General features: G+C 52.3%; 1 protein-coding gene, 1 long non-coding RNA gene and 1 other non-coding gene across 3 annotated transcripts in view; 1 reads left to right on the top strand and 2 right to left on the bottom strand.

Moving 5' to 3' along the window:
* TMEM132E (transmembrane protein 132E) overlaps nt 1-2,438 on the bottom strand; it is a 16,254-nt gene extending 13,816 nt beyond the window's left edge. Inside the window, exons 1-2 of the mRNA XM_081574968.1 lie at nt 2,312-2,438; nt 1-125 (exon numbers count right to left, since the gene is read on the bottom strand). The exon at nt 1-125 is cut by the window's left edge and continues 806 nt beyond it. Of these exons, the coding sequence (XP_081431094.1) occupies nt 1-125; nt 2,312-2,438 (252 nt within the window). The remainder of the gene's footprint in view (nt 126-2,311) is intronic.
* A 25,559-nt stretch (nt 2,439-27,997) lies between these two features.
* TRNAG-CCC (transfer RNA glycine (anticodon CCC)) lies at nt 27,998-28,070 on the bottom strand. The gene has a single exon. It is a non-coding gene; the product is annotated as a tRNA-Gly (tRNA).
* Nucleotides 28,071-32,307: 4,237 nt separating this feature from the next.
* LOC145540831 (uncharacterized) lies at nt 32,308-35,190 on the top strand. Its single transcript, XR_014078571.1, has 3 exons — nt 32,308-32,780; nt 32,949-33,140; nt 34,988-35,190. It is a non-coding gene; the product is annotated as an uncharacterized LOC145540831 (long non-coding RNA).
* Nucleotides 35,191-70,699: the final 35,509 nt, after the last annotated feature.

Here is a 70,699-nt window from a genome sequence, read left to right as displayed (position 1 = left end):
CGGGGGCCGCACCTCGCGCAGGAAGAAGGCCAGTCGCGTGTGCGACAGGCGGTAGCTGATCGGCAGCACCGGGCTGGCCTGCGGCCCTGGCGGACTGGGGCTGGCCGGGTGGGAGCGGCCAGAGGCTGGGGACAGACAGAAGAAAGACCCCGGAGTGGTCAGGAGAGGTGGCTCTCGGGCCCCAGGGCACCCCAGCCTCTCACCTTGACAGAGGGCTGTCCACTCCCCACCAGACCCTGCTCTCCATCCTTGTGGCTCCAAGCCTGGCCCCACCTTTACTGGTGTGTTAATTGCCCTCTCTGCTGATTCCTTCATCCTCGAAGTAAGGGTATAGCTAATCCCTGTACCGAGTCTTGGGAAGCTTTAAAGAGGCTTTCTCCTCCGGCATCCTCATTTGTAAAACGACTATAAAAATTGTTTCTGCCTCCAAGTGCTATTGTGAGGACTTAACAAAGTCGTGTGTGTAGAGGGCCCAAAGCAGAGTGTGGTGCTGAGGCAGTAAGCTTTCATTCTTACCGTTATTAATGGTACAGTGCAGTACCTATTACCAGCTTTCCCAGTGGCTCAGCGGTAAAGAATCCACCTGCAATGCAGGAGCCTCAGGAAATGTAGGTTTGATCCCTGGGTCAGGAAGATCCCCCGGAGAAGGGCATGGCAACCCACTCCAGTATTCTTGCCTGGAGAATCCCGTGGACAGAGGAGCCAGGTGGGCCACAGTCCACAGGGTTGCAAAAAGTCGGACATGACTGAAGTCACTTAGCACGCACGCACGGTACATATTTAATGGTTTAAAATTGTTTATTAAAATCAAATGATTATTTGTGTATTATTATGACAGGCAGTGACTTATTTGATCCTCCAACTGATCCTTTGAACCAAGTATTGTTTTGATCTCCATTGATTCAACCAGTTTTCTATCAGCAAGTTGTTTTTTTAGAGAACCTGTACTTATCTCTTACAAATGAAGGGGCTGGAGGCTTAAATAACTTATCCAAGTCCACATGAGTGAAAAGGACCAGCAGTAGGATTCGAACCTGGGGCCACCTGGCTTTCAAACCCAAGTCTTTATGGCTCCAGCTGCCTCAGGTGGTGCAGGGTCCCCAGGGATTCCACATGGCCCCTCCCCCCTACTTCCTTTGTGCTTACAGGCATGCTCAGTTGCTAAGTTGTGTCTGACTCTTTTGTGAGCCCATGTACTGTAGTCCACCAGGCTCCTCTGTCCATGGGATTTTTCTAGGCAAGAATACATGAGTGGACTACCGTTTCCTTCTCCATGGGATCTTCCCGACCCAGGGATCGAATCTACATCTCCTGCATTGCAGGTGGATTCTTCACCACTGAACCACCTGGGAAGCCCTACCACCCCACAGATACACACAGGGAAGTTGATCGCCACCCCCAAACCCAAGCGTGGGCCTTGGGGTCTTGGGCTTGACTTCTGCCTCCTCTTGGCCCCTCTCCCCATCCTCGCAGGACTGTGCCATGTTCTAGCAACTCCACCTCTTGGTGCTCTGTTTCTGGGTTTGAAAGCCAGGTGGGCACAGGTTCAAATCCTACTGCTGGCCCTCTCCCCAGGTTCCTGCTCCAGCTTTGGCTTCACTCTTGTTGTTATGACAACATAACAGAATCTAACTGGGTCTGTCCTCTCTTCAGCTCTTCTCTTATCCCCTCCCTGCAGAACAGCCAGAGGGATTTGTTTCCCCCAGACACCAATTCTTGGCTCCTCATTCCCAGCTCAGCACCTGTTGGACATTGTCAGGGGACAAGAAGGACCAATATGGGGAAGTTTGAGGTTTGAGAATCAGTTCTGGATCTTCTGATGGACCTCTGAGCTGTGTTCTTCACTTTTGATGTTGTGTTGCCATTTGTTTTTGAGAATCAAGAAATTCCCCTATAATTCATGCAACACAATGCAAACATGTGTACTATTAAAGACTCTCTTCTTTCTGCTTACAGAATAAACTTCACACTCACCTTGCACCTGAGCATGGCATTCAGGGTCCTCTAACTGGGGGCTCTAGGCTTCCCATTCCCCAGCATTCCTCTTCCCAAGCCCCTGCTGCTAGCATAACGAAACAACTTCTGGCTTTAGTGCTTGCTGATGCTGCCTTCCCTGGAGAAGGGCATGGCAACTCACTCCAGTATTCTTGCCTGGAGAATCCCATGGACAGAGGAATCTGGCAGGCTATAGTCCATAGGGCTGCACAGAGCTGGACATAACTGAAGCGAGTTAGCATGATGCTGCGATAAGCACCTCCTATGCTCATGCTGTGCCCTCTGCATTGGATTCTCTCCTCTCCTATCTGCCCACATCCAAATGCAAACCTTCCTCCAAGGCCCTGCTCGAATAGCGCCTCCTCCACGAAGCCGTCCAGGATATGGCCTCTACTCCTGGGAATTTCTTTAGAGTTCTGCCCTTCTCTGTGGGGACCTCTCATCCTGCCTGGCGGGACAGTTATCTATGAAGCCTTGCACTCAGCAAGCCTTTAACAAATCACGATTGATCTACACTGAGTGATTCACAGAGACCTCGGGCCCAAGGAGGAGACTCCTAATTGGTTATATGGTGGTTACTGCTACTTATGCATATTATTATTTTACTACCATCAATGAAACCTTGACAGTTCCACAAACATTCACACCCAATTCCTCATAAACCCAATGAACTAAAAATTCCCTGCTCTTGAAGTTCTGATGTCCATGTCTGATTTTTTATTTAAATCTGTGGTTTAATTTTCTAATTTAACAGATGAGGCAATTAGCTAGGGGCATGACAAAGGCTCTGGGTCAAATGTCCTAAGAGGACTGGGACCTGGTTTATGTCTCTTTAAGGCCCCTCCCAAGGAGCCCTTCAGACTACCTGGGGAAACCTCTGGTCCCTGGTCCTCTGGGCACCCCAGGAGGGCTTTAATCATCAGACTGCTCCCTCCGTTTCCAAGAGAACTCTGTTCTCAGGCCACCCTTCCCTGCTAGACACTCTGCAGTGCTGCAAAGTAAGCCAGCTGCCAGTGATGGGGTGGAGGTGGGGGCCCGGTCCCAGATGAGGATGGGAAGGTGTCTGGAGAGACGACAGAGCCTTCCTGGGTGGCGCCCGGAATCTCTGCCCCATGGTTACCACTGGAGTCTCTGAGAAGGTGTGGGTGGAGGCTGGTCCCAGGCACACAGGTGGGATCTGGGATGGTGACCTGGGCCAAGGCACACAGCCAACCAACTGCTTTGGAAGCAGCAGGAAGCAGGCAAACAGAAGCTTCAAGATTCAAATTCAAGGCTTATCCCTGCCACACTCAAACGGCAACTTGCTTCCCATTTTGAGCCTCAGTTTCCATCTCTAAAATCAAGGTGGTAACATCAGGCCCCTCATGGAGATGTTGAGGGTAGCTGAAAGACCAAGGGGGAGAGGTGGGGACACTGCTACACGTGATGGGATGTCCAGGGCCTGTGGGTACTGAGCCAAGATGGGGAGAAGCCACTGTGCCCGTCCTGCTGGGGTGCAGCAGGGCAGTGGCTGTCACGACTGTCATGAGCTCTACGTGCTCAGGCTGGGTGGACAGGGCGGGGACATGGATGTCAGAACCACCGGCCCTGGCTCGCTTATCATCCCCAGGAGACCCTGAAGGCTGCTAAGTGGCACTTAGTCCCCTCTGACCCGCTCACCGTCCCAACGTCAGGGCTGGCCATCTGGACCCCTTGGAGGCACAGTGGGGGCGGGACTGTCAGATGGGCAGCAGACACAGAGGGGCATGGAGGAAGGGACTGGAAAAACATGCTTGCCTGTGCTCCTCCACCCTCAACAGATTTTAGTTGGACAAATGCAGTTCTCTGAATGAACCTCTCAGCACCAACTGGGAAACCGCAGGCTAATGAGAGCACCCTCAATGGGGCTTCCAGGGGAAACTTGATGGCCAGTGGACGGAGGGTTGCTGGCAGTAGGCTTGGGACTCCTGACCCTTCCCCCAGTAACCTTGCAGATAAGGAGACTGCTTCTGAAACAGGAAGCAACTTAAGAAACCAATTAGCATTTAGAAAAGGGAGCCAGGAAAGGTAGTGTTAGGGTACGACAGTTTTTGTACTGATGGCATCATAACACACAAACTCTGCCCCCCATCACCACCATGAATCATTCTATCCTCTGGGGCCCTGAGGACTTTCTGTGGGCTGAGCGGGGATGGAGGTGTCCCCGAGACCCCCATGCTAATCTCTGCTCTTCGGCTCACTGACTCTGGAGCCTGAAGGAGGTGGCTTGATCTCTCTGGGCCCCAGTTTCCCCAGGGAGGTGGGGAAGGCCCTAGAAGCAGTCTGGTGGGGCTGCGGGGAGGAAGGGGAGACTGGTGGAGCTACCAACAGATCAAGTTTTCAGAGACACAGTGTGTGAATGTGCGTGCACATGCGCATGTGCCGATGTACACGCTGGCCTCCATCTCAAGCCGGGTCCTGAGGTGGGGAGGGGTCCTGCACGGGTGGATGAGCCGGCCTGGATTCACCCTGCTTTGGAAACTCAACTCCCTCCAGTCTGAGTGGGAAGCACACACACACACACACACACACACTCGTGCTCACATAGAGCTGGACACACACCTGTCTGTCAAGCCCCACAGCAGGCACCCCCTTGACAGGTGGTTCTGAACCCCTGCTGCCCCGGCCTCTCATCTGTTCTGCTCGACTTGCCAGACACCAAACTCCACCTGCTGACTTCTGATTCAGCCCTGTGGACCAGACAGTATTGTCTTCCTGTCAGTGGCCTCCTCTCCCCGAGGAGCATCACTTGGATTCTCCCCTTCCCACCCCACCATCTACACAGCCTTGGGCCTAAGGAATCATATGGGTCTGCACCCAACCCCGTTTCTGTCTCCCTAGGAAGGTGGTTCTCCCTGTCTCATCATACCTCACGATCAGTATTACGGGCTGAGTTGTGCCGCCTCCCAGATTCATACGTCAAAGTCCTAACCCCCGGCACCTCCAAATGTGACTGTGTTTGGAGATGGCGATCTTTGAAAGAGGCGGTTAAATTAAAATGAGGTCATAAGGGTGGGCCCTGATCCAATAGAACCACTGCCCTTAAAGGAGGAGATTAAGACACAGACACACAAGAGACGAAGACACACGGAGAAGGCAGACGTCTACAGGCCACAGCGCGAGGCCGCAGAAGGAACCCACCCTGCCATCACCTTGATCCCAGACTTCCAGCCTCCCAAACTGCAAGAACATAAATTCCTGTTGCTTTGCCACGCTGTTTCTGGCACTGTGTTATGGCAGCCCAAGCAGGTTAATGATAGGTTATGCTATGCTAAGTCGCTTCAGTCGTGTCCGACTCTGTGCGACCCCATAGACGGCAGCTCACCAGGCTCCGCCGTCCCTAGGATTCTCCAGGCAAGAATACTGGAGTGGGTTGCCATTTCTTTCTCCAGTGCATGAAAGGGAAAAGTGGAAGTGAAGTTGCTCAGTCGTGTCCGACTCTTAGCGACCTCATGGACTGTAGCCTACCAGGCTCCTCCGTCCATGGGATTTTCCAGGCAAGAGTAATGATAGGTAGGATGGGCTATTTCCGCCCCTCACAGCCTCAGTTTCCCCAGTGAGATGTGGAGACACTGTAAGGGGGTGGAGGAGGAAGACAGGCTGGAACCATGCAACTTTTTTTCTTGGCTGCTCGGCATGTGTTCCCCAACCAGGGATCGAACCTGCAGCCCTTGCATAGGAAGTGTGGAGTCTTAACCACCAGACCACCAGGCAAGTCCCTGCGATCATGCAGCTTTTGTCCTCGGGGATAATGATGGTACATTCCCAGCCCCCTCCCCTGACTGTGCCTGGCTTGGGACTCTTCCCAGTTAAGCTGAGCTCACTCCTTCCTCCCGCAGCCCCGGGAGGGTGCATCCAGGTCTTAACCATTTGGGAACTAAGGATGGAGCTTCCCTGGTGACTCAGACAGTAGCTAAGGATGGAGAGTCTGTGAATGTAAGATGTCTGAACTCCCATCCCCTAACCTCCATCAATCTCCCACCCCCTCCCCCAGGCTCTGAACCTGCCCAGGCTTAGGGACCCTTGGGAGCATCATCCTTGGGGCCACTTCAGGATGATGCCCAGCTGGGAGGCAGCAGCCTTCATCCTTCTCTTCTTGTTCCAGAAAGATATGAAAGTATCACTGGAGATAGAAGGGCACTGGACCCACCAGCACCAAAGAGAAGATTTGCACAGGGGGTAGGGGGTGGGATAGTGAGGACCCCTCATTCTGCCATGCCTGGCTCAGGCATCACCTCCTCCCTGAAGCCTTCCTGGATATCTCCACTGCCACCACCTGGGTGGTAAATTGTTCTGTGCAGCTCCAGCTTCAGCTGATCTGGAGCTTGGCCCTGTTATGAGCGTGAAATGCAAAATCAATGTTGTGTCTCATTGGTCACCTCTGTGAATGCTCCCTGGGGGGCGGGGTGAGCAGGATGCTGGTCCACGTGCCTCTTCATCTCTCAAGTCACCTCCAGCACCAGAGGGCAGGTACTTATTTTATGCTTTTGCCTTTCTAGCTGGTTTGGGATCTGGGCAGGCACTGGACTTGACCAGTTTCACATAGTGCACGGCATAGTACACACGTAGGTATGTGTATGTGCCTAACGAATGTCAATTCTATCCTCCTCTAAGGCTTGGGGCACCTGCTTAGGGCCATTGGCTGGTACATAGGCCCTCCCTTTTTACCTCAGCCTGGCCCTGGATGTCTAGGAGGGCAGCAGGGGCCTTTGCTACCCCCAGATATGCGTCATACCTTCTCCCCAGACACAGAGGTCACCTCCTTCCAAATCTATAAATGAATCTGCGTGGAGGCTAGGGCCAGGGGAGGGGGCACCTCTGGCCATCTCCCTGCCTCTAATCAAGATCAGATGCCTCCTGCTTCTATCTCTAATTGTCCCCAAATTAAAACTAATCACTTGCAAAACAGAAAAAAAAAGATTGTCATTAGCTTTATGAGTTTGAGGCTGTGGGGTCACAGCAGGGCATGTCAGCAAGGCCAGAGGGTGCAGGGTTGTGCTGGGAGAGGGCCTGCTCACGTGTGTTGTGTGTGTGTGTGTGTGTGTGTAAGCACCACACCCAATGTCTGGTGCTTCGGGATCCTTCTGCACTTACTCTTGAACTTGCCTGAATGTAAGAATCAGCCACAGAAAATAAAACAGCCACAGCAAACAGATTCTAGAAGGGCTGGACCCAGGCTGACACAATCACAATGTTCAGGGGAAAGACCTGGTTCCTTATATGTTTATTAAGTCTCCCAGGCATCGCCATTATCATAGGAGTTTGGACGACACAGCACTAAGCAGGAGGGATTGGGAAATGCTGAAGGGTTGTGACCTGCATGCCATCGTGTGGTGATTCTGACAGTGCAGGATGAAGCATCTAGAGCCTAGAACAGTGCCGGGCACACACTGGTGCCAAATCTACAAATGGATGAATGACAGAAGAGAGGAAGCAAGAGGCGGGGTTGACGCAGGTAGTGAGGATGTTACTGAAACTGAGCAGGACCCTGCAGCACTCTTCTGGGTACAAAAGCCTTTTCCTGTCCCCTTGTTTCTTGTCTGTAGGAAAAAGGCTTCAGTCTCCTAGTTGGAACTTGGGGAAGTCTTCCCTGAGTTCTAAAGAGCAGGCACAAGCAGTTAATGATTCAGAGAATAGAGTCACAGAGCTCCTGGGTTCTCCGGCAAAGATGAAAATAACAGTCTGATGCATGTCTTTGAATTGTTCTGCAGAAACTAAGACTCTCCTCCTGATCCAGGTGGAGGATGGTAACTATATGCTGCCCACAAGCACACAAACCCCAGAGTGGCTGGGACTAGAAGGTTGAGATTCCCAAAACATCACCCTATTACCTCACCACCAACCAATCAGAAGAAGGTCCGTGAGCTGATCACCCATGCTCCAAACCTTTCCCTTAACATCATCTTTAAAAACCCTCACCTGAAAGCCATTCAGGAATTTGGGTCTGTTGAGCACAAGCCACCCATTCTCCTTGCTTGGCTCTTGCGATAAACCTTTCTCCGCCCCAAATGCCAACATTTTAGTTTGTTTGGCCTTACTGGGTATTGGGCACATGAACTAGGGTTTGACAACACTGGAGGCCATATGGTCCAGGATCAAGAGCCCATGGATGGGTTATGTCCAGGGACTCCTCCTAACCCATACCTCCAGGCCCACAGGAGCGGTATGACCTGCAGAGTACACTCCTCTGGCCCAGGAGATGGCAGTGGAGGAAACTCGCCACTGAGACCCTGAAGAACTAGAAGAGAGGAGGGATGCCTGGCTGACGGGTGGATCTGGTCCAGTGCAAGAGTGCCATTTCTGCAGTCTGAGGCCCTATCTCCTCATCAGCAAAATGAGGATTTAGCAACCAATGTACTAGTTACTGGACTTCCCTGGTGGCTCAGACGGTAAAGAATCTGCCTGCAATGCAGGAGACGCAGGTTCGATCCCTGGGTCAGGAAGATCCCCTGGAGAAGGGATAGGCTACCCACTCCAGTATTCCTGCCTGGAGAATTCCATGGACAGAGGAGCCTGGTGGGGTACAGTCCATGGGGCTGCCAAGAGTTGGACATGACTGAGCAACTAACATATACACGCACACATACTAGTTACTCCAAAGTGAGTGTTGGAGTAGGAAAAGCCTACGTCTTGAGAAGGATTTTGTTTTTTAAATTAGTGATAAGCAGTGTCAGTAAGGGCTTTAAGATATAAGATGTTCACATGATCTACTGTTGGGGGGTTAACTGGGCAAACTTTCTAGAAAGCAATTTCAAAATATGTTTTAAAGGCTTTGAAATCATTCATGCTCCTTGCCCCAGTAATTCTGCCTTTGGGAATCTAATAAGCAGAAACTGGTTCAAAGATTTATGCTGAAAGATATTCACCACAATGCTGTGCTTATTAGTAAAAAAATTAGAGACAACCTAAATGTCCAAAAGCAGGGTATTGTTAAATAAAAGCAAATGCCTAAGCATGAAAGTTTGCAAAAAATATTTACTCAGGTGGGAAAATGCTCCCCAAATAGTTTGAACTAAACAAAGGAGGATGCAAAGCTGGCAATATGGCAGCATATCAATTTTTTATAAAAATATGTAGACACTGGGAGGAAATACATCAAAATGCTAATGGTGGTTATCTCTGGGGGGTGAGGATTATGCATGATTGTTATTTTTTACTTTATGCTTTTATGTATTTCTAGTTGTCTGCAAAGAACATGTATTGCTTGTAAAATTAGAAAGAAAACAATAAATGTCATTAAAAATGAAGGGAAGTGTTTGAAGCTGTTCCAAGAATTAAAAAAAAAAAGAAATTAAAAAATAAAAGGAAGAAGAATCTATGTGGCTTGGGAGCCACACAAATTCACATACAAATCCCAGATCTGACACTTCTTAGCTGTGTAACCTTGAGTCAGTTATATAACCTCTCTGAGCCTCTATTGCCACATTTGTAAAATGAGGACGTGCTGTGCTGTGCTTAGTCGCTCAGTGGTGTTGAACTCTTTTCGACCCCATGGACTATAGCCCTCCAGGCTCCTCTGTCCACGAGGATTCTCCAGGCAAGTATACTGGAGTGGGTTGCGATGCCCTCCTCCAGGGGATCTTCCCAAGCCAGGGATCGAACCCAGGTTCCCTGTATTGCAGGTGGATTCTTTATAGTCTGAGCCACCAGGGAAGCCCAAGAATACTGGGGTGGGTAGCCTATCCCTTCTCCAGGGGATCTTCCCAACCAAGGAATCAAACCGGGGTCTCTTGCATTGCAGGTGGATACTGTACCAGCTGAGCTATCAGGGAAGCCCAAAATGAGGGTAATAGAATCTATTTCATAGAGTTGTCATGACTAAATACGCAAATTACTTGGTGTAGTTTCTGGGACAGAGTCAGTGATCAGTGCCTATCCATTCATTCATTCATCACTTATTGGTTATTTGGTTCTGAGAGGAGGGAAGTGCTGACCTGCTTTCCCCAGCACTTGGTGCATTGTTTAGCTGCTGGCAGGCTCCCTGTCAACATCTGTTAAGTTAAACAGGACAAGTGCTGGGGTGACAGACACATGGAGCAGAATATCCCGAGGACCTGGAAAGTGGCATCGAGGCCGGAACGAGGGCTCACTGTTGGGGTCCCTGGAACCCAGCCCAGGAACCTGACCTTTAGCAGTGTCCTCCTCCCTCTGGGCCTCAGTGTCCTCACTGGGAGAAGAGGCTAGTCCCTGTCCTGCCTGCCACATGAGTGACCTCGGGCTGGGCAGGGGCCATGTGTGCAGGGAATCCTGGTGGGTTCTCATCCAGGCAGGGACGGCCGGATAAAGGGGAGGTGACAGCTGGCCCCAAACACGGCCCCACCCCGTCTCCACTAGGACAAGGCTTCTATGTACTCTAGAGCAGTCTGGGTCTTGCACAAAGATGCTAAAACCCAGCCCCACCTCTGTTCACCAAACCCAGCGCCTAATGTGGGGCTGTTTCTGTCTCTTTTCAAGCTGACAAAGATACTTTATGGGCTGGTCCATATAGGCAAGACCCCACCTGAGATGGGATGGTGATAATCCACCCATTGGAGAAGGAGTCCAGCAGAGGAGAGGGAGGCTCCCTGAGGCCTGGGGCCCAAGACAGATGTCCACCCCCACTCCAAGCACCCCTGCACCTCCCTCCTCCACTTAGCTCTACCCATTCCCAAAGCAGTGCCCTTGGGGCAGGGTTGTGTGTCCCCCATCAACCTGGAGGTTCCCTGTCCTCTAGCCCCTGTGTTCCCAACACTGAGGGCCCCTGTGTGCCAGCAGCCTGGGCTGGGCTGGGAGCAGCAGGAGCTGGTGGGGAGGACTTCCATTCAGTGAATATGTTAATAACTCACTGCAGGGGCGGGGGCGGGGCAGGGTGGGCCCCTGAAGTGTCCAGCACCCCATAGCCCCCAGGGACTCCTGCTGCCTCCTTGGAGGCTGCAAATCCTAGGGCAGCAGCTTCCCAATACCGTCCCATCCTCCATGGGGCTGGAGCACAACATTGGAATAGTGAGCTGGGGGAGGGGCAAGTAGCAGGGGCAGCCCTCCCCCACTTTACCCTAAATCCCCCATGCCTGCTTAGTCCCAACAGCACTGGGTGATTGGCCAGGTCATTTCTGCCCATCTGCCTGGGAACTCACCGAGTCTTAGCTGAAGGATGGCAGGGCTCCTTCCCCCATATTTTACAGATAAAGCAACTGAGGGTCAGACAGGCTCTGTCATTTATTAGTTGTGTGACCTTAGGCAAGAAGCCTAACATCCTTTTATTGGGTTTCCTGGGTTTCCTGGCTTCCCTGGTGGCTCAGCTGGTAAAGAATCCGCCTGCATATAGGGTTATCGTTACCATCTTTCAAATTCCATATATATGCATTAGTATACTGTATTGGTGTTTTTCTTTCTGGCTTACTTCACTCTGTATAATGGGCTCCAGTTTCATCCATCTCAATAGAACCGATTCAAATGTATTTTTTTTAATGGCTGAGTAATATTCCATTGTGTATATGTACCACAGCTTCCTATATGTGAGACAGAATAAGAGACACAGATGCATAGAACAGTCTTATGGACTCTGAGGGAGAAGGTGAGGGTGGGACGTTCTGGGAGAATAGCAGTGAGACATATATATTATCATATGTGAAACAGAACACCATTCCATGTTCGATGCATGAGACAAATGCTCAGGGCCGGGGCAATGGGATGACCCAGAGGGATGGGATGGGGAGGGAGGTGGGTGGGGGGTCCAGGAAGGGGAACACATGTAAACCCATGGCTGATTCATGTCAATGTATGGCAAAAACTATTACAATATTGTAAAGTAATTAGCCCCCAACTAAAATAAATAAATTTATTTAAAATCTCAAAAAAAAAAAAAAAGAATCCGCCTGCAATGCAGGAGACCTGGGTTTGATCCCTGGGTTGGGAAGATCCCCTGGAGAAGAGAAGGGAAATGTTACCCACTCCAGGATTCTGGCCTAGAGAAATCCATGAACTATACAGTTCATGGGGTTGCAAAGAGTAGACACAACTGAGTGATTTTCTCTTTCACATTGAAAAACTGCAAAACTGCAAAATGAGGTGATAGCGGTCTCTTTTTTTAAGTTTAACTATTTAAAAAAATATTTATTAATTTTTAACTGCTGGGTCTTTGTTGCTATACACGGGCTTCCTCTATTTGTGGAGAGTGGGGGCTACTCTCTAGCTATGGTACTTGGGCTTCTTGTTGAGGTGGCTTCTCTTGTCACAGAGTTTGGGCTCTAGGGTGCATGGGCTTAGTAGTTGTCACCCACGGGCCTAGTTACCCCGTGGCATGTGTAATCTTCCCAGACCAGGGATTGAACCTGGGTTCCCTGCATAGGCAGGTGGATTCTTAACCACTGGACCACCAGGAAAGTCAGAGATGCCTCTTTGAGAGGGTTACTTTGATAATTAAATGCTAGGGTTATAAGAAGCAAAGCATTTCAACAGTGCCTGACACCCAGCTGTTGTTGTTTAGTTGCTAAATCGTGTCTGACTCTTTCGCGATCCCATGGACTGTAGCCCGCCAGGCTCCTCTGTCCATGGGATTTCCCAGGCAAGAAATACTGGAGTGGGTTGCCATTTCCTTCTCCAGGGGATCTTCCCAACCCAGGGATCAAACCCACATCTTCTGCATTGCAGATGAATTCTTTACCTGGGAAGCCTAACACCCAGTTACCCCTCTTGAAATGTTAGCTATTGTTTGGGTGTTACTACCTTCGTCATTAAATGGATCCATACACAGCCTCCTGAGTCAGGGCATGGAGATTCGCGGAAACTCAGTAACTGGCTCCCCTTCCCCATACATGAACCCCTACACTAATCGTCTCATGCTTTGACAGGTGGCTGACTTGTGTGCCACTAAGGGTGGGTACTCTGTTGCTTTCTTTCTCCCTGGCACCCTACACAGAGCCATGAATGAATGAAACCATGACTGTGGTGGCCCTATCCTGGGCCATCTATCCTGACCTGGCCATCTCTCCTCTTCTGACCTTTTGCTTTCACAGCCTAAAATCCATCCTTCCACTGGACCAGATACTGCAGGAAATCAGAAAGACACAGGTGAAAAAGAGAGAAGGGAAGGAATAGATGCTGGTGGATGAAAGAAGGAACCAAACTTAGCTAAGGTGGGAGGTAGGGATGTTTCCTGAGAGTCAAAAGAGGACCAGGGCACCAGAAGATCAGGCAGCCATGGGCCCCCAAGGAGGTGCTCCTGGGACAGCCCCTGTGTGCTGGAGATGACGGAGGAGGGCACCTGAGGCTCCAGGATGGAAGGAAGACCTGCTGGGTGCACAGTGAAGCAGGCCACAGGCCCAAGGGAACAGGGTTCTTATTGCCCTGCTTCTCCCAGGAGCATCTTCTTACCGGCCCCAGAGCCTCAATGCTAGACAGAAGCAATCCTAACAGGAGACTGAGGAAATGTCTCCTGGTCCCAAGAGACTGGTTGGGCTGAGATCACTCCTTCCCCTCCAGCTTCTGCTCTCACAGAATCCTGTAAGCTGCTTCCCTGGTAGCTCAGTTGGTAAAGAATCTGCCTGCAATGCAGGAGACCCTGGTTTGATCGATCCCTGGGTCAGGAGGATCCCCTGGAGAAGGGAACGGTTACCCGCTCTAGTATTCTGGAGAATTTCATGGACTGCATAGTCCACGGGGGTCACAAAGAGTCGGACACAACTGAGTGACTTTTTCATTTTCATACATGACACTGAGGTGTGGAGCCTTGGGACCCACGACATAGAGGGAGGGTGAGAAAGGGTAGCCCGGGGGGTGAGGATGCAGACCTGCTGGGGGGAAGGACCTTGAGAAATGGACCACTCAGATGGTGAACCTGGGCTGCAGGTGGCTCCCCCCACTAGTGCCTGCTCCGTGAGCCTGCTCTTGTGTCTGTCTCTCAGTCTGTCTGCATCTGTGACCTCACGATCAGGACCAGAGGCTCAAAACAGGCTCCTAAAGACAAGGAGGCCTGTATTTTCAGGCAAGCATTGGTCACCTCCCCCCCGCCCCGGGAACAGCTCTTTTAATTATTTCTGAAAATCTGGAGGGGCCCCATCCTCACCCCTGGCCCCAGTGAGCACCGGCAAGGCCAGGGCACGACCTCGGCCCCAGACCTCAGTCTGCCCCACCTAGTGGGCCGGATGTGACATCTTTTCAGTGACGCAAAAGGCTGTATGGGGATTCAGCCCTCTGGGAGCCCCCACCTTCACCCCCAAACACACATGCGTCTCTTGCAGCCCGGTTTCCTCCACTTCAGGAAGTCCCTCCCTGAGTGAGTGAGGAATGGAGCCTCACTGATGTGAGAAGGGCCTTTTCGAGACAAAAGGGCTGCCTTTGCCAGTTCAGTCCTTGAGCAAGCAAGTACCAGGGGCCTCTGGCAAGGAAGAGGGGTGGGCAGCAGCGGGGCGGGGACGGGGTACCCTCTAAGGGAACAAGCCTGAGGGAGGTCACCCCACCCAGGAGGCCCGGTCCCACCCCAAGGGCATGGAAACCCGGCCTTGACCTACTCACTGACCGATCTAACCGGACCACTGGTCAGACTGCCAGGGAGGGCTCAGGGAGGGAAAGAGAAAGAGCTGAAATAAAGCAAGGATGGCAGGAGGTGGGGGACTGAGAGGTACAGAGGGAGAGGAAACAGCGGTGGGGGGAGAGTGGTGGGGGAGAGAGAGAGGAAGTAACTCCATCTGAGCGGGTGGCCAGGGGGTGGAGGAGGTGAGCAGAGGGCAGGGGATGAGGGGTGGGCATAGGACAGAGGCTGGGGGCTGGTGGCCCAGGCCCAGGACACCGCCCCCCCCCCACAGGAATCTGTGCAAACCTGTACAGCCCAGCCCGGGGTGGGGCGCTGAGCGAGCTGCGGCAGGAGCGGTGGGGGAGGGGAGCCCGGGGGAGGGGGCTGCTCTCCGAGTTACACTAAATGACTAATGTGCATTATCCTAATTATAGCGGAGCAAGCTGAGCCTTCCCACTGGCGCAGCCGCCTGCATCTCCTAATAAACAATTAGCCGCCAACAACAGAAAAAGAAAGTGTGTGTGTGTGTGTGTGTGTGTGTAAGAGAGAGTGAGCATGTTCCTGAGTGCGCCTGCGGTGAGTGGGGGTGGGTTTGGAGCTGGGCCTTCCCACCACACCCTCACCCCCGCACTCCCCTCCCCCTGCCACTCCCGCGGGGAAGACTCTGGGGGAAGCTGGAGAACCACATCACTGTTCTAGCTTATTCCATCAGGTCTGGGGTCAGGGCTGCAGCCAACAGCAGGCCCCTGCCCACCTCCGCTGAGGTGGAGGGTGGGCTTGGGGTTCATATTTAGAGGCTGCTTATGGAGAGCAGGCACTTGGACTGGGTCCCAGATTCCTCACTGATAACCCTGGGGACTAATATCCTTGCTTTTGCCTATGAAAGAACCCAAAGCTCTGAGAGGCTAAGGGGCTTACCCTGGCGCACACAGCTGGGGTGAAGCCTCACCGGCCCCTCTGAGTTCCCTGAGCTCATTGAGAAGGAGCATTGGAGCCTGGAAGCTGGAGACCAGGCAATCAACTTAACTGTGTTCCCAGACTGGCACTGCAGGTGGGCATGATTATTGCTGTTGTTCAGTCGCTAAGTTGTGTCTGACTCTGTGACCCCATGAACTGCAGCACGCCAGGCTTCCTTGTCCTTCACTCTCTCCCAGTTTGCTCAAACACATGTCTACTGAGTCAGTGATGCCATCCAACCATCTCATCCTCTGTCATCCCCTTCTCCTCCTGCCCTCAATCTTTCCCTCTTCTCATCAGGTGGCCAAAGTATTGGAGCTTCAGGCATGATTATGAAGGTTAGATTTTGTTGCTGGTCCACAGAACCACCCCTGATGTCTTGACAGCAGTCCTGAGATGGGAGCCTTTTTCCTGACCCCCAGATCCCCATTTTAACCAAGGCTTAGAGGTGGGCAGTTATTTGTTTGAGGTCTTGGAGGTGTCATAGTGGTTTGAGGTTTGGAAGTGAGTCCTGATCTCTGGGGGTGGGGACAGTTCTGCTGGGGCTGCACAGCTGGCTCGTGGGATCAAGACCCCACTCAGGGAGTTTCCATTTAGGGAGGGGAGAGTGAGACAACCTACTCAGGAGCAGAGCACGTTCAAAGTCAGTCCGGGCATCCCGCACCTGGAGGAGGAGTTGTCCAAAGGCTTTGTTTGAGTCTTGGCTTGGTTTCCCAAACTCAGTTACAAGCTCTCTAGTATCTTTAGGGCTAGGTGGCAGGAAGCCTTGCATATAAGTTGGTTGGGAGGGAGGAAAGTGTGTGTGTGTTGGAGATGGGAGAAACTCAAGGACCAGGGAACCGCCGCCTGCAAGGACAGACCTGGGCTCCCATTCACCTTCTGCAGAATGCACAGGGGTACCAGTCTGTCTTGGTTTACTCAAGACTGTCACGGTATAATGGGCTTCCCTGACAGCTCAGTGGTAAAGAATCCGCCTGCCTACATCATTCTGTACCTTTTCTCCTCTGTACTGTTTGTTTACAGATTTTGCTTTCTCTTACTTTTTCCTAAATAATTTATTTAGGCTGCACTTGGTCTTGGTTGCTGTGTGTGGACTTTCTCTAGTTGCGGTGAGCAGGGGCTACCCTCCAGCTGCGGTGCATAGGATTCTCACTGAGGTGGTTTCTCTTGTTGAGCAGCATGGGCTCTAGGCACGCGGGCTTCAGTAGTCATGGCGCGGGGCTCAGTTGCTCCGCAGTGCTAACCCCTGCACCACCAGGCAAGTCCTCTGCTTTCTCTTAGACCGAAGCCTTGCTGAGGGCAGGGTGCGGGCCCTTCACTCTGCAGCCTGACTGCCTAGTACCGTATCGTAACCAACACTCAATAAAGATATTCAACAAATAAATACTTATTCAGTCCTTTCTCTGCTCAAGACCCTGCTGGGAACTGCCAGGGAGACAGAGATAAAGAAGATGGTTTCTGCCCTTAAGGAATTTGCTGGCTATCAGGGAGACCAGACAAGTACATAAATAACCATGCTAAAAGGTAGGAAGTGCTGTAAGGCTTCCCAGAAGAGCAGAGCTCCCCGGGCGTGGGAAGAAGGGTCAGATGCCTATACAAGCAATGCGGGAAGGAGGAGAAGAAGGAGGAGGGATGGAAGCGTAGGGTCTTGAAGGATGAGTGGGAATTCAACAGCTGCCCAGATGTGTTGGGGACCTTTCAGGTGGAGAGAAGAGGGTGGCAAAGGGGCCAGGGGGGTTAAAGGCAGATTTGGACTGAGTGGCATGTCCCAGGGAGATCTGAGACATAGTGGGCATCAGGGAGCAGAGGGTTTTGAATGCCAGGTGGAGGCACTTGTGGATTTCATCCTAGGGGTTTTCAAACTGTATTCTGTGGAGCCCTGAGGCTCCATGGAAGCATCCAGGCCCAGCACAGGGAGGATTCACAGCCATCACCATCAGCTTTGGTAGTCACGAATTTCCGCCTAGGAAATAATGGCTCCTATGCCTTTGAAAGTCTGCCCACCATGCCATGGGTGATGGGGAGCCGCTAGGGTTCTTGAGTGGTGGGGAGTGACCCAGGAGGTGGTGCCTGGCCCTGTCTCCCTGTCCCCTCCCCCCAATATACCCTCAAGACAGCAGGGCAAAAGCAGGGGAGATGGATAAAGCTGCTGCTGCAAGGGGCTGATACACAGCGTGAGAAGCAAGCGCTATGATTAATTTCCTGAGCTTCCATTATCTCAACAACCTGGCAGGTTGGCCTGGGCTCCTTTCCCGGGCTCAACTCCTGACATTCTGAGGTGAAGGGGCAGAGACCTCTGGCAGGCACCTTCTCCAGCTCACCCCCCTCTCACCTGATGACCATTTCTGCTCACAGTCGCCTTCCCCGTCCTCCTTCTCCCACCCACATTTCGCCCTGCTTTAATCCATCCCCTCCTCTGTCCTTGCCCAGCACCTGTTATGAAGGTGCTGAGACAGCAGAGTAGCTGAGAGGCTGGTCCTCCAGCCCACGTGCAGAACTGAGCACAGGATGCTCTCCAGACATCCCCCCAAACTCCACACCTAGATCACACTTTCCCCACTTCTGCTCACTGTGATTCACCCACCATTTTAAAAGATGCTGAAATCTCACCTCTTCCAGGAAGCCTGTCTGGGCTGCTATAACAGAATCTGAGCTGAGAGTGGTTCTGAATCTGAGCCCTCACTCATGGAAAAAGAGAGCAATAATCAATGAATGATGTCTGCCCTGAGCGCCGGATGGGAACAGCGGTTTCAGTGTCATATCTTCGCTGTCTTCACCTTCCTGACTCCTGGCATCAGATGGGCGTACCCAACTAGACATTTTTGACGTCCCTATAGCCCTGAGATTCCAGAAGAGGCTGTACAAGGATAGAGGATATCCTCTTCAATGCTAAGTCCATTTGTTCCTCTGTCTCCCCCCTCTCCTCTTGCCCCCTTCTACCAGTTTTTCCCGAGAGGCAGAACTAAACCAGAACCCTGGGTACCCAGCTCTGCCTGGCGTCTGCTGTGTGACGTGGGTACGTCCCATCCCCTCCCGGGGCCTCAGTTTCTGTGCCTGTGACCTCTCGGGCCCTTTCCCCTTCGGACTCTGGACCACTCTCTCCCTGCTCGGTAGACAGAATTATCGTCTCTTCTTCTGGGCTTTGCAATAATATGACACAGCCATGCCCCTGCTCCAGCCTATGGGGAGTGGGTCTACTTCCTCAAGTCCTGATTCGGGGCTTAGCCATGGGATTTGTCTGAGCCAATGAGATTTTAGCAAATGACACACACAAAGAGGCTTGAAATGTGCTTGCACAATTGGGCCTTTTCATCAGAATAATAAGCCTCAAGTGGCACACAGTCCTGGAGGAGGAAATGGCAACCCACTCCAGTGTTCTTGCCTGGAAAATCCCAGGGACGGCAGAGCCTGGTGGGCTGCCATCTGTGGGGTCGCACAGAGTCGGACATGACTGAAGCGACTTAGCAGCAGCAGCAGCAGTAGCAGCAGTAGCAGCACACAGTCCAAAGATGCAAGAAACAGGGACAAAAGGAGTAACCATCAGCTTGGAGTCCTGCCAGCCAAGCCCAGTCCTGAACAGCCAAACCCCAGACACCAGAATTCTTGCAAGAAATAAATGTGTAGTATTTTATGCCACTGAATTTGGGGGGCAGTCTGTTATGTGGTGTTATCATGGTCATAGCTGACTAATACATCTTTCCTAGGTGCATGGAATCCTGGTGCTGAAGAAGGGCTTTCAGGGGTTGTCTCAGCCCTTCTTCTGCCTGTAGACAATGCCACAGCCTGTTGGAGGCACAGGGTGGTTCCCTGCAGCCCAAGGGGGACAGCGGGACAGGGCCAATCTGCTCTGAGGCTGGGGGGTGTCTTTGGGGAGCCTGGCTCAACGGAGTCTGTTCTGGATAATGAAGAAGGGGCCGCTGACCCCACCACTGAGGCCCCTCTCATTCCAAAAGGAGGCATCTTTGCTGGGCTGAACTTTGAAGAGCCACGTCGTTCTGGAGTTGTGTTGTCTCATCATATAGTTCATGCTCCGAGGGCCTCAATTGCCCGTGTGACAGTCAGGGACGAGGGACCTGAGTCTGCTTACTTAGGACTTCGCGGCTGATTACGTAAGGAAATGCAAGCAGCTGTTTAGGCAGTGGGGGACAGGCACCTCCCTCTCAGTGCTGCCTAAGCATTCGCTGCCCTCCACTTCAGGATTCTGGGCAGCTGAGGTGCAGGCAGTAGAAGTCTGCAGCTTAGCTTCCAGACTCAGATAAACCTGGCTTTGAATACCAGTTCTGCTTCTTTCCAGCTGTATGACCCTGAGCAAGCAGCTCACTGTCACTGAGCCTCTGCCATCTCTCCTCTAAAGGGCTCATGACAGTAGTAGACACTCCACAGGGTTGCCTTGAGGATGAATGCAGATCCTGTGCATGATGCCGGCACAGAAGTGCTCGGTGATACGTGTGAGCAAGGGCTATTAATAATAAGCTAGGAACTTCCCTGGTGGTCCAGTGGTTAAGAATCCACCTTGCAATGCAGAAGTCATGGGTTTGATCCCTGATTGGAGAACTAAGATCCCACATGTCATGTAGCAGCTAAGCTCATGCTGCAATTATAGAGTCCAAGCACCACAATGAAAGAACTCAAATCATGCAATGACGATCCCCTGTGCTGCAATAAAGTCCTGACTCTGCCGAATAAATAAATAAACATTGAAAAATAATAAATGGCCATTATTAAATAATTTTATAATAATTCAGTTCAGTTCAGTTCAGTTCAGTCGCTCAGTGGTGTCTGACTCTTTGCGACCCCATGGACTGCAACACGCTAGGATACCCTGTCCATCACCAACTCCTGGAGCTTGCTCAAACTCGTGTCCAACAAGTTGGTGATGCCATCCAATCATCTCATCCTCTGTTGTCCCCTTCTCCTCCTGCCTTCAATCTTTCCCAGCATCAGGGTCTTGTCCTATGAGTCAGTTCTTCAAATTAGGTGGCCAAAGCATTGGACCTTCAGCTTCAGCATCAGTCCTTCCAGTGAATATTCAGGGCTGATTTCCTTTAGGATGGACTGGCTGGATCTCATTGCAGTCTTATTTAATTTATAATAATTAAAAAATAGTAAATCATTTTCATTAGACTCAGGAATTTATCTTCCCCAAGAAGCATTCATTCCTTCACGTGGTGCTTTAAAGGCTTTCCATGGGCCAGGAGGGACACAGAGAGGTCATGGTTAGTCTCTGAGGAGGACGGATCCACAGGCAGCTAAGATGCTGAAGGTGTGCAGAGTGAGGAATGATGGAGTCGGCCTGGAGAGAGAGCAGAGCCCTTAGCTGGGAAGGTGAGTAGGACTCTGCCAGGAAGAGCAAGGGATGGGTGGGGCAGGGTGACAACTCAGAACTTGGTAGGTTCAGGCACTAGTGGCGGGGGTGCACTTTGAGTGTGTGCGTTTGGAGGGGAGAGGGCAGAGACGGGTGATGACACAGGAGAACAGGCAAGGCCAGATCTTGGGACATCGGGTATCACTATGGCGAGTTTGGAGGAGCCATCCAAAACACAGGCAACGGGAGATGGGAGCTATTAAAAGTGGAAGGGAAATGGTGACCTAGTCAGATTTTCAACTTTAAAAGAAGCACTCTTGAGTTCCCTGATGGCCTAGTGGTTAACATTCTCAGCTTTCACTGCCACAGCCTGGGTTTCAGTCCCTAAGATCCTGCAAGCTGCATGACAAGGCAAAAAGAAAAAAAAAAAAAGACGTTCTCCCAGAGGGTGGTCCCAGGGGAGAGCTTGGGACCAGGCAGAACACTATGGATGTGACTGCAGTGGCCCAGGGGAGAGATGTGGGGGCCTGAGTGGCATGGTGACAGTGAGGAAGGAGAGGATCCGTCCCGTAAAGCCATTCATTCTGAAGAGCACAGACTCCAGGGCCTGTCTGCCTGAGCCGGGTCTTGGCTCCACACTTAACTGCTGCTGTGTGACCTTTGGCAGGTGACCACCCTCTCTGGGCCTGCTTCCTTGTCTGCCAAGTGGAAATAGCACTGGGACCCACCTTGGAGGATTGTTGTGAGGATTAAATGAGCTAATGTGCAAAAACCTTAAAAAGAAGCTTGAAAGTGGGTGAGCACAAGTAAGCAACAACTACTTTTACTGTTACTTTAAAGCAGCACAGGGCTTCCCTGGTGGCTCAGCTGGTAAAGAATCTGCCTGCAATGCAAGAGACCCAGGTTCGATTCCTGGGTTGGGAAGATCTACTGGAGAAGGGATAGGCTACCCACTCCAGTATTCTTGGGCTTCCCTTGTGGCTTAGCTGGTAAAGAATCCACCTGCAATGCAGCAGACCTGGGTTCGATCCATGGGTTGGGAAGGTCCCCTGCAGAAGGGAAAGGCTACCCATTCCAGTATTCTGGCCTGGAGAATTCCATGGACTGTATAGTTCATAGAGTTGCAAAGAGTTGGACACGACAGAGTGACTTTCACTTTCACTAAAGCAGCACAATCAACCAGACCCAAGGCCAGGTGTGGGAAGGGAGGAAGTGGGAGAGGAAGAGACAGGGGGTGATAGGCAAGTGTCCCACTTTGACCTCTGGATGGAAGGAGGGCAGCTCCTTTGGGTGAGACAGGGGAACAGGACGGGGACCAGGCCTGGGAAAGCCATGGGAACCCAAAGGAAATGGTGCATGGGGCCAGGCCTGGCACTCGGGGCTCTGAGCATGGCTGAAATGCCACAGGGCAGGGATGCCCACAGAGGCCCATGGCTGAGAGTGGTGGGCATTGAAGAGGAGCCACAGTGGGGCTCAGAAGGCAGGGTCAGAGGGCACGGAAACACCCAAGGGGAAGAGCTGGCCAGAGGAGGAGCATGCTACAGAGGACACCAGGGAAGGACTGGCCCCTGAGGGCTCCCTCTGGGGTCCTGGCCAAGGTCCGCTCAGCATCACCACCTGTTCTGTCCACTGCGTGTCCTTTCCACTCTATACCCAGGCAGGAGCAGGCAGGGCTGGACGCATCCCTGCTTCCCTCGGTACCTGGCATGGCATGGTTGTTGTTTGGTCACTCAGTCCTGTTCGACTCTTTGTGACCCCATGGACTGCAGCATGCCAGGCTTCCCCTACCTTCACCATCTCCCAGAGCTTGCTCAAACTTATCTCCATTGAGTTGGTGATGCTATCCAGCCATCTCATCCTCTGACGTCCCCTTCTCCTCCTGCCCTCAATCTTTCCCAGCCTCAGGGTGTTTTCTAATGAGTCAGGTCTTCGCATCAGGTGGCCAAAGTACATTAGTCCTTCCAATGAATATTCAGTATTGATATCCTTTAGGATTGACTGGTTTGATCTCCTTGCAGTCCAAAGGACTCTCAAGAGTCTTCTCCAAACCACAGTTCGAAAGCATCAATTCTTCGCGTTCAGCTTTCTTCATGGTCCAACTCTCATATACATACATGACTACTGGAAAAACCATAGTTTTGACTAGATGGACCTTTGTTAGCAAAATAATGTCTCTGCTTTTTAATATGCTGTCTAGGTTTGTCATAGCTTTTCTTCCAAGGAGCAAGTGTCTTTTAATTTCATGGCTGCAGTCACCATCTGCAATGATTTTGGAGCCCAGGAAAATAAAGTCTGTCACTGTTTCTATTGTTTCCCCATCTATTTGCCATGAAGTGATGGGACTGGATGCCATGATGTTAGTTTTTTGAATGTTGAGTTTTAAGCCAGCTTTTTCACTCTCCTCTTTCACTTTCATCAAGAGACTCTTTAGTTCCTCTTCACTTTCTGCCATAAGGGTGGTATCCTCTGCATGTCTGAGGTTATTGATATTTCTCCTGGCAATCTTGATTCCAGCTTGTGTTTCATCCAACCCAGCATTTCGCGTGATGTACTTACTCTGCATTTAAGTTAAATAAGCAGGGTGACAATATACAGCCTTGACGTACTCCTTTCTCAATCTGAAACTGGTCCATTGTGGCATGGCGTGAAGGCTTATGAAATATGATCAAGAAAGCAACACTTGACTGAGCTTTGGGGTCATCAGCTGGCCTCCAGGGAGCACCTCTGTATGGTGTGACGTCAGACAGGCTGTGTACCATCTGGGCCTCAGTCTTCCTACCAGTAATAATAGGAGGGGGCTCTCTGAAAACCCATCCAGCCCTGACAACCTCTGCCCTAGGGCTCTGAGTGGTCTGTCACCCTGCAGCCTCTTGCCCTGGTGGCCTCTGTACCCATCGGCTGGGGACTCTGAGTTCACATATGTTTGAGATGCAGTACTGGCTTATCGTCAAAGGGAATAAGCTAGGAGAAGATAAACAGGAGGGAACGGTCTCCTCCATTCATCACCATCCTGCATCCTGACCCTCCCCCACCCCACTCTCTATCAGCCAAGATGCAGCCACAGAGATGAGTTAATCTAAGGACTTAACCCTTGGAAACTGCCTCTGGGGCCCTGCACAGACCCTCCGGTCCATCCCTGTCCCATGAAGCCAGGCCTTGGCCAGGGGGACACAGCTTGCAGGAGGATGCCCCCTCCCCGGGAGACAGTATTCCCATCCTGCCTCCTGCAGCTGCTGCTGGTGTTTTGCACCAGCACTTCCAGGAAGATCTCCTGACAGGTGGCTTTTTCTCTCTGCGGACAGTGCGATTACTTCCATCCCGCTTAGACCTGCTTCCCCACCTTCCGCCCTTGATGTACATGATTCTGGTCGCAAGATGGGTTAAAGGCAGCCAATTGGCAGGGTCTGAAAGGGAAGCTTAGCTAATTCCATAGTGGACGCTGGCCCTGCTGGTGCATGATTCCCAGACTCTCTCTCCTGGACGACCTCCCCAGAAACCACTGCCTGGGTCATGCTCTCCCTCTGCAATGAGTGTTAGGTTCTAACTGGTTCCATGGGGCTGAAACCTGAACTCAGGCTCCTCAAGGGGACACTGGAAAGCTCTGGATCTTCTTCATCCCTGCCGGTCTCCCAATGTGACACTTGTCCCCCTGCTCACACCTGTTGGGGATGGACATAGAGAGGGAGCACTTCACTTCCCAGCCCCTTCTCCCCCTCACTCCGCCACCTGAAGGGGTCGGGGATTGGTTCCCAAACTGTGTTCCTGGGAACCCCTCCAGGGTGAGGACTCCCCAGGGACCACAGACGGAGCACCTGGAGATGATCGTGGAGCCCAAATGATGCAGCGAGAGGAGGACTGGCCCAGCGCACAGAGTGCCGGGCTCAGATCCTTTCTCGTCTGCTAACCTAGAGCCACTTCCTCCCCGGAGGACCCTCAATTGCTCATCTGCCCAAGGAGGGTTAACCCAGCTTGACCTGCCTTATAGGGCGGTTGCAGGGAGAGCTGTGGAGTCTCCTGGGCAGTGTCATGGGAGGTGTCACAGGTTCAGGAATGTCCCTGAACCTAGGGCTTTGGGACAGGAAGCGAGAGAGAAGCAGCCCTGTAGCCAGGGCACTGCCCCCTCCTTCCCTCCTTCCCTCCTCGGAGGCCCCAGAGGGGACAGGGCCATTACAGAGGAGGGACTTCAAGTCGACAAAGACAAATTGGCTTAATTGACCCAAATTAGCAGCAGGGAGGGCCCCGATGGCCCAGCTGCCGGTACATTTAATCACTGTCACCCTGTGTGGTCGGGGCCGGCCCCCTCCCCCAAGGCCATTAGGGTCATCTCCCCTGTGAAAGCCGCCTCTCTGGAGTGTCCTCCATCAGCCGGAAGTAGGGCTGCGACTTTGGGGACAAAGACAGCCTTAGTGGCCAGGGGTCGGCGCGCCCTGCAGAGCGGAGCCTGGCTTCAGGACAGACAGCCTGATCTGAGACAGGGCAGCCCCAGGAGCTGGGGATTCTTCCCAAGCCCCTCATTCTGGGTTCCACGGTCACTCCTTAGGGTGAGAGGGCTCCCCTGGGGCCAGCTGACCAGTGCGCCTTCTCCGAGATGCTGCCCAACGAGTGCTCTTTACAGAGGCTCATGGAAGGGCAGGTGGCCCGGGCCTCCAGCCTGGCTTCGCTTCTCTCTTTCTACTTTCCACCATGACGGCTGGGGTGATGCTGGGGCGATGATCAAACCGGAGTCTCCTGCAAACCCTTAGAAGGTTTCAAGTCAGAGCCCTCCTTGGCCTCTGGTGACACTGCCTCCAGGATCACGGTTGGCTGTTACTGCCGAAGTCCCATACCACGAGAAGGCCGGCAGGACACTCTTCCGCCCACCAACCCCCTCCTGGTGTCTACCTGCTGCTTGGTGGGGACTGTCCCTCCTCCCTTCCCTTCCTACAGCACCCACTAGGAGCCAGGCCTGGGCTCAGCTGGTTCCGTGACCGGGTCGCTGGTCTTGAGACCTCAGGGCCTCCAGCTCATAGCTGCACCTGTCTTTCTCTTGCTGGGAATCCTTGGTCGGCCAGGACCGTCCTTGCATCACTGACAGAGGCTGTGTGGAAAGTGCCTGACACTCTGTGCGCTTCACAGATCCGTCCTGGGCCCCCACTCTAGCCCCTGCCCCTCCCTTCCACGGGTCTGCCTTCCCTCATGCACGAACCTTCCCAGGCTCTTCCCTCATGCTTCCTTCCCCAGCCATCATTCAGGCCCACCTGCCTCTGACCGTGTTCCTCTCTTCATCTCCATAAACACTCTGTCGGGTTCAATCTGGGTGCCAGTATTACAAAGCACAGACCCCCAGGGGTGGAGTCCATGCTAGGTTCAATGAGGCCAGAACATTCTCTCTCTCACTCTCTCTCCAACTTATCCACATGGGCCAGTTGAAAATTGGCCATTAGAACTTGGAAACACATTTCCACCCCTTTCTCTATAGAGACAATATTATCAATAGCAGCTACATTCCAGGGCAGTCCACCAAAGAGCTGTTACTTATCATTCATCCCATAAGTATTTATGGAGCACCTACTACGGGTTATCATGAGACTGAACAGTGGTTCTAAGCTGGTCTGGGTCCTGGGACAGAGGACTGAGTGAGAGAGAGAAAGGGAAGGAGAGAGAAAGAAGTTGCCCTGCAAATCATTTAAAAATAGGACAAGTCCAAACATCAACACCTTTTCCACAGGCCTCCTTCTTCTCAGGGCCCCTCTCCTCTGGGGCTTCTGAGTCTCCCCTCCCCAGTGGAACCCCCAGCATTGGGGTGGCTCCTCTAGGATTATCCCAGTTTCAGGGAGTTTTATAAAATGCAGGTTCCCAAGCTCCTCCCCAGCCGAATTAATCCAGAATTTCTGGATGGGTCCTGAGAGGGGTCTCCTACTCTATTTCCATAGGAAGCAACAGTTAGAACTGGACATGGAACAACAGACTAGTTCCAAACAGGGAAAGCAGTATGTCAAGGCTGTATATTGTCACCCTGCTTATTTAACTTATATGCAGAGTACATCATGAGAAATGCTGGGCTGGAGGAAGCACAAGCTGGAATCAAGATTGTTGGGCAAAATATCAATAACCTCAGATATGCAGATGACACCACCCTTATGGCAGAAAGTGAAGAAGAACTAAAGAGCCTCTTGATGAAAGTGAAAGAGGAGAGTGAAAAAGCTGGCTTAAAGCTCAACGTTCAGAAAACTAAGATCATGGCATCTGGTCCCATCACTTCATGGCAAATAGATGGGGAAACAGTGGAAACAGTAGCTGACTTTATTTTCTTGGGCTCCAAAATCATTGCAGATGGTGACTGCAGCCATGAAATTAAAAGATGCTTACTCCTTGGAAGGAAAGTTATGACCAACCTAGACAGCATATTAAAAAGCAGAGACGTTACTTTGTCAACAAAGGTCTGTCTAGTCAAGGCTATGGTTTTTCCAGTAGTCATGTATGGATGTGAGAGTTGGACTATAAAGAAAGCTGAGCGCCAAAGAATTGATGCTTTTGAACTGTGGTGTTAGAGAAGACTCTTGAGAGTCCCTTGGGCTGCAAGGAGATACAACCGGTCCATCCTGAAGGAGATCAATCCTGGGTGTCCATTGGAAGGACTGATGCTGAAGCTGAAACTCCAGTACTTTGGCCACTTGATGCGAAGAGCTGACTCATTGGAAAAGACCCTGATGCTGGCAAAGATTGAGGGCAGGAGGAGAAGGGGACAACAGAGGATGAGATAGTTGGATGGCATCACTGACTCAATGGACATGGGTTTGGGTAAACTCCAAGAGTTGGTGATGGACAGGAAGGCCTGGCGTGCTGCGGTTCATGGGGTCGAAAAGAGTCAGACACCACTGAGCGACTGAACTGTACTGAATTACCACGTTTAGAGAGTCTTGCTCTAGTTGTTGCTATTGCTCAGTTGCCAAGTCATGCCTGACTATTCGCGACCCCATGAACTACAGCATGCCAGGCTTCCCTGTCCTTCACCATCTCCCGGAGTTTGCCCAAGTTCATGTCCTTTGGAATATTTCTAAAAATCTCATATTTAGGGAGGAAAAAAACCCCGAATAACTTGCTAATACAGAGCTTTTTATTTTTTTAAAACAGACTTTAGGATTCTTTTTTTTAATTAATTAGTTTGGTTATGCTGGGTCTTAGTTTTGTCACTCAGGTTCTTTGATCTTCGTTGTGGCATGGGACCTTTAGTTGAGGCATGTGGGATCTAGTTCCCTGACTAGGGATCAAACCTGGGTCCCCTGCATTGGGAGTGCAGAGTCCTAGCCACTGGACTACCAGGGAAGTCCCTAGGCTTTAGTTTTTAGACCAGTTTTAAGTTCACAGCAAAACCAAGTGGAAGAGAAGTCCATATACCCTCCACCCCTACACTTGTTCAGCTCTAGTAGCGAGCCTCAATCATGGCTTCCCTTTAGAATCACCCGGAAGACCAGACCACACCCCAGACTAGTGAATCCAGAACCTCTCGGGCTGGGATCCAAGGCACACGCATTTATTAGAAAGAGAAAACCAAATATTGTATATTGACACATGTGTGTTGAATCTAGAACAACAAGTACAGATGAACCTAGTTCCAGGGCAGGAACAGAGTGTGGACACATCGGGGGAAGGAGAGTGGGGGATAATTTGGGAGATTAGGCTTGACGTATATATGCTACTGCGTGTAAAATGGATAGTTAGTGGGAACCTGCTGTGTAGCACAGCTCAGTGCTCTGTGATGACCCAGAGCGGGGATGGGGGTGTGTGAGGGAGGCCCAGAGGGAGAGGAATATGTATACACGTAGCTGACTCACTTTGTTGTACAGCAGAAACTAATGCAACCTTATAATGCAGCTATGAAAAAGTGAAAGTGTTAGTTGCTCAGTTGTGTCTGACTCTTTGCGACCCCATGGACTGTAGCCCACCAGGCTCCTTGGCTCCTCTGTCCATGGAATTTTCCAGGCAAGAATACTGGAGTGAGTAGCCATTCTCTTCTCCAGGGGATCTTCCCAACCCAGGAATCAAACCCGGGTCTCCTGCATTGCAGGAGGATTCTTTACCATCTGAGCCACCGGGGAAGCACAAAGCAACTATACTCCAATAAAAAGCAAAACCTGACTGTATAGGCATCCCTGAGAACCACTGCTTGGGTTGTTTTATTTTTCACAGTTTTCCCTTCCCTACCCCTGCATCCACAGATGACCAAAACTCATACCTGCCCTCTCTCTCCCTACTCCCCTCCACCTCTCTATTTCTCCTTGGGACTCAGGTCCGTGCCTCCATGATGACACTATTTCCATCTGCTGGGACCTGGGATGGCAGGTCCACACCTTGGGTCAATACCATGTGGCTCAATGTGGTTACCAGAGGCTGGGGGTCTGAGGCTGTGCTCCAGGCAGCAGGGGCTGGACTGGATTGCTTTGAAGCTCTTCCCATGGGGTGGGGTGGTCAGGAGTTCTGTAGGTCACCCCGTGGAAACCCTCAACTGCTGGGCCAGGGCAGCGATAGCCTTGGTCACACAGGCTCACTCTGAGCATGGGCTTCCATCCTCAGGTTCCTGGAAGGTGATTTCACATTTGTAACAGTTATTCACTTAATTGGGTTCCAGAGAGGGTACATCAGAGAGGGAGTGGAGGGCTGTGTCTGTGTTTGTTCCCCTCCTTCCTCCTTCTGCACATCAAAGAGAGTGCAGGGAGGATGATAAATGGGGTTTCGTGAATCTGGAACAGTCCTGCCTTCTTTTGGGGTTGGCAGGGCAGTCCTGGACTGGGGCCCCCTACCCCTGGCTGAGCGACTCTCATGCCTGCATTTCTAACTGGTTGCTGGACTCATTCAAGGGTCCTAGTGAGTGCTGGGTGCTCAGGCAAGAGCCAGTTCTTCTTATGGGCTCTCCTGGCCCCCAAACTGAGTAGGGTCCTAAAGAATCGGTGGCCAAAGTGAAGGGACCTCCCCCCACCAAGCAGCACCATCCAGATTCCGTCAATGGCAGAGCATCAGGGCCCCAGGGCTTGGCAGCTGGGCTCACTGTGGGTCTCCAGGGCTGCCATGGGGTGACAGTGTGGGACAGATAACAGGGAGCCACTGCTGCTCTCCATCCAAGCAGCGGCTCTGCTTTGATCTACATTATATACCACCTGTACTCTACATAATAGGGGCGTGCTGTGCTAAGTCGCTTCAGTCGTGTCCAATGCTTTGCGACCCTGTGGACTGTAGCCCTCCGGGCTTCTCTGTCCATGGGATTTTCCAGGCAAGATTACTGGAGTGGGTTGCTATGCCCTCCTCCAGGGGATCTTCCCCACCCAGGGATCGAACCCGAGTCTCCTGAGTCTCCTGCATTGCAGGTGGGTTCTTTACTGCTGAGTTACCTGGGAAGCCCCATATGTTGTATAGTATAATGTATTATATATTATATGTACTATGTATTTTTCTGGTTAAAAAAAAGAAAATCAACGGTTGAGTGCAATCCTATCACATCTCAGAAAGGGAAACAGACCCAGAAGGGGGAAGGGACTGGCTCATGGCCACACACCACCACCATTTTTAGAGGTTAGGCTGCTTGGATCAGCGTCTGCTGGCCCTGATCTCACTCCCTAGTAGCCAGGAGGTGGTGGAGCTCCAGGGGCAGGAAGTGAGGTGGGGACCAGGTGGAAGGGTGAGCCAGGCTGGGGTCTCATAGGAAGCACCTCTCACCTCTGGATTCTACCCTCCAAGAGGGACCCCTCTCTGGTCCACCCTGAAAAGAGGCCATGAGGTCATGGGTGATGATCAGGGGCTGAGGCTGGACTCATGTCCACGGGGCCCTTTGGCTGGCAGCCCTACTCCATGGAGAACCAGGTCGTGTCTGGGGGCTCTGGTCAGAGGAGCGCCTCAAAGCAGCCACAACTATAGAAGGACATATGTCTGATCAGCGTTTGAAACACAGCAAGTATTAAGGAAAGCTTTGTAAAATGAATGAAGGAAGGAAGGAATAAACAAAGCAGATCTCAGTCTAGGAAGCAAGACCTAGATTTCTAATCCAGGATGAAAGAAATGAGGCCCTGTTAGGGAGCAGTTTGCAGAACAAGGGAAGTGAGAATCAGAGGGGCTGCTGAATGCCACCCGCAGCCCTGCCCAGAGAGAATCCCCTGGCAGGCAGTCTCTCCTGGGGAAGCCCCTAGTCTGATGAGAGAGGCACAGTCTTCTCTGGAGGTGCCCCAGAGTGATGATGGAACCCAGCTGTCTCCTGGGAGAGTCTGCAGTCTGGTGGGGGCGAGGGAAAGGAAGGGAAAGATGCTGCTGCCTGGGGGGAGCTCCCCGTCTGATGAGAGATGCATGTGGGCAGCCTCCTGCCTGAGGGAGGAGGCGAGGCTGGGGCTCAGAGGCCATGCACTCCTTCCTGGGTTTGGAGCAGAGGAGCATGCATCTGGGTGCCTGGCAGCAAGGCGCTGGGAGCTGCGGCCAGGCAGGAAGGGAGCCATCAACATTCCGGTCAGGCAGCCAGTGGCTGAGTTATTATTATTTCTTTTTTTTTTTGGAGCTACTTAGAGCAATTTACAGAAATCATTTAGGGGCCGTTTAGGGAGAAGAGAAAAGATGAAGACTTTTAAAGGCAGGGCCCGGGGATGGCTTTATGTAGATGGGCTTTGCAGGGATATGGAGAAGGAAGGAGAGTCTGGATTCTTAAAGGTGTGGGGAGGAGGGGAGGACTCTGGCCTGATAAATCTGGCTGGGAGGACCCCCCACCCCCCTGCCCCAGGCAGCAGCCAGGGGCCGAGGAAAAGGGATGGGTGGGGAGGGTGCCTTGAGCAGAAATGGCTGAGATGCAGGAGGAGGTGGGAAGGGGGGTCACAGGTGGGTGAGCCAGCCGCTCTGCCTCAGTTTCCTCTTCTGTAATCTGCAGGGGTGAGCGAACCGCATGGGGACCAAGCTGAACAGGTGTATCACTTCTAGGATATTGGGGCCCTGGGACCTAGAGCTGCAGACTCAGGAGATTAGGGCCCATGGGGAGTGAGAGACAGTCTCTTCACCTCCTCTCTTCTGAGACCCGAGCCCATCACTTCACCTCTCGAAGCCTCAATTTCCTCATCCATCCATATAACAGGCATGTCAACTTCACAGGTGAGTGAGGCTTGCCTGTGATAAGGTCATAAAGTGTAGCCATTTTTTCAACTGCCAGTGGCTCCAGGAGCCGTGGTCATGGTGGAGAACAGGGGGAAACTTCAAGGTTGAGGACCTGACTTTCAAATACCCGTTCCTCGAGCCCACCCCCAAGATGGAGAACTCACGCTTCTAAGGCTGGACTAGGACAAATCTGGCCTTCCCTGAGCTGGGATCAGAGGCCTGATGGGGATGCCTGGGGAATGCAGGTGTGTGGGTGCGTGCGTGTGTGTGTGTGTGTGTATACACATGCATGTGATGTGGAAGAGGAGTGGAAATCCAAGGAAGGGGAACAGAGCGAAAATGAGAAAACCAGCCATACATTTATCAGTCTTCCCCACAGTTTATATTTCAGGCTGTTTGTGATGTGATTATTGGAGATGGAATCTGGTTACGCCATGTAAACAGAATGTTGGCTGGCTCATCCTTTGGAAACGCCCCTGGGGAAGCTGAAGGGGGGTGGGGTGCTCTGATCTGTGACCAATCAGTTTCCTCTAGTGGTAGCTGGCCATACTGCTTCCCCCTCAACCTCAAATACCCTCATGTACAACCTCTGAAGACACAACAGCAAGGCCACTGGCCTGGGCGAAGAGACCTGGGTCTCGGGTCTGGCTCCGCCACTCCTGACTGCTGTGTGTGCTGGGCTAAGATCGGTCCCCTCTCTGGATCTTAGTCTCCTCACCTTCCAAATAGGGATGTTTCCAGGACAAGAGATGCCAGAAGCTCCCATCTATCTCCCTTGACTTTAAGTATCTCCCCCCCTACTGAGCGGCCCCTTTGTGCCACAGTCTAGAGAGGATTTCAGGGTGCAAACCAGCTTCCAGTGCATCCAACAGGCTCTGATGGAGGGCCAGCTGCACACAGGCAGTGCCCACGGAGGTTCGTTCACACGCTCTTCCCTTTGGCCAGTACTTCAGCAGGGAGGGGACTGATAACATCTCCTGTCTATCCAGCCTCTAGGCAGTGCTGGGCACTCTACACAGGTTGGCTCATTGAATCCCCATGATCTGAGATGCAGGTGGTATTTGCTGTTCTCCCACTTTACAGATAAGAAGCCTGAGGCTTAGGGAACAGAAGTAACTCCCTCTGGGTTGGTGGCAGAGTGGGGGTTCCTGACTGCGGTGCTGTGGACTTTTCACTGCTGTAGCAGGTGGACAAAGTTCACCCCATGTGGCTGCTGGAATCCATCACACCAGATCACAGAGATTTTGGCATTGGTTGCATCTCTCTGAAGTCCAGGTTAGCCAGTCTCTGGTTGCCTTCACCTCTGCTCCCCTGCACTGAAATTATTTGCATCCTCTACCCACATCAGCCAGTAACCATATCTTCCTGCCACGTGACTGGTATTTGTCACAGTGCTTGGCATGGAGCAAATATTCAAAAACCCACGCTGAATCAATCTGTAGCTACTTTTTATTGAGCACTTACTACAAGCCAGGCTCTGCTCCAAGCACACTCCATGAATTAATTATTTATTCATTACTACAACCCTATGAGGAAGGTACTCATATTATCCCACTTTATAGATGTGGAAACTAAGCTCCGGGGCTGTAAAGTCATTTTCCTGAGACCTCAAAGCCAGGACACGGGAGCTGAATGTTTGAATGAAGGCAGGCAGGCGGGGGGCGGGGTGGGGGGTGCTTCCCAGGTGGTGCTAGTGATAAAGAATTTGTCTGCAAGAGATGTGGGTTTGATCCCTGGGTCAGGAAGATCCCCTGTAGTAGGGAATGGCAACCCACTCCAGTATTCTTGCCTGGAAAATTCCATGGACAGAAGAGCCTGGCGGGCTTCAGTCCATGGAATCCCAGAGCATTGGACATGACTGAGTGACTGAGCACAAGTAGGTGGGAAGAAATAAACTCCACCCTTCTGGTCCCTGTCATCCTGCTCAGTGCCCAGATGTTTCTTTCTGGTGGTGCCCTAGGAAGAAACAGTGAGAGGAGGGGAAGGAGCAACATTTCTGTTCATTCATTCCACACAATAGATGCTGAGCATCTCCTCTGGGTGAGGCGCCAGTCCAGGTGTTGGGAGTACAGTTGTGAACAGATGTTGCCCTGTTCTCAGGGGCTTCCATTCCAAGGGGAGTGGGTGTCAGTTATGAACAAGCAGAGACATAACTATATAGTATGTCAGAAGGAGGAAAATAGAGAAGGGTCGGGGCAGAGCAAGGGGTGGGTAGGGCTGGTTTAAATAGAGTGTGGCCGGGGAGAGCCATTCTGGTAAGATGCACTCGAGCACACACCCGAAAGAGGGTATGGGGTGGTGAGTCACACTTCTGTGGGGCAAAAGGCCAGGTGGAGGGGTAGCAAGGACCTGAGGCTTGGTGCCTGGCATGGGTATGGACTGCAAAAAGGACAGGGCAGCTGGAGCTGAGTGGGGGAGAGGAAGATACGGTCAGAGAAGCATTGCCGGGAAAAGGGACAATTGAGTGGCCTTGTCCGCCCTGAAGGACTCAAGCTTTCACTCTCAGTGAGCTCAAGGGTTCTGAGCAGGAGGGTGAGTTGCTCAGACCTATGGTCTACAGGTCTACAGAATCTCCCGGTAGAAGCTGGGAGCTGCTGCCTGCCTGAATGGGAGCCCCCAAGGCCAGCAGGCCCCATGCCAGGGCTGGGGAGGAGCTGAGTGAGCTCCAGGCTGGGCAGGGAATCTCCGAGTACTGCAGAGAGTCCCCAGGGCTCACAGGTCCCCAGAGCACTGAATCCTCACCCAAAAAATTACTTCTCAAGGGAGAGAATGTGGTAGAACCCTTGGGGATCACCCAGGCCTGCACTTTCCAGGATGGTGGCCACTTGCCATGTGTGGCTACTGAGCAGCTGAAGTGGGGCCAGTTTGGAATTGCGATGAGCTGCTGATAGTGTAAAAGGCACAGGGGATTTCAAAGATGTAACACAAAGGGAAAAAAAAAGAATGTAAAAATCTCATTAATAATTTTTACACTGATTGCATATTGAAGTGATCAACTTTTGAGTATTTTGGTTGAAATATACTGTTAAAATTCATTTCATCTGTTTCTTTTTACTTTTTTATGTGATAACTAGAAAAATGGAAATTATATATGAGGCTCATGGTACATTTCTGTTGAACAGCACCGGCCCAGCATGGCAACCCTGGTCTCATGGGCAGGGAAGCTCAACTCCAAAAGGAGGAAAGGCTGAGACAAGTAATTGGCTGAGAGAACACCCGAGGCAGAGGAAGAACCTGGTAGGACGCTGAGGAGATGAGAGCCCTCTGGGTGGATTGGGACATTTGAGGACTCCTAAGGGTTCACGATGAATTATAAATGGTTATAGAGACCCTGCACTGAGTTCTGACTATTTGCCATTTTTGTTATTCAATAACTAAGTTGTGTCCAATTGCTATCTAACCATCTCATCTTCTGTCGCCCAATTCTCCTTTTGCCTTCAATCTTCCCCAGCATCAGGGTCTTTTCCAATGAGTTGCCTCTTCGCATCAGCTGTCCAAAGTACTGGAGCTTCAGCTTCAGCATCAGTCCTTCTAATGAATATTCAGGGTTGATTTCCTTTAAGATTGACTGGTTGCCTCTCCTTTCAGTCCAAGGGACTCTCAAGACTCTTCTCCAGCACCACAGTTTGAAAGCATCAATTCTTTGGTGCTCAGCCTTCTTTATATTCCAATACTCACATCTGTACACGACTACTGGAAAACCATAGCTTTGACTAGATGGACCTTTGTTGGCAAAGTGATGTCTCTGCTTCCAGGCCCCAACAACCATACAGGATGGTTTTGCTTTTCTTCCTGTTTGCAGATGAGGAATCTGAGACTGAAAAGCAGGAGGAGTCAGCTCTGGGATCAGGGTCTCCACAAGCTTTTAGGCTGCAGGAGGCACCAGAGGAAGAATTTCAGGGACCCCTGGGCTCTCTCAGAAACTTCTTATACACGTAGACCTTATTTCTGGCAATGGCACCGGCTGCCTGCAGTGATGGTATACAGGCAGATTTTATGCCCAGCTTGGGGGCTGCCGTGGAGGAAATGCAAATATTGAGATGCTGTGGCCTTGAGGGCCAGGTACAATCTTGGCATCGCGTGGGCTGGGGCTAGCTGCATTCCCAGGAAGGCCTCCTCCACTCAGGGATGGAGAGGTCCTGAGAAGGCAGGGCGAGGCTTGAGACTGAGTTCCTAGGAAGGGAAGGAGGTAGGCAGGCAGGGAGGGAGAGGGGCCGGCAGCTGGCCACTGCTGTTTTTAAAACATTTAAAACAAGCAGCATGTTGCTAGGAGGTATCAAGGGTTAAAAAAAAAGACCCCCCCAAAAACCAAACCAAAAAACCCAACTGTCAGAAAACAGCTCTCCGGGAACTCTTTGGCACTGTCTTAAACATGCTTCCCAGCAGTGAGGCTTGGCTCCATGCAAGAAAGGAAGGCGATAAGCCCGCTGGCTGTTTCCTGAGCCCCTCGGGAAGGCACACGGCTTCTGTTCGGGGCACGTCTACCCACACTGGTGTCTTAGCCTTGTGGCAGCCCAGCGGGGAGAGGTGATGATATTATGCCCATTCTGCAGATGGGAAAGCTGAGGCTCAGGGAGACAAAGCAGGCAAAGTTTCCCAGGTAACCTGGCAACACAGTAGCAGAGCTGCAATTCCAGTCTATGTTTGGTTTGGGGCTATGCGAAAACCCACCCCAGTCTGATGTGACTGACTTCTTCTGAGGCTTTCCTGGATCCAAACACTGAGAATGACCCTTGGTGGGTTTACCCCCTCAGCTTCAGGCTGCCAGGGTGAGGGATGAGGAGGGAGGCTGGGCCTCTATTAAGCATCATGAAGAAGAGCCCATCTGTCTCAGTTCTCCCACTGGGCCACCTTTCCCAAGACTCCAGATCCAACAATAAAGACGTTCCAGTCATCATCCAAGGGGGTCAGGACTGGCTGTGAACCACAGAGAAGTCCCTTCTGCTCTCTGGACTTTAGCTGTTAAAATAATAATAAACAAAAAAGCTCCAACTACTGAGCCACATGCTACAGGCTCCCTATTTGCCATCCCGTGTTGTGCTAAGTCACTTCAGTCGTATCTGACTCTTTGTGATCCCACGGACTGTAGCCTACCAGGCTCCTCTGTCTGTGCGATTCTCCAGGCAAGAATACTGGAGTGGGTTGCCATTTCTTTCTCAAGGGGATTGTCCCAATCCAGGGATCAAACCCATATTTCTTACTTTTCCTGCACAGCACCTGGGAAGCCCACCTCCAGTCTTACAGAGGCAGAAACCAAGGAGTAGAAAAGAGAGGTCAGGCTGAAGCTAAGAGGAAGAGCCAGCTCTCAGATCCACTCCCTGCTTCTCAGCGTGGGCCTTCTGCCATGTGGTGGCACCTCTGATGACTTCCCATCATTATCCCCCATCCCAAGAGCCCTTACTCTCAGCCCCTGAGATTGGCTCCTGGAATACCTTCCTTAGCATTGCTACCATCTGCAAATTGCCCCCAGTCAAGTCACTGTTGTTTGATTCCTGCTTTGATGAAGCCACTCCCTCACTCCACAGCTCCCTAGTTCTCCATGGAACACAGGGTCAGAGTTCTGAGACCTCTTAAGAGAGCGTCCAGGTAACCCTGCACTTAGTTTCCTAGCCTGCTATTCCCTCACAGGCAGCTGTGGCTCTTCCCATGCTGGACTCGGAGCTGGTAAGCCAGGGACCACTTTTGTCCTATGTTTCTGTCTCCCTCAGGGTCTTGAACACACAGTGGATGCTGACCGATTAGTCTTAAGAGGCAGGATTCCTGAACCTGTTAAAGCCATCTGCAGGGGCATCTCCTCCATGAAGCCTCCCCCGATTTCTCCAGCAGATTTGAGAGTTCTCCCTTCACAGCACTCTGTATCCCTTCCAACATATCCATGGCAGAATTTCATCACAGTCTGTGCAGAAACGGCTCATCTCCCTAGGACACCACCCTAGAAGTTCCTCGTGGGACAGGGCTTGTATTTTCTTCATTTTCCCATTTAACACAGTGTCTGGCATGCGCTGATGATATCAGTAACAATAATACTGAGAACTATCATTTTCAGACACTCTGTGCCAGGTGCTATTCTAAATATTTGACTTGGAATAATGACTCAATCACCACAACAGCCTTCTAAGCTGGATATTTTTATAATCATTTTCAGATGAGGAAACAGGCATAGTGGTTAAGCAACTTGCCCAGAAATCACAAGGGAATGGACAAAGCCAGGCAGTTTGGTGTTAGAGCTCAGTACAGGGAAAAGGTAGGGATGGAAAAAAGAGAATTTTGAGCATCAGGAGAAACTAGACAGTTTACTGCTGGCTCCAAGGGTGTCCAGCACAGGACTTGGCATGTATTAGGTGCTCTGTTAGTAGTAAGTGACTGTTAAGATAACAAGATAGTCTGATAGCTGCTCAGACCCATGTGCACGGTCAGCGGGGCTGGGTAGGGAAGGGCTTCTCAGACAGGAGGGCTGCAGCCAAGTGGTGAGTCCAGTCCTTTGTGCCAAGCCAGCCCGGCCCCCACCCCTGCTTCTCATCTGACCACCCCCTCCAGTTCCAGCCCCCTTTTCCGAGCATCAGGCCTCATGCAAGGGGCTGGCGGCTGGCAGTTTTTCTCCCGCAGAGAATAGCCACAGAAAATTGAGATCATTTCTCTGCTGTGTTGGCAGCTGAGAAAATGGCAGATTTTCCTATTTCCTATCCAAGAGTTCCTTCCTATTGGACAAAGGCCCCACAGGCCTCTCTCTTCCCAGGGGAGACAGGGCAGGGGAGAATGTGGGTCAGCCTGGGGGCAGTTCACCGTGTTGGCTAAGAGGCGTGGGCTGCTGCAGTCTTGCAGTGGCAGGGGGCTGGACGTGGGAGGAGGAGGTGACCTACCGAACCCCGGCAGACATGCAACAGGGACAGGCAGGGGGGTCAAAGCAACAGGTAATCTGGAGTCGCCCATGGGACTTCTCAGAGATCCAGGTGGACTGGATTTGGCTGCAGCCCCATTTTACAGACAGGAAGCCTGAGCCCAGAAGAGGCCTGTATGGCCGCTGCTAATTTGGCCAGACATGTCTGGAAGCCAGCCTTGCCAGTGCTTGGGTGGTTTCTGTGGCAGCCTGCCCCCTGCACACCGTGGTCCTGCCTCTGACGGGATGGCCACAGGATGGAAGGAAAGACAGTCACAGGATGGTGAGGGGCAAGGGGCTGAAGGGAGCAGAGGAAGATCCCTCTCTGTGGTGCCGGGAGTGGGGTCTCCACCCCTACAGGTCTGGAGCTCTGCAAACTTGAAGCTCCCAGCAGCCCAAATCACTCCCGCTCCAAAGCCTGCTGTGGCTCCCCATTTCACTCAGCTTACCAGTTCATCTTCTCCCAAGGGCCTCCCCGCTCCCCTAACCTCCCTGCACCCTCCCCAGCCCACAACACCTCCCCTGTGCTCAGCCCCTCTGGCCTCCTTGCTGTCTGGAATGGTACTCAGCCCTGCCCTAGGACTGGTCCCAGTGTGATATTCAGGCATTTGCTTAGTTTGTTCTCTTGCCTCATTCATGTGTGCTTAATGACACTTAATCAAGTGACCATTCGTTTAAATATTGCACACCCCCTTCCCACACACTCACACACATGCGCACACACACTGGAATCCCTGGAATGGGTGGATTTAACTCAGATGACCATTATATCTACTACTGTGGGCAAGAATCCCTTAGAAGAAATGGAGTAGCCATCATGGTCAACAAAAGAGTCCAAAATGCAGTACTTGGATGCAATCTCAAAAACGATAGAATGACCTCTGTTCGTTTCCAAGGCAAACCATTCAATATCACGGTAATCCAAGTCTATGCCCCAACCAGTAATGCCGAAGAAGCTGAAGTTGAACGATTCTATGAAGACCTACAAGACCTTTTAGAACTAACACCCAAAAAAGATGTCCTTTTCATTATAGGGGACTGGAATGCAAAAGTAGGAAGTCAAGAAACACCTGGCGTAACAGGCAAGTTTGGCCTTGGAGTACAGAATGAAGCAGGGCAAAGGCTAATAGAGTTTTGCCATGAGAACGCACTGGTAATAGCAAACACCCTATTCCAACAACACAAGAGAACACTCTACACGTGGACATCACCAGATGGTCAACACCGAAATCAGATTGATTATATTCTTTGCAGCCAAAGATGGAGAAGCTCTATACAGTCAGCAAAAACAAGACCAGGAGCAGACTGTGGCTCGGATCATGAACAGCTTATTGCCAAATTCAGACTTAAATTGAAGAAAGTAGGGAAAACCACTAGACCATTCAGGTATGACCTAGATCAAATCCCTTATGAGTATACCGTGGAAGTGACAAATAGATTTAAGGGTCTAGACCTGATAGACAGAGTGCCTGATGAACTATGGACAGAGGTTCGTGACATTGTACAGGAGACAGGGATCAAGATAATCCCCATGGAAAAGAAATGCAAAAAAGCAAAATGGCTGTCTGAGGAGGCCTTACAGATAGCTGGGAAGAGAAGAGAAGTGAAAAGCAAAGGAGAAAAAGAAAGATATTCCCATGTGAATGCAGAGTTCCAGAGAATAGCAAGGAGAGATAAGAAAGACTTCCTCAGCGATCAGTGCAAAGAAATAGAGGAAAACAACAGATTGGGAAAGACTAGAGATCTCTTCAAGAAAATTAGAGATACCAAAGGAACATTTCATGCAAAGATGGGCTCGATAAAGGACAGAAATGGTATGGACCTAACAGAAGCAGAAGATATTAAGAAGAGGTGGCAAGAATACACAGAAGAACTGTACAAAAAAGATCTTCACGACCCAGATAATCACGATGGTGTGATCACTCACCTAGAGCCAGACATCCTGGAATGTGAAGTCAAGTGGGCCTTAGAAAGCATCACTACGAACAAAGCTAGTGGAGGTGATGGAATTCCAGTTGAGCTATTTCAAATCCTCAAAGGTGATGCTGTGAAAGTGCTGCACTCGATATGCCAGCAAATTTGGAAAACTCAGCAGTGGCCACAGGACTGGAAGAGGTCAGTCTTCGTTCCAATCCCAAAGAAAGGCAATGCCAAAGAATGCTCAAACTACCGCACAATTGCACTCATCTCACATGCTAGTAAAGTAATGCTCAAAATTCTCCAAGCCAGGCTTCAGCGATACATGAACCGTGAACTTCCAGATGTTGAAGCTGGTTTTAGAAAAGGCAGAGGAACCAGAGATCAAATTGCCAATATCCACTGGATCATTGAAAAAGCAAGAGAGTTCCAGAAAAACATCTATTTCTGCTTTATTGACTATGCCAAAGCCTTTGACTGTGTGGATCACAATGAACTGTGGAAAATTCTGAAAGAGATGGGCATACCAGACCATCTGACCTGTCTCTTGAGAAACCTGTATGCAGGTCAGGAAGCAACAGTTAGAACTGGACATGGAAAAACAGACTGGTTCCAAATATGAAAAGGAGTACTTCAAGGCTGTATATTGTCACCCTGCTTATTTAACTTATATGCAGAGTACATCATGAGAAACGCTGGGCTGGAAGAAACACAAGCTGGAATCAAGATTGCTGGGAGAAATATCAATAACCTCAGATATGCAGATGACACCACCCTTATGGCAGAAAGTGAAGAAGAACTAAAGAGCTTCTTGATGAAGGTGAAAGAGGAGAGTGAAAAAGTTGGCTTAAAGCTCAACGTTCAGAAAACTAAGATCATGGCATCTGGTCCCATCACTCCATGGGAAATAGATGGGGAAACAGTGGAAACAGTGTCAGACTTTATTTTTTGGGGCTCCAAAATCACTGCTGATGATGATTGCAGCCATGAAATTAAAAGACGCTTACTCCTTGGAAGGAAGGTTATGGCCAACCTAGATAGCATATTTAAAAGCAGAGACATTACTTTGCCAACAAAAGTCCGTCTAGTCAAGGCTATGGTTTTTCCAGTAGTCATGTATGGCTGTGAGAGTTGGACGGTGAAGAAAGCTGAGCACTGAAGAATTGATGCTTTTGAACTGTGGTGTTGGAGAAGACTCTTGAGAGTCCCTTGGACTGCAAGGAGATCCAATCAATCCATCCTAAAAGAGATCAATCCTGGGTGTTCATTGGAAGGTCTGATGTTGAAGCTGAAACTCCAATACTTTGGCCACCTCATGCGAAGGGTTGACTCATTGGAAAAGACCCTAATGCTGGGTAGGATTGGGGGCGGGAGGAGAAGGGGACGACAGAGGATAAGATGGTTGGATGGCATCACCGACTCGATGGACATGGGTTTGGGTAGACTCCGGGAGTTGGTGATGGACAGAGAGGCCTGGCGTGCTGCAATTCATGGGGTCGCAAAGAGTCGGACACGACTGAGTGACTGAACTGAACTGAACTGAACCTTTTTCTTATTTTCCTTGGTTCTTGTTGCCTTCTAACACATCATATAATTTACTTATCATATGTATTTATTACTTGGGTTTCCCTGTGGCTCAGCTGGTAAAGAATCTGCCTGCAATGCGGGAGACCTAGGTTCAGTCCCTGGGTTGGGAAGATCCCCTGGAGGAGGGAAAGGCTACCCACTCCAGTATTCTGGCCTGGAGAATTCCATGGACTGTATAGTCGAGGGGGTCGCAAAGAGTCAGACGTGACTGAGCGACTTGCACTTTCACATTTATTACTTACTATCTGCCTCCCTTCCACCTGCACAGGAATAAAGGCTCCAGGAGTACAGGACTTTTTGCTATATTCATGGATTAAGACCAAGTACCTAGAACAGTAGCCACTAGCTGGATACTTGCTGAGAGACAAGGAAGAGATCTCTGCCACATGTATTTGAGTGACTGTATGTTCACTGACTCATCTGACAAACTGTTAAATGCCTACTTTATTCCTAACATCTTGATAGACCCCAGGGGATACAGCAGCAGGCAAGTGGTCCATACCTTCCAGGTCCACCCAAGTTTACAGCCAGCAGGGAGGCCAGGCAGTGCAGTTTACAAAGAAGGCAAAATGAAAGGGTGGCAGGGGTTGGTGGGTCTGTGTTCAACTCAGAATCTGGCGGGCTTCCAGGAGGAAGTGTGGATACGCTCGGGCCTGAAGGCTGAGTAGGAGATGGGGTGGGAGAGTGTTCTGGTCAGAGGGAACAGGAGGTACAGAGGCTCTGACATGAAAAGGAATGTGACTCATTTAAAGGACTGGAGAGCTGAGTGGGGTGGGATAGGTGGGCCTCACTCAGGTACATGGGCATGTGGCTGTTGGTCCCTGTCTGGGCTGATTCCCTGCATGCATGAAACAGAGGGGTAGGGCAAGAAGACCTCCATATTCAGGGTCAGAAAACCTGACAGCAGGAGCTGGTGTTTCCAGGACTCTGTTGAGCCTCAGCTTTGCCCTTTGTAAAATGGGATCATAGTTGTTGCCTTTACCTGGTGGCTGCTGGGAGAATCAAATGAGATTGCGGAGCTAAACTCCAAAGAACTGTCGGGACCCTCATGCATCTGGGTGAGTGCCCGTGACCATGTGGGCATGCGTTTGAGTGCACTGCACTGCCAGCTCCCACCGACATCGTTCTCCTGCTGTGACAAGTCTGCAGCATCATCTGTCCCAAGATGCCAAAAATACACTTGTTTCTGGCCCTGAGCCAGGCTCCTCAACAGCCTTGGAGGCTGGGGGGAAGGAGAAGGGAGGCCTGAAAAGTGGGGTCCTACAACTGCTGGGCCAAGGAGGTCATCTTGTTTCTCACCATCGAACCTTCAACGTGCAGGAGGACAAAGGCCACCCTTGAGGGCTGGGGCAGTGCCTCTCCCATCAGATGGGGGCCTCTATCATCAGACTGGGGCCTCCTCCATCAGACTGGGGCCTCTCTGAAGATGAGACTGTCTCCCTTGCCATAGGGGGCACTCCCTGTGGGCAGGAATCATTTCCCCTCTTCCCCCAGAATAGCAGTGAGATTGTCACTCAATGTGACTCTGGCTGACTCTGTTTAAAGGCTGACCACCTCCGGGGTGGTGTCCCTGGGAAGGGGTTTGGGCTCAACGGTGCCCTGGCTACCTGTTCTCTCCCAGGGTGAGGGGCCCATCTTATAGGGTCTGATGATGTTCAGACCTGGATCCTTGGATGAGATGCCTCTGAGAACCTGGACCATTTTGAGCATCATCCTCTATCCAGCAAGCACACAGCCTGCCCACTGCCCTCCAGCTTGAACGGAACAGGGAGTCACGCAAGAGAAGAGAGTAACCAGTTGTCCACCCTCATGGGCCAAAAAATGTGTGGGTGACAGTAAAGCAGGAAGGACTCAAGTTTGATAAAAAGCAGAACTTTGCAAAGGCAGATAATTATCTAGATGATTTGGACAAAAAAAGAATTTTCTTCAATTACCTTTTCTATCTTTTTTTTTTTTTGCACTGAATTATTCATTCTTGCATTCATTCATTTGTGCAACAAGCATCGAATAATCCAGGTAATTGCTTCCATTTTCCACTTCATCCTGCTGCGTTTTCTGCCAGCCAGCAGGGCCTGGGGCAGAGGTGTGGGAAGGTGGAGCTGGGGAGGAGGTGGTGGATCAGAAAGTGGTGAACAGGGCAGAGGAAAGGAGATAATGACTTCTGGACCCTCAGCCTGTCTCCTACGAGGCCACACCTGTCTTAGGGCATCCTTCCCCACCCTGGCAGCCTCTTGGTCCTCTGGAGATGGATGCGGTAGCTGGCAGAGTGTTGGCGCTCCCTGATACACTGCCCTATCTTTGGGGACTGCTGGAGTACGGCATCGCCAGCTGAATTGATGATAAGGAGGCCCAATTTTCATTTAGAAAGACAGAGCAGGAAAATAGAAAAAAAATTATTTTCCAAAAACAAAAAAACCCACAACTGGTTCATTAATCTCTTATTAAAATTCTGTGCTGAGCACTGGCAAGGAAGAAGTAAAGAAGACCTGGGGAGGGGACAGAGAGGAGGAATCGTATCCAGTCGTTAGCATCCGTGGCTGGTCTCCAAGGATGGGAAGACCAGGGAGGTGACCAGAGGCTTCTCCGTGGCACAGCCAGTGAACTGGAAGGGGGCAGGGTGGGCATCACCTGCTCTTACTCGGCAGAGGAGAAAAAAAACAAGACTTGGAGAGGGAGTGACTGTCCTGTGGCTACACAGCAGGTAGATGACCATGTCCGGATTTGAAGCCCTATCTGTTGGATCCTGGGGACTCTGATTCCAGACTGCCTCGAATGTCAGAATCGCAGTCTTTTTTCTCCTCTCCCCAACTGGACTTCAAGCTCGTGAAAAGGAGTAGATGACTAGGTTTTGAGTCCATCCACGTGCCCTCCGGAGTACTTGGCAAGGTTTATTAACACTACTGGTGATTGATTATCTTGACTGTGTGGGACCCGAGGCTAGCTTGAGGCTGGAAGTGTATCTTTGCACGAAGCCAAAGCTGCAGACAGAGGGTATGACAGAGGATGTGGAACCTCTGCTGAGGGGCCAGGAGCAGACTGCCAATCTCGAAAGCTGGGCTCCGGTGCTAGTTCTGCTTCCAAAATGAACTGGCAGGATGACCTTGGCTGGTCCTTCCCTGAGTGTCCATTTCCACCTCCACACGAGGGCTGGATTGAAGCTTCTGTTATCTCCTTTAGTTTCAGGGTTGTGAATGGACATTACTGTGGGTAGGGCAACAAAGAGAGACCCTCCTCCCCCGGCCATTCCATCCCTCTGCCCTGATGCCTCTCTGGGTCTCAGAGTCTGCAGCATCACAATTACTTACTACTGATTTCATGCTTGGGGGTCTATCCATTTCAGACAGCCCCCCACTGAGGACCTAGGAGATACCCAGGTCCCGCCCTGGTGTTCCGAAGTGGCCTTACCTCCCGCACCCAAGCATTGAACTGTCTTCAGAATGGATTCCAATAAAGCTCATTTTCTGCCACCAAGTTTATAACACATCCCCACCTACTGGTCTTAAACATTAACAAGGCTGTGTTGTGTAGGGCTCCATGTAGCCTAGAAGACGGGTGTGTGTGTTGGGGATGGAGGGGGGGGGGCATCATTTCTCACTTTCAGCAGCAAGGGAGCCTCCCAAGGCCAGCAGTGACCCTGTCCTCCCACCATGTCCTTCCTGCATCTCCAAAGGAGCCCAGAGGTTGGGTGACCAGTGGGGTGGGGAGAGCACAGGCACAGCCCGGAAGAGATGCCAGGCTGGTGACCACAAAGGTGAGGACACAGGCACTTGAGATCACATACTCGGAGCTTCGTGAGACATTACCTTCACATCTGTGTTATATAACATGTCACCCCAGACATGTGTATCCTGTATACACCACCTAAGGGGTGTGGCACAGCCCTGCCCCACCCCCTTGCTCTCTTCCTGCTGTCTCTGTCTCTTCCCTCTGCCCTCTTATGCTCCACACCCCAGAGCTCCCTTTGCAATTAATACTGTGAGGGCCCCACAACAGAGTTGTCTTTCCACCCCATTCATCTCTTCTGAGCGCCTACGATGTGTTAAGGATTGGAGAGTGGGGAAAAAACAAAGACATGGCTCCTGGCCTAAATGCAAGTATGTGGGGATCAGGAGGGGTACACATATAAATATGACTGTAAATATGCCCACACATAGCCTTCACACACACACTGCTGTCCCTGAGGAATGCTGGGAAGGCGGCATGAGGGGCCAAAGCAGCACCAGAAAGAGACCAGTTATTTCTGTTGGGGGTTTGATGCTGCTGATGAGAAGCCAAGGAGTAATCTAGGCAGACTCCCTGGAGGAGGTGACATTTCAGTTGGGCTTTGAAGGCAAGGTAAGGATTTCTGGAGGCAAGGTATTCCAGATAGAGAGGGGCTGGTGGGTGCAAAAGCAGAAAGGCAGGAAGGTGAGAAGAATGATATCTCATAAGATGCATGGAGGATGGAGAGAGGACAGTACCACAGAAGTGAAGATGTAAATTGAGACATGAACAGAAAGGGAGAAGAAGGCAAAGAGTATGTTAAGAAGGCAAAGGGTATATCCTTGATCGTACAGGCAGTGGGGAACCAGTGAAGGCTACTGAGTGGGAAGCTGACATAATCAGTCCTTGAATAGGTTAAACCACCACCATGCCTCACTAAACTCCTATCCAAACTAAAAATGGAGCAGAAGGCCTCCCCAGAGACCAGATGCAGGGAAGTGGCCTTCTCAGATGGCTTCTGGCAGAAGCCTTGACGGTAACAGCAGTGTAGGGACTGCCACCCCTGGGGCTGAGCTGGGCCCTGAAAGGTAGCAGGACTCGGTTCACAGACGTCATTGGCCCAGGACTCTTGACAGACAGTGAGGAGGGGAGGGATGGGCCAGAGGCCACACTGCTTGGGAAAGATGGGGAACATGAGGGAGGCAGCCCAAGGTCACCCCACCTGATGGCGCCAGAGTCAGAAACCCAGGCTGTTTGGCTCCCAGTCTGGCTCTGTGGTCAGAACCCTGCGGCCTCAGTAGCCTGCCAGGCATGAAAAGCTGCAATTGCACCCGCACCTCCGCCCCCAGCATCTTTGAAGAGCCCAGAACCCAACCAAGAGTGAGCTTGAAAGGAGACTAAACCCATGTATCTTTTTCTGATAGAAGCATGCTTCCAGTGTGTGTGTGTGGGGGGGGGGCGGGCGGTGTTAGGTATTCCTGAAGGAGGAAGGCCCAGGGGAGATGATATTTCGGGGGAGGAACTTCTTTGGCCTTATCCATCTGGGGGTGGTTCCCAAGCTTTGAGCATCTGCTGGTACTCTCCCCTAAGGAAGAGGAGACTGAGGCATGGGATGGGGATTCAGGGAAGAAACTTGGAAAGAGAGACAGAAAACCAGGAGGGGGAAATGCCTGCTCCGTGGGGGGACCTTGCTCCATCTCCTCAAATTGCTTCCTTCTAACCACCTGTCTAGGGTCTCCCTGGTGGCAGTGGGAAAGAACCCACCTGCCAAAGCAGGAAGCTAGGGTTTGATCCCTGGGTTGGGAGGATGCCCTGGAGAAGGAAGTGGCAACTCACTGCAGTATTCTTTTCTTTTTTCAGCAAAATGTGTCCAGATTACATTTTTCTCTTTTTTAAAATCTGTTTTTAGTTGAAAGATAATTACAATATTGTGACAGTTTCTGCCATACATCAACACGGATCAGCCACAGGTATACATATGTCCCCTCCTGCTTGAGCCTCGCGCCCCATCTCCCACTCCCTCCCACCCCTCCAGGTTGTCACAGAGCCCCCATTTGAGTTCTCTGAGTCATAAGGCAAGTTTCCCCTGGCTATCTATTTTACATATGTTAGTGTATATGTTTCCACTCCAGTATTCTTGTCTGGAGAATCCCAAGGACAGAGGAGCCTGGCAGGCTACAGTCCCTGGGGTTGCAAAGAGTCGGACACGACTTAGCAACTGGACAACAACAAATCACCTGTCCACCCTGGGCCCTGAGTGTTCCGGGCACTGTGCTAAGCCCTGGCAGTGTGGGAGACAGAGCAGAAAAAGCCCACCACCTGCCTCCACTACTCCAGAACTAGCTGAGCACAGAGAAGACACTGATATCTAAGGAGAAGGCGAGGTAGATTTACTCCAAGAGAAGCAAAGCCAGGACACCGAGGCCCTACTGGAGCTGGGTTTTAGGAAGCAGGTGAGATTCTGGCAGGTGAGGGAGGCCAAAGGATCCTTAACAGGAGGCTTAGGGGTGAGGAGGGTGCACCATGGGAACCTATTGAGAGTGTCTGAGCTGCTTGGAGGTGGGACCCTTGCCGTGCTTTTGGAAGGGAATTCTGGTAGCAAGACACAGGGGGTGGGGGCAGAACCATGCCTAGACCCAGGCTTGAGCCCTGTTTCCTTCCTACTGCGCTCCCAAATTCCCTGGGAACAGGTCACAAGCACAGCCCCTGCGGTTCCAGTGCTCAGACATCCAGAGGCCCCCTCCCCATCTTACACCCCCCCCCACCCGCAATATTGCATGCAGAGCCCGAGATTTCTTGTTCCCAGCTGCGTTCCCCCAGCCCATTCTTCTGATAAAGCACTGAGGTTGGCTGTTCCTGGTGAAATAAACACAAAATAGCCCCCCACTCTGAGCCACCCCTTTCCCCGAAGCCGGGGAGAATCAGTCTGCTAGTAGAGGGAGGTCAGACCGTTCCCTACCCACTCCTAGGCTCAGTATCTTAGATTCCCAGAGCCTATTCCTCTTTTTCTTTCAGGGTAAGAGAGGCCGCTGGTTAGAGACCTTGGCTGCGCTCACGGCCCGCCTGGTCAGGTTCCTAGGAACCAGGTCGACGTGGGCAAAAGCTGAGCGCGGCACATGGATGGTCCTCCGCCCATGCGGAGAGCCCACCGCCCTCTCTATCCTAGCCCCTCTCCAGGCTGGCCAGGCTCACCCCTCGGCGTGGGGCAACCAGGTCCCCCATTCCCTTGCGGGTTGGCTAAGTGTGTCCCAGCTCCGCTCGTCTCCCATTGGGAGGGGTCGGAGCCTCTCTTTCTTCATTCTTCCTCCCCACCTCCAGCTCTCTCCCTCCCCGCTTGGTCAGCGCCCCTGACCTCCTGGAGCGCCTCCAGCTTGCGTAAGGCCAGCGGCAGCCTCCTTGCGTCGGATCTGAGTTCCCACTCTGGCAAGGGGGGGTTGCTGTTCCGAGACTCTCGGGCCCCCATCCGTATCCCTGCTGTCCCACTGCCAAAGCGCGGCAACCCCGGCTCCTCCCTCTCCCACCCCGTTTACCGCGGAGCCCGGGGCGAGCCTGGGGAGCAGACGCAACAGATTGCAGAACCGGAGCGAGAGAGAGAGCACGGAGCCGGCTCCCTCCGCCCGCCGCCCCGGCCTGCGCCCGCGGCCCAGACCCCCGCCCTCCAGCTGGACTCAGCCGGCCATTTAGATGCAGCTCACAGGACGGCGGGCGGGCGAGTCGCCTCGGCTCCCTTCAGTCCACTCCCTTCTCCAACACCGCCGCAGGAAGCGAGGCTGTGGGCGGCGCGGCCCCACACCCGGCTGCGCGCCAGTGGCGGGGTAGACACGATCCCCGCGGACCCCAGCAGCCCCCTGGGGCCCCGCCGGCTGCCAGGTTGGGAGTGACAGGAGAGGTGGCCCGGACGAGATCCGGCGGATCCCTCGGGTCTCTTTAGATTTCCGTGGGTGGACACGCCCCCAAGACTCCCGGGTTTGGACCTTTCTTTCTAATCCGGAGAGGGTTGTAGGGATACCCGCCCCCCACCCTCCCGCCCTTTTCTGGGGCCGGATTCGTCCCCCAGGGCGGGGTTCGCAGCCTCCGCTCCCGCCAAAGGGTTTGCGGGGACTAGAGGTAACTCGAGCTGCAGCCCGAGATGCTAAGCTGGGAGCGGCGGCTGCGAGTCCAGGGGGTGGGGGTTCGTCTTCTCCAGGCTCCTGTCTGCCGGCTCCAGCGGTACCCGCAGCATCTTCACTCCCGAGTCCGCGCCGCGACACTTACCGTGGGCGAGCAGCGCCGAGAGGCAGAGCAGGGCGGCGCCGCCGCGGCCCGGCATCCCTGGGGCCATGGCGGGCCGAGGAGGGGGCGGCAGGGGGCAGCGGTCGACGACGACTTGGTCCCAGGCTGGGCTTGGTCACATCCAACTTCAGGTGGCCGTGGGCGCCCGGCTGTCTCTGCTGAGGCTCCGGGGGCCAGGGAGTGCAATTCGGGGGCACTTTGAGGGGAGGGGGCGTCCCAGGCGCCGCCGGCTACACCCTCAGAACTGGTGGGGGCGCCGCTCAGGGCGGGAGGAGCCTCTAACTCCCCCCGTCTGGTGCCCCCTGCAGGATCAGTGCGGCTAGTAGGGGGGGAGTCGCACGTGCAGTCCCCTGGCCGGGTGGCCACTAGCGTCTCGCAGGCTTGCCTAGAGCTCAGTGTCCGTTTCCCCTGCCCCGCGGCCCAGCTCGAATCCGAACTCGCTGGATGGTGTAGATTTCCAAAGCAAGCCCCAGTTTCCTCGGCTTCGGTAGTAACCCCACATGGATAGCGCGGCTTTCTTCCTACCGAAAAGCCTGCAACAGCAGCAGCAGCTCCAGCTTAAAAATCCCAGGTTAGGCGCAAATGAATAATTTCATTCGCAATGAAAGAGAAAATCCAAGCAACTTTAATCCATCTAGAGAAGGAAAAGTTTCCGTGTAGTGCTGAGACAGGCGGCGCGGGTCGCCACGACCCTAGACAACACCCGCACCGAGGGCCCCGGGGTGGGCGGCCAGCGGCTGGTCCCCTCGCCGAGCTCCCTTGCTTGGCGCTCTCTCCAGTCTCGATCAGGGCCCGGGCTCCACACGGGCAGGCTCAGCGCCGCCTGCCCGGGCAGCTGCACCGCGGCTGGGGAGAGGGTGGGGCGGCCGGAACGAGCTGCCCCATGGAGACGGGGTTTGGAGAAGCTACGGAGCGGGAAGGCGGGCTACATCGCCCGAGCCCAGCCTTTCCTGTCCCAGGCGCCGACTCCAGCCTCCTGGCCGCGAGCGTAATGTGATGGAGAGGGGCTCGGCCAGCCCGCGGCAACCCCGGGTCGCCTCCCTCGCCTCCCGGATCTCGCTGTCTCAGCTGAGGGGCGCGCTGCTCCGCCGCGCTCCTCGCCTTCCCCGGGGGAGCCTGCACAAACCTTGAACTTTTCCGGGGTTCAGAGTCTCCGACGCCTCCTTCTCCCCGCCGCCCCCGCCCTGCCCCCGGACGCCCGAGGTCTCGGTGCAGCCGGGCATCCGCTCGCGCTCTCTCTCCCTCTCGCGGAGTCAGTTTGGGTGAGCGGAGCGCCGCGCCAGGCTGGGCTGCGGGCGGCGAGACCCGGGCGCCACGCCAGGGGCCGGGGCACCAGGCGCCGGCGCAGCCCGCGGCCGGGGAGGCGGCAGCTGGTGCCTACCGGGCCAAACGGAGAGGAGGTGCCGGCAGAAGGGCCGGCTCCCCATGGACGAATGTGGTGGGGGGGAGAAGAAAAATCAAGGAGCAAAAAGGAAGAGGAGGTGGCGGGGGGCGGGGGGGACGGGTAGCCACAGTTGCACGAAGCCGCCGCCGCCGCCGTCGCCGCCGCCTCCTCGGCGATCGCGCCGGCTGCTCCGCCGTAAATGACTAGAGAGAGACACACACACTAGCGCTCGCCCGCCCTCCTCCCCCGTCCGAGATCGAGCGCCCACCCCGGCGGCGGCAGCGGGCGCCGAGCCGGGCGCGCTGGCTCCGCTGCCCTCCCCTCCCAGATTCTCCGTGGTCACGTGGCCTCGGAGCGCGCGACCCACGACTCGCGCGCCACGGAGACCCCCCCACCCCCGCCCGAACTCCCCCTCCCCGGTCCACGTGTCCATTCCGCATTCCCAGCCTAGGGGTGCGCGCGGCTCCTTAATGAGACTTGGGCGAGGGCCGACCTCGCGATTCCGCGAGCCCCTGTTTCAGGTTTTATTTTTTTCCTCCCCAGCGTAGGCTAGCGCTGGGGCCCGAGTGGGACCCGCCGGCCGGCTGCGGCGGCCGCATTTCGCCCCGGGTAGACGCCAACCGCAGCCACCCGCTGTCCGTTTTCAAAGGATGCTCGCTCTTCGCCGGGCGCCAGAGCTGTTTTGCAGCCTCTCGGCCAGAGACGCGGGGCGAGGGTACTCTATCCGCACCCCCAGAGTCTGGGCGTGGGGTCGTTCCGGAGCCCCGGGTGGGAATCAGCCTGGCCGCTGCGCCCGGCTTCGTTTGGGGATGGGGTCCGGAGCGCCGGTCCCGGAAAACCTCTACGTTGCTGGGGATGGAGGGGGCGCGGAGAGCAGGGAACGTGCCTTCCCACAAGTTGTTTTGCAAACCTTTAAAGGGACGTGGGGTGGGGGTGGGGAACTGCCTTCCTGCACACTCACCCAGGCACCTGCTGATGGGGGGTGGGGAGGGGGGCTGGGATGGCGTTCTCTCCCACCGTCAGGCCCGTTCCATTAAAGCGCAACCCAGATCAGACCAGACAAGTCAACTGTCAGCTGTCAGCCAGGCATCCGATCAATAGAAATGATTTTATAGCATTGTTGGGTATCACGCCCCAACCCTCCAAGGGCTGGGTCTCAATCCCACTCTACTCTGGAGGAAGAGGGTCTTCAGTCCTGTGGACATAGCTCTTTTTTAGGGGGTGATGGCATATGGACCTTTAGGGTCACCCCCCCCCAAACTTTTTCACCCATCCTGACTGAGAGTGTGGGTAGAGGCAGGTCAGAGCAAGGCCCCCTGGGGCGCTTCATCTCTGTCCCTCAATCTGCTTGACTGGTCCTAGACACGGTGAGTTTCCTTTTCATCTAGAAAAGTGACATCTCCTGTTTGGAAAATGGGCTTGGACCCTTCTCAGAAGCCTTCCTCCTCCACACCTGCTGACTGTGGCTCCTCAGCTCGGTACTGGGGCCTGCAGAGAGCGGCTCCCGTCCCCCCCTTCATCTGTCTGGAGCTCAGAGGTGCAGCATGGGGCAGGCTGGCCTGGCCCTCGGAGGCCCTGGGGATGGAAGGTGCTGAAGTTGTCAAGGCAGGCAATTCTCATTAGGCCCCTAATGCCTGCTGGCAATTAATGTCACCCAAGGGCTTATTAACCATCCCACTGAGAGGCGAGCCAGCCATCAGGCTCTGTGTGGGAGAAAGGGGGAAACAAACTACCTCCTGAGACCCTGCTGGGGTAGAGGAATGGGGGGTAGGGGCAGGGAGGTCTCCCACCTCTGCCCACCTCCCCCCAAGGAAGGGGCCCAGAGCTTGGAAAGAGTGAGTCCAGAGGACAGACACGTTTGCTTTTCTGAGCTGAGGACCCACTGTCCCCAGGATGTGGATCAGCAATCTCAGCCCACTCTCCTGGCCTCCTCTGGAGACTGGGCACGGTATTCTGGTTCTTCTCTCCACGCCCTGCCACCTACAGCCCTTAGGTAACAAGAATCTAGTCTCCCTTGGCCCACTCAGTTTCCCTTCCTCCCTCCTTCCCTCGCTCTGTTCCTACAAGAGATGGTGCATATTTCTGATGTCACAGCCACTGCTCAAAATAGTGAGCAAGACAGACCTAGGCTGTCCTCATGGAACTTCCATTCTGGGGGTGGGGGGAAGGCAGACACTAAGCTTGGAATTGATTACAGCTGTGATAAGATACGCTGCATAAAAACGTATGCATTTTTTGCTCATCTTACGGAGAAGACTGAGGCCCAGAGTCAGGAAGAGTTGTGGGTAGGCAACTCACTGTCATCAGAGAATGTAACTTCAGCCTCAGATTCTTCCAGTTACCTTCTATGTGGGTCCACCTTCATGGGCCGTGGAACAGTTCCAGCCTCCTGCCAGGCAGCTGGGCAGAGGTTGGGCCCAGTGCCCTGCATGGATGCCCACCAGGGACCCACACAGAATCTGGCCCCCACTCCCTCTTCTGCCTGACTTGCCACCATGGTGGACCTGGCGACATCTGCCCCTGTTTTTCAGGATCCCTGCCCATAGCAGAGGACTTCCCAGGTGGCATTAGTGATAAAGAACCTGCCTACCAATGCAGGTAGACAGAACAGACGTGGGTCTCATCCCTGGGTTGGCAAGATCCCTTGGAGAAGGGCACAACAACCCACTCCAGTATTCTTGCCTGGAGAATCCCATGGACAGAGAAGCCAGGGCGGGGGGGGGGGGGGGCTAAGGTCCTTAGGGTTGCAAAGGGTCGGAAGTGACTTAGCGTGCATGCACCCGTAGAGGAAGATAGGACAGGCCAATGTGGGCCTGGGGGGGCTCACCATTTGTGCGGGGCTCCTAGTGTCCCCCTGGAATCCTAGTCTGGCTCAGCTGGGGAGGAGCTCGGGGATTTTCTAAGCTAGCTCTCTCATTTTACAGCTGCAAATACCTTCATTTTCCTAAATACCTTGACTTTTTTTATTGAGCTCTAAATTGTGTGTGCAGCATTGTGCTAGGTAGCAGAATACATAGGTTGAATAGACAGACAAGACCCCGGTGGGGAAGTTCAAGGGCTTAGTTCCACAAACCCATATTGAGCGCCGAGTCCTATTAATAGCTAACATTTACTGAGTGCTTTTTATGTATCTAGTGGCTCAGATAGTAAAGAATCTGCTTGCAATGCAGGATACCTGGGTTCAATCCCTGGGTTGGGAAGATTCCCTGGAGAAGGAAATGGCAACCCACCCCAGTATTCTTGCCTGGAGAATTCTATGGACAGAGGAGCCTGGTGGGCTGCAGTCCATGGGGTCCCAAAGAGTTGGACATGACTGAAGGACTAACACTTTCACTTTCACTTTTTACTTGCCAGGCACTGTGCTGGGCATTTTGCATATATTATCTGAACCGTGTTAAGTAGATACTACTACTATTACTATTCTTCCTGCTGTTTTTCAGATGAGAAAGCTGAGGTTCAGAACAGGTAAGTTTCTTGCCTAAGGTCACTCAGCTGGAAAGTAGCCGAGCCTGGCTCAGGTACCTAACCCACCGAATCACTTTACTATGAAGTGTAAGATCCCAGGATTACGTAGATGAAAAAGCTACCGCTCCCTGGCTGGAGGGACTGCAGGAGTAGCCCTCCCTTGTGACTCCAGCATCCACAAGTTGTTCAGTGCGGGGAGGGGGCAGTGCTGTGGAGGTATGCGGGCATGGGGGTCTGGGGGCACAGGAGCCTGCAATGAAAGGATTGCCCTCTCTCCGTGGCCTCTCCTTCCTCAGCACCCAGACTCAAACCTACATGCTGTTAGATATACACCCAGTTGGGACCTCGCTGGAGGTCCAGTGGTTAAAAACCCACATTTCTAATGCAGGAGGTTCGGGTTTGATCCCTGGTCTGGGAGCTGAGATCCCACATGCCACACAGTGCAGCTAACAATTAATTTTTAAAAAGATATATACCGGTTAATACACAGTCTTGCATGTGTGTAGCTATTACAATAATCTCTTGCCTCAACCCTTCAGGCTGATCTCCCAGATCAGATTCCAAGACCAGTACCAATCCTCAAGGGCTTCCCAAGTGGCGCTAGGGGTAAAGAAGCGCCTGCCAGTGCAAGAGATATAAGAGACATGGGTTCAATCCTTGCATCGGGAAGATCCCCTGGAGGAGGGCATGGCAACCCACTCCAGTATTCTTGCCTGGAGAATCCCATTACAGAGGAGCCTGGTGGGCTACAGTCCATAAGGTCTCAGAGAGTTGGACATGACGAAAGCAACTTTGCACACACGCATGCGTGCACTGATCCTCAAGCCGGGAGACTGGGAAACTTGTCAGCAGCTAAGAGCAAATGCTCAGGGCCTCACATCTCCAAGCCTTAGTTTGTTTCATTGGTTAAATGTGGATAATCATACCAAGCCCTAGTCACTTACCAGCTAATGCATACTGATTGCCCAGTAGTACTGGGCAAAACGCATGCTCTGCAACGTTGACTGTTAGTGTTACTGAAATCACACAACTCACTATGGTCTATGAAGCCCTAGATAATTTGACCCCTAGCTGCTTTCCCAAACTCATTTTACCATTCTCCTTCTATTTTATTACACTGGAGCCACAAAGGCCTCCCTGCAGTAATATGAAGCACGTCCCAGCCTCAGGGCCTTTCCGCTTCCCCTTACCTGCACCTGGCATGCCTTTCCCGTGGCACTTGTGTCTTGCTCTTTTACTTCATTCAGGTACTGCTCAACCATCACCTCCTCTGAGACACCTCCCCTGGCCACTTGATCTAAAATAACACAACTCTCACTCCGCCCCATTGCGCTGTCTCCATGCCCTGCTCTAGTTTTGTTTTGGCTGCACCGTGTGGCACGTGGGAATCCAAGGACTGAACCCGCACCACCTGTATTGGCATCGCAGAGTGTTAACCACTGGACCACCGGGGAAGTCCCACCCTGCTATAGTTTGATCCACAGCAGTTGACATTTAATTTTATAATTTGTTTAATCTGTCTCCTGTGATAGAATGTAAGCTCTTATCAACTGTTCACCAGTGCACCCCGGTGCCCAGAATGCCTGTCATATGCATTCAAAAAAATAGATGGGATTATTTATCCATATTCATTGATTTCTGTACTCGGATCTTTGATCATACTCAGTCTTTATAATCAGGTGTGGGGCTGAGTTCACTTAAGGGCTCTGCCTGGAACCTCACTCCCCAGACTTTCCAGAGCCTAGGAGACCACGATTCCAGTCACCTTTGTCCCCAATGCTCCTTGTGGTTGTCCCAGCTCCTACTGTGCCCTATTCCCTGCTGAGGCTGGAGTTCCTTCAGCTGTCATGCCAACCTCACCCTGACTAGTGGGGGCTTGGGCTATGACTCAAGAACCATCTGGGTCTCCTACTATTCCCCAGCCTGAATCCTCTGCCCTAGCCAGGCCAGGCCGGCCACCAGCAAGAGCTGGCATGTCCCTATTCCTGCCAGACTCGTTCCTCCCTCCACACTTCTGCTTGTGCTGTACTCCCTGCTTCACTGGTGATCTTCTCCACCAATTGAAATCCTGCCCATCTTAACTTTCCAGCTCAAGAGTCTTCCCAGACTCAGTGTGATAGCATTACATGACCTCATGAGGAAAAAGGGATAAACAGAGTCTAGGGAATCAGTCAGGGTTCAAGTCTAAATCTTGTTCCCCTCTGCTCCAGTTTTCTCTGCATCTTGAGCACCCAGTCATAAGTTCAGTTCAGTTCAGCCATTCAGTTGTGTTCGACTGTTTTTGACCCCATGGACTGTAGCACCCCAGGCCTCCCTATCCATCACCAACTCCCCAAGCTTGCTCAAACGCGTGTCCATCGCGTCGGTGATGCCATCCAACCATCTCATCCTCTGTTGTCTCCTTCTCCTTTTGCCTTCAGTCTTTCCCAGCATCAGGGTCTTTTCAGATGAGTCAGTTCTTTGCATCAGGTGGCCAAAGTATTGAAGCTTCAGCTTCAGCATCAGTCCTTTGAATGAATATTCAGGACTGATTTCCTTTAGGATTGACCCGGTCATCACTACACAGTAAATCCCCTCTGGGATGAGGTCATTTTCTCTATCAGGATTGTAGGTCAGAATTTACCCTCCTCCTATTTGATACATTGAAAAAACACAGGGCCCAGACAGAGCTAGTGACTGGCCCAAGGACACAGACAGGAGTATACCCCCAGGTAAGGATGGGCTTGGCTCCCTCCCCACAGTGTTCCCACCCCCAAAGTTTCAATACCTGGCTCAGTTCCACCATAGACTTGGGAACCAATCTTCCATTTGATGGAGGGGGTGAGGCTCCCCAGGTCATTATCTTGGGAGTTCAATCCTGATTCAGTGTGGCTGCTGCTTTAGCTCAAATCTTGGACTCGTTTTAGTAATTGCCTTTACATCCTCATTCACTCATTCCATTTCACTTTGGACATTTCTTCTTCTCTGAAGCCTTCCTCAACACTGCCCATATCCCATCCCTATTCTGTGCACCTCTAAGGCCCTGATTCCTGTATCTAAGCACACATCAGAGTGTGTTGCTTTGTCTGTCTCCTCTTTTAAAGAGTGTCTCTATGGTGTGCCCGTCACCTGACATCAGTTTATTGTTGTTGTTCAGTCCTAAGTCATGTCTGACTCTTTGCAACCCCATGGACTGCAGCATGCCAGGGTCCTCTATCCTTCACTATTTCCCATGCTAAATTCATGTCCATTGAGTCAGTGATGCTATCTAACCATCTCATCCTCTTTTGCCTTCAATCTTTCCCAGCATCAGGGTCTTTTCCAATGAGATGACTCTTTGCATCAGCTGTCCAAAGTACTGGAGCTTCAGCTTCAGCATCAGTCCTTCCAATGAATATTCAGGGTTGATTTCTTTTAGGATTGACTGGTTTGATCTCCAAAGGACTCTCAAGACATCAGTTAATGGTTATTGAATCAATAAGTTATTAACCAGCTCCCATGTATCTGGAGCTATGCTAGTTAAATAAAATGGTCTCTGTCTTCAAGGAGCTTACCACCCTGTGAAAGAGGTAAATGGGCAGACACATGGGATTATGACACAAAGGTGGCTGTGAGGGATGCCGTAGAGGGAAGCAAAGACACTGCAGGGGCTGGAAAGAGAGGCATCTAGCCTAGGTCATGGGTGTTGCAGGAAAAGGGAGAACTTCCTGGAGGAGGTGAGCTTTGAGCTGCATTAAAGAAAAGACAAGTCCGTGTGGCCCAGGGAGATGGGGAGGAGAGGGAAGAGAAGAGGCTGTTGTAGAAAGAGGGAGCAGATTATTTATGAAGTGCTAAAGTGAAGGGGGGAATACAGTGTGATCAGGAAACAGAAGGCTGGAGTGTGGAGAGCTGGAGGTCAGGTGCTGGGGAGGGAGGCTGACCAGATGAGCAGGCACACAGCCTCTGCACACAAAGGTATGCGCCTGTGATGACACATGCCCCCGGGTTATTATGTTCAGTCGCACCAAACTTCACATGTACACTGGTCAAAGATTCAGAGATGCTTGTAAAGCATCTTAGCACCTACGTGTGCACAGACACACACACAGACACACACACCCCTCAACTCTTTACAAAATGAGTTGCCCCTTGAACTGTCTGTTTACAGTTTTTCTACCTTCATTTCCCTGGAGCACCCCACCTTGAGTTCTTCTGCAGGCAGCGCACTCTCTCCCACCCCCACCCCCTACCAGACCCTGATCTAGCCGTCCATCCCCCGTCCCTCCTCCCTCTGGCACATGAGGACAGTAAGCTAGCACCACCCCCTGGGCACCCAGCCAAGGGAGGATTTGGACTCGGGCCATGCGGGCTGGGCTGTGCTCTCCCGTCTTTTCCTCCCTACCCCCACACAGCTCTGCTTAATTCCAGGGCAGAGCTCTGATCAAATGTGAAGCGGAGAAGTATAGAGCCAGAGCCAGAGGGAGAGAGAGAGAGAGAAAGATACAGATTGAGCAAGCACGCTCTCTTTGCCACAGCCCAGAAGCTAAATGGCAGTCAACTTGTGATGTTCCTACAACTTACTCAGCTTCTCTTTCATTCACCAACTTGGCTGCCAGACGCAGGAGAAAGAGGAAGAACCCAAGGACCCAACTTCTCCCCCAAGCCTCCCCAGCCGTCGTCTGCACCCCCACAGAATTGTTGAACCAGCTCTGCCCAGCTCCTGGGGTTGGCAGTGCCCAAGATTCTTGCTTTGGGTAGAGATTGCCAGGGTGGGCTGCTGGGGATGATGAAAGTGGAGCCACAACTGGGGAGGAAGTCCTTGTACTGTCGATGTGTGTGATTGTTAGAGGCCATCCAGGAAATCCATGAGTGTTACAGGCGGGAAGGAGAGCAAAGCAGTGAGTGATCCCTCTGCTGGACAGAGGGAACTCATTTAAGGGTTTGGATCAAAATCCAGGTTCTCCTTCCTGTTCCCTTAGATGGAAATCTTTGCTTTAACTTCCAACCCCATCTGTCAAATCTGATTCTCAGTTTCCTCCTGTCTCACTCTTGTTACCAAAACATTTATGGGGACTTCCCTGGTGGTCCAGTGGTTAAGCATCTATCTGTCTGCCAATGCAGGGGTGCACCAGTTTGATCCCTGCTCTGGGAAGACCCCATATGCCTCAGAGCAACTTAGCCTGTGCACTACAGCTATTGGGCCAGCGGAACGAGAGCCTGTGCTCCACAACAAGACAAGTCACTGTAATGAGAAGCCCTCGCACTGCAACAAAGAGTAGACCCTGCTCACCACAACTAGAGAAAGCCTATGCACAACTCTGAAAACCTAGTGCAGCCAAATATAAAGAAAGATTAAATTACAAAATATCTATGGCGCCCCCCCCGCCTAGAGGATTAATTCCCAATTCTTCAGATTTGCATTTAGTGCTTGATTCACACCTTCTCCCTCTTTGAGCATACTCATGCATTATTCCTCAGTCGTGTCCAACTCTTTGTGACCCCATCGACTGTAGCCCTCCAGGCTCCTGTGTCCATGGAATTCTCCAGGCAAGAATACTGGAGTGGGTTGCCGTGGCCTTCTGCAGCGGATCTTCCCAACCCAGGGACTGAACCTTTGTCTCCCGCGTCTCCTCTACTGCAGGTGGATTCTTTACAGCTGAGCCATCGGAGAAGCTCCCCACTGCCCGCCCGCCTTTGACCACTTTTCCCTAAACAGGCTGTACACTTCTCTGCCTTGGTGCTTTTTGCCTGCGATAATCTCTGCTTGGAATACCTGTTCCTCCTTTCTAACCTCCTTGTGGAGCCTTTTCTGCAAAGCCTATTCATCACTCCAGACGGAATCAATCACTGTCTGCCTTGTAGTTGGAATTCACCTGCTCTCTTAGCTTCTGCTTATAAAATCCTTAAGGACAAAGCTTATATCTTATTCATCCTTCAATCTCCCACAACACTGAATGCAGTCCCATACATGCCTTAAGTGTTTAATAAATCTCTACTGAATGAACGAATGAATGAATGAATGAAGGGAAAAAAGGCAATAGTCTGGACCCCAGCCTGCTGCAGTGTCTCAGGTACTTCCTATCTGTTACCTTTTTGAATCTTCAGTATAATTCTGATCAGTATATAAATATTATCTCCCTTGAGGGATGAGGAAGCTGAGGATCATAGAGACAAAGCAACTTGCTCAGAGTCACACAGCTTGAAAGTGAGAGAGCTGGGATTGATTCTGTCTTCCCCAAAGCCTGTGTTCTTTTCACCTGTTCAGAGCACATAGGATTATAAATACCCTCCCAAGATGGTCTCCCCAGGACTCCTCAAGCCCACCTCAGAATCCAGCAGTGGGGGAATCCCAGAGAGAGTCTGAAGTGACTGCAACGTTTTCCTTGGAGATTGCCTCCATCCTCAGGCTAATTGGAGGGCAGCTTGGTTTCCACCTCACCACCTGTCTCTCAGAAACTCATGGGCAGTTACCAGGGGCTGTCTAGTGGGGAAAGTGAAAGTGTTAGTCAACTCTTTGCAATCCCATGGACTGTAGCCCACCAGGCTCCTCTGTCCATGCAGTTCTCCAGGGAAGAACACTGGAGTGGGTAGCCATCCCCTTCTCCGGGGGGATCTTCCCGACCCAGGGATCGAACCCGGGTCTCCTGCATTGCAAGCAGATCCTTTACTGTCTGAGCAAGTCTAGAGGGTGGTTTGGGTCTAGTTCCTGGAATCAGACTGCCTGGGGTCAAATCCCAGGCTCTGATGTCTACTATCTGTGTGACCTTGGGCAACTGACCTAACCTCTCTATGTCCAGTTCCCCACCTGTAAAATGAGGACAGGGATAGTACCCACTTGGTAGCGTGGCCAAGCAACTGGGAGCAGTAACTGGTAAATACTCTCTGCATGTTTTATATCATCGTTATCAGTTTCATGTTCCTCCCTGAGAGGCAAACCCCAGAGGGTTCACCTTCTCCTTTCTCTTTCTGTGAAGAGTGGTCTTTGTTTTTTTTTTTCCTGCTTGTTCTTGACAGACCCCCAAACTCCCTAGGTGTCCTGTGTTAAATAAACAAGCAAAATTGGGCAGAGAGGGCAGCTCCAAAGAAAACCAAATCAAAGTGACTTTTGTGGTGACAAACACTTAATAATAACTTTACAAATCCAGTTGAATTACTATGAATAAAAAACCTTTTCTCTCTCTTTTTTTTTTTGTATGGATAGTGCTCTCCCAGAAAGCACGCAGCCACAACCCTGAAATCCGCCCGAAAGGATCATTACTGGGAAAACAAGCTAAAAATAACCCCAAGGGAAGCAGTGCCAGCCCTGAAGCTGTTCCTTGGAGGTGGGGGCGTCCAAGAAGCCTCTGCTGTTGCTTCTGGGGTGATAGATTCTAATTTAAAATCTGGAGTTGCTTTGGGTGGTGGGTCCTGGCTCCCTGCTCCCACACTCTAAGCCACTGGGTCATCTTCAGTATACTCATGGGCATCTGGCCTTGTGACATCTTCTGATGCCCCAGGAGGGCTGTTGGGGCCCCATGGCTGGTCCCACTGCTGGCTCAGTTACTACCTGGTGGGACATGGGCTCCTTTCCCCTCTCTCAAGGGTGGGGCTCCTGAGCTGGCCAGGCTGCCTCTCTGCCTGATCCTGTGAGTTGACCTGTCCGGAGGCCACTGCCCTCCACTGAGGGTTCCTTGTGTGCCGGACACTCTGTTGGGTGCTTCATATACACAGCCTTCCCACCTCCTCCTCAAGGCAAGTCCCCTGTTCCAGGGTAAAGATCGGAGGCTCAGAGAGGCTGAGTCATTGGTTCAAGGACACACAGGAAGGAAAGCATAGAGTTGGCATTTGAATTCAGGTCAAGCCTGCCTGATGCCAAGGATCTTTCGGGAAGCCCTGCGTTAGGGGCTCTCCATTGCCTGGGCCCAAGAGGTGGGAGTGCAGGACACGTGTTCATGAGCAGAGATCAGGTTTAGCCATTAGATGATGTTTCCCAAGGCGGGTGTTGTGTCTGCCTTTTTATGCCTAGGGGTGATAGGTCCCCTGGGTAGGGACTGTCTCTCAGATTGGGCTTTCCACAAGGCAGGATTATGTCTCCCCTTTCAGAAAGGGGGGTCCCCAGGGCAGACCTTCCTCCTAATCTGGGACTCCCCTAAAACAAGACTGTCATCAGTCTGGAAGAGGCTCTGGGATAAGACCCCCCTGCCCTTCTCGGATTGGGGGCTGCCTTATGAAAAGACTGAAGCTGCCTCGTTAGGCAAGGGCACTGCCCCCAGGGACCTCGACCTCCCCCAAAGAGGTCCCATCAGATCCTGTCCTAGGTCTCCCTTCCCCCTGCTTGCCCCTTCCCTGGGATTTCAGAGTTCATGGCTGGCCCGGCTGGCTGGTGACAGCCCGACTAATGGGAAGGGCAGAAGCATAAACACGGGGCTCCCCTTGGCAGGGACCAAGGCTGTTTTTCTCCCACTGTGGAGATGAATGCTTGTCCCTGGAAAGGCTGATGGCTTTTCTTCCTGAAAGTGCTGCATTCCCCCTGATTGAAATGTGTCCCTGTCGCACTGAGGCCAGCTCTAGCGGGGAGAGGGTGGGAGACTTCTGGTCCCCCGTGCCTGGCCTGTAGGCTCCGTCCGTCTGGGGAAGATAGATGACGTTATTCCAAGCCGAGATGATGCAACCAAGGTCAGAGTGAAGTGTTTAATTGGAATGTCAGGGGCTGGGGCCTGACTCTGCTGGGGTGATTGATTTCCCAGTGGTTCTTGTCAAAGGTGCAGCCACGGCGGGGTAGTGGGGGGAGTCTGTGTGTGACCCTGGGGAGGCCAGGGTGGTGGGAGGCTGGCAGTCCCTGACTGCTTCTTCGGGGAGGGTACCCGATGGGCTTCTGCCTCCTGCAGAGGGGAAACTGAGGCACAAGAAGAGAGGGTGACATGATGGAAGATGTTATTGGGATGTGGGTGGCAGAGCTTCAAACCTCTGCCTTCATTTCTTTTTTAAGAAGATTTATTTATTTATTTATGGCTGTGCTGGGTCTTCATTGCTGCCCAGGATTTTCTCTAGTTACAGCGATCGGGGGCTCCTCTCTAGTTGTGATGCGTGGGTTTCTCATTGCTGTGGCTTCTCTTATTGATGAGCAAGGGCTCTAGGGTGCACGGGCTTCAGTAGTTGTGACTCCTGGGCTCTAGAGCACAGACTCAGTAGTGTGGCACACGGGGTCAGTTGCTTCAAGGCATGTGGGATCTTCTCATATCAGGGATTGAACCTGTGTCTCCTGCATTGGCAGGAGGATTCTTTACCACTGAGCCACCAGAGAAACCCTCTGCCTTTGTTTCTGGCCAATAGCTCTGTTTCCCTCCTTCTCTCCATCCCTTCTTGTCCCCGGTCAGTCCTGACTCTTCCCTGTGCTGAGAGGAGGGCCATAGAAGAGGGCATGGCTATCCCAGGACACAGATATGACCCAACCCATCCTTCAGCCTCCTATCACTCTGCTCACTCCGGTCTGCTGAGGACTGGCAAGGGTGAAAACAGAGTTTGGAAGCCACTGACCCTCACCTGTGCTGGGCAGGAAACTCTTCTCACTGTCTTCGGAGACTAAGAGGTCACTTCTTTGTGGGGCACCTGAGGCAGGGGATTGGACCTGGTGATGTCACCTCATGAGCATCCCTCTTCACCCAGCAGTGGTCCCAGGGGGTGAAGGAAGAATGGGGTGATGGGGGCTCGGGGGAGCAGCTGGCAGGGCCCTGTCCACCTTACCGCCCATCTTAGAAAGCTGCCTGCAGGCCGGTGGGGAACGGAAGGAGGCCAAGGCAGGAGAAATGTGAGGTGTTCCTGGGTATAAATAGCTACGGTGAGTGTGCTCCTTTTCCTTGCCTGGGCGTAGGAGTGAGTCGAGGGAAAGAACAGGCTGGGAAGGTGGCTGGGGAAGGGGAGCCGAGGCTGCAGAGAGAGAGGTGACACACGGGCTCCGGCTAGTGTGGCATCTGCAGGGGAGGAGCTGGAGGAGGAGGGAAGGCTGGAGCCTGGATCTACAGTTTGGAGTGATTTAAAGGGGAAGGGGGAATGGGAGGGGGTGCTCTTGCGCCAAAGAATACTTGCCGTTTTACATCTCAGCCCCAGAAGGCTGAATCTAAGACATTACAAGATGATCACCATCAACACCCCTGTGACCACCAGAGTCACTCTCATCACAGCCCTCATCGTCACCACTGTCATCATCATTACTACCATCAGCATCATCTCCATCATCATTCTCACTACCATCACCACTCTCACTCTCAGCAACATCACAGCTGCCGTCAGTGCCATCACCATCATCACAAGACGCAGCACCATCTCCAGTACCACCACCACCATTGCGCCCATTACCATCATCACTGTCACCACGCTCACCACCACTAGTATCATCACCACCATCATCATCACCACCACCAGTGAGGTCATTACCACCATCATCATCGTCACCATCCACATCAAGGGTTGTCCTTATCACTGTCATCAGTCCTTGTCCTTGTCCTGCCCTCCATTCCTGCCTGATAATTTACAGTTTGTTTCAAAGCACTTCTGTATCCTTCATCTAATAAAAAATTAATCAGAGGCTGGTGAGACAGGCAGCCTTGTTCTGATCATCTCCATTTCACAGCAGAGAAAACTGAGGCTCGGTGATGGTAAGTGACATGCCCAAGGTTCAACAGCAAGCTCACTGACAAGCTATTACTAGAACTGGGCTCTGGCCACTGGCTCAAAGCTCTTCCTGCCCCCACCTCGCTGCTGTCGAATCACCATTGTCCTCTCTCCTGTGCTTCCTCCTCCTACTTGGCATCAGCATGAACTGGTGAGGAAGGTTCTAGCTTTGATACAACAAGAGAGCTTTGGCCATAATAGTACAAGCCCAGGTGTCTGCCCAGGGGCACTTGGCTTTCCCTTGTTGGGCTCCAGTTTTCTCATTTCCACAAGTACATTTGGGACCTGACCAAGTCTGAGGGCTCTTTCTACTCTGCTAGTCTGTGATGGTGCTGCAGAAAAAAGTCATCAGAACAGAGGAAGTGATAGAAAAAGACAGTGAAATGGAGACGCAGACACACCTAAACCAAGACAGAGATCCAGAGAGACCAAAGAAGACCTAGCTGAAAGCATCATTAAGATCCAGGAAGATACAGAAATAGAGACAGAGACAGAAAGCAAGAAAGCAACCAAGAACATGTCAGAGAAGGTTTCAGAGGCCGAAGCCCAGGAGGAGAAGCAGGACAGATCGGCTGCCGCTCTGTGCGGTGGTCTCTTCGCTCGGCCCCTGTCCTGTTTCAGAGTGAGGACTGCCTAGAGGAGGGACAGGTGGCTTCCCATGTGGCTCAGTGATAAAGAATCTGCCTGCCAGGTGGGAGATGCGGGTTCGATCCCTCGGTCAGAAAGATCTCCTGGAGAAGGAAATGGCAACCCACTCCGGTATTCTTGCCTGAGGAATCCCATGGACAGAAGAGCCTGACTTGGGCTACAGCCCATGGACTTGCAAAAGTGTCAGACATGACTCAGCAACTAAATAACAAACAACAAAGAAGGGGCAGCCTGTGCTGCCTTGAGGTGCTTCTGAAGGTTGTGACTGTGAGCCCGGCTCCAGGGTGTTTGTGTGTTCATGCACGCATCCCTGCATGTTGAGTTGCAGGTTGTGGGAATCTTCTGTTTGGACAACAGGAAGGATACTGGGACTCCCACCCTGGCTTTCCACCTCTCTTTAGCCCTGCCCTCTCGGCAGCCAGCGAGTGGTGTTGATCTGGCTCCCCTTGCCTTTGTCACGTTAAATCCAGAAAAATGGGGAAGTGGAAGCAATCCGGTGGCAGGTTCAGGCTGTGTTCATAAGGGAGCTGGGGTGGGGCCTGTGGGGGCTCCCTGCGCCCTTGCAGGGGGTCGCGAATGGCTTCTTCTCTCCCATGAGGACCCCGTGTCAGTTCTCAGCCACAGAGGCTCTGCTACCCTGGACTGGAGACTGGGCGCCAGCTTAGGTCACATACCAGCTCATACAGTGACCTTGAGCTTCTGATGGACAAGAAGAGGTGGGAATGGGCGAGCCCTGCCACCTGCAGAGAAGGAAACTGACTTCTTTCAAGTCTGGCTGTCATCAGTGCACTCTGTGCCATGAAATCCCGGCTTTATGGGCAGACGGGCCAGGGCTGCCCCCCTGCTGAGAGGCCGAGCAGGCTCTTCTCGGCCAAGTACTCAGTGGGGCCGTCACTTACATCTTCCCATCGTCTGTTTAATTCACAGATCCAGCACTGTCGCATCCCTATTTAGAACCTCTCTATGGCTTCCCATCATCCTCAACTTAGAGTCCAAGTTCTTCCTTGGATTTTCCCCAGCACTAGACCTGGAGTGGCTGGGCTGCTCACTCCCACCCCTACCAACATGGGGCAGCCACAGGCCCCCTCCCTAGATCTCAGCCGACTGGACCTGGGGTGGACCTAACTCAGGGGCAGGGCACCCAAGGCAGTAGGGGACTAGAAAAATGTAGAGGCAACGTGCATGCTCAGTCATTTCCGACTCTTTGGGATCCCACAGACTGTAGCTTGCCAGGCTCCTCTGTCCATGGGATTCTCCAGGCAAAAATACTTGAGTGGGTTTGCCATTCCCTCCTCCAGGGGATCTTCCAAACCCAGGGATCAAACTTACATCTCTTGGGTCTCCTGCATCAGCAGGTGGGTTATTTACCACCGTATCACCCGGGAAGCCAGGGGACTAGAAAGTGTGAAAGAAGCCAGGAAAATGAGGCAGAATCAGAGTTTGAAGGGGTCACGTGAGCACAGGTGAGGAGGAAGCGGAGCGCAGGTCAGAGGCTCGGGTGGCCCCAGGGCTCTGCTAGGGGATCCCCAGAGAGCTCCAGCTCCCTGGTGAGACCACCTGTCTCCCGTGTTTCCTACCAACGATGCCCCCATCAGTGGAGGGAGAGACCCAACAAGGCAACACTGGAATATGTGACCCCACTTGTTTGCACCCTTCTTTCCCCCACTCACTCCTTTCGTGCAGGCATGCATCTGAAGTCACTTCAGTTGTGTCCGACTCTCTGTGACCCTATGGACTGTAGCCCGCCAGGTTCCTGTGTTCATGGGATTCTCCAGGCAAGAATATTGGAGTGGGTTGCCGTGCCCTCCTCCAGGGGATCTTCCTGACCCAGGGATGGAACTGCATCTCTTTAGTCCCCTTCATTGGCAGGCAGGTTCTATACCACTAGTGCCACCTGGGAAGCCGTCCTTTCATCCAGTTTTGCCCTAATGCTTTAGCCACGGAGGACTGTGTTCTTTGAATACACCGTGCTGTTTAGCATTGTGCTATTCCCTTTGCCTGAAACACCCCCTCCCAGCTGTTTCCAGGACACTCATCCCTCAGATGGCCTCTGCTGGGAGTTTCCTGACCACCCCCTGCCTCACCTGCAAAGTCAGTCCCTCCTTTGCCTTCCCCATGAGCCCCTGCAATTGCCCTGGGGTTCTTGGTCCCGGTCTGTCTTTCTCTTTAGACAGAGAACTTGCTGGGGGCTGAGATCATGTCTTTCATCTCAGCATCTCCAGCTCCTGGCAGGCAGACAGCATTACAACCATGTTGAACAAATGAATAGCTTCAAAAGTTCCTGCACAGACATAGGGATTGTGAGGGGAAGACCAGGTTTGGGGTGGACTGGGGACAGACAATGAGTGGGGTTGGCAGGTTGAATTGGGGTTGTCTGTGGACTCAGACACAGGGGTGCCCAGGACAAAAAGGGCGTCTGGGCCTGGAGCTTGGGAGAAGGAATAGAGAGAGAAGATAAGAAAGCTGGGCAGGGATGGACTTGTAGAGGACAGACTCCCCCTTCACCGGGCACCTGAGCTGGGAGTTTCCCACCGGCCCTTCTGTGGAGGTTAAGATGCTCAAGATCAGAGTATCTGTGCTGTTTGGAACGTCTTTTTCCCTCTCTAGTCACTAGGTTTTAGTGATGACTGTTTTTCTCGTTAATGAGCATGCGCACCAGCCACTGAGGTTTTCTTCGGATCACCCTCTCCCAAGTAGGCAGCATCCCTGTCTCTCCTTCCATGGGGGTGGGTACCACCAGCAGGAGATGGGTCAGCCTCACTACAAAGCATGATGGAGCTGTGGAAACCCATGCCAGCAGGGAGACCATAGGGTAGGGGAGACCCAGGGGGCAAGGCTGGAGCCGGGTTAGAGGATGGGTCTCTTCGGTACCTGAGCCCTTGGGAGAAACAGCCACCATTTATTCAGTGCCTTCTGTGTACCAGGTGTGGTAGCAGGCACGACACAGGTGCAATCTTCATGACATTGTTTCTGGCAGGGAGTTTACTCTGTTTTACAGAAGAGGAAACGTACTCAGAGATGACAGAACTTCCTCTGATTGCATAGCATTGAGTCACAGAGCCAGTGTTCAAATCCAGGCCTCTGGGACTCCATAGTCCGTGGCCTTCTGGAAAGTTCTGGAAAGTCACTGGGAGGGGATGATTCATAGGACTGGGCATGCTTGCCACAAAGGTTGGGTCTCCCTGGGAGCTGTGGCTGCAGGGTGCCATGCACCCTGTGTTGTCACAGCTGCTCCACCTTCCTCCTTGTGGTCATCATCAGGACTGCTATCCGGTTGTTTCCAGCTGTCTCCACCTACGTGGTAGGATTGCATTGCCTGGTCTCCTTGCATGGGGTTCTACATTCATTCTGACTCCCGACTTGTGAGCAGAATTGACATCTGTCACTTCCAGGCCAAGCACTTAATTGCCAAAGTGAGACCCAGAGCTCTCTTGTCCTTCAAGTAGTGAGTGGTGACAAGAGAAATGGTAGCTACTCCATTAGTCTGGATCCAGTGATGACCAGGAGCAGAGCTCCCTGCCACCTGCTGATGGACATTAGTGTGAGCAAGAAATACTCTGGTTTCAACCACTAAGATTTTGGGCTATTTGTTGCTACAGTGTAACGTGACCCATCCTGCCTGAGACGTATCTTTCCCTCATTGCTATAAAAAAGCATGTAGGCCAGTTTGCTTCTAAGGCACCTGTTGGTCCCAGGACATTGCTCCATAAACACTTCTTCAGAAGGACCCCAGTGTATGTGGACGTTCCCACCAGAGTTAAATTGAGATCCTGATTCTGGGAGCCAAGGTTTCTGGGAGCTAGCTAGCTCCCTGATGCTGCCATCAATATCTATAGATGGTTCTATAGTTTACAAAGGCCATTAGTGCTCATGAGTGTGCTCATTCTATCCGAGGGAAACACAGTCGTTCCCATTTCACAGATGGAAAACTGGGTGCCAGAGAGGTGTAGGAACTTGGCCAGGCCTTGGGTTATTTGAGTCACAGACCTGGGAGTGGAATCTAGGCTCTTGGTTCCAGTCCCGTTGGATTTCTCATGCCTTGGACCAAGGGTAAGGCTGAGACTCCTAGAAAAGAATGCAAACCAGAAAAGAGGTCTTAACAGCCGGTGAGAAAGGTTCCTGCAGATGGAGAGAGTAGGAGTCACAGAAAGAAACCACAGGATCACTTAAGGGGCCTGCAGTTCATGTGGAGGGTGGCTGGGGAGTAAATGGACCAAGATGGCGGGCAGGGTCTACTCAGCTCTGCAATGACTCTGAAACAGCCTCCTGCTTAACCCTTACTGTGTAGCTTGGGGCAAGTTACTCAACAATTTTATGCCTCAGTTTCCACAACTGTAAAGTGGAGATAATAACAGGGCCCCTCTCCTATGTTTG

The sequence above is a fragment of the Giraffa tippelskirchi genome, chromosome 3, assembly GCF_054371585.1.
Source record: "Giraffa tippelskirchi isolate mGirTip1 chromosome 3, T2T-mGirTip1v1.2.pri, whole genome shotgun sequence".
NCBI classification, from domain to species: domain Eukaryota; kingdom Metazoa; phylum Chordata; class Mammalia; order Artiodactyla; family Giraffidae; genus Giraffa; species Giraffa tippelskirchi.
This window is presented reverse-complemented; position numbering and strand designations above follow the sequence as displayed.